A 72089-nucleotide genomic window follows, 5' to 3' on the forward strand; every position below is an offset into this window, starting at 1 on the left:
ATTTAAGTCTTATATTACGTAATATATTAAGTTTTACTCATGCATCCCAAATTCAAGCCAGGAATAGTCGAGAAAAAAAGTTGTCAGGTATCGTTGCCTTGTTAGAATTCAAACCTACGCCTTTGCGATGCCGACATTACCATCGTAAATACACACTAACAACGCTCGCTCCTATGAGCTACCCGTGTAGCTCAAAAAAAAGATCATTGCACCGGCATCATAAAGGAGAAGGTTTGATTTCTGCCGAAGGCCATTTCTCACAGGCATCGGAAAGTTTGCTAATTTTTTTCTCCTGCTGACAGAACAAATCAGCATAAACTTAACATCTCCCCCTTGCGTTGAAAGATGAGGGTAGCTAAATGGGTAAGAAGCGCTTGCATGGTTTGTCGTGACGCAAGGAAACCTTTTTATTATACTTTATAATAAAATATTACGTATTATTATCTCATCGTTATTTTTTCGTATCACAGATGAATAATATTTCCCCAAAATGAAGACAAACACGTGTCAATATAATAAAACATCCTTATGTTATAGCTAGACGCAATGTAAATAAAGATCATACCTCAGAGATCTCTCAAACGTTTCTTCTTCAAACGAAAATACTGATTCCTCCTGTGAAAATTAGAACGTTTATAAGCTTATTAAAGTACTGCTTTAATTCCCGATTTCAATTCATTTTAAAATCACAGAACCGTCCACAAAAGAAAAACACTAATTCATACCTTATAGGAGATCCGAGAATCATTAGAATTCATATTCCTGGACAGAGGCGAAAGAAAAAATGCATGAATAATGTTAAAAAGTTTTAAACAAAAATTCCCTTAAAGATCGAAGCGCAGTCTTAAACGTTTAGAGAGTGAGAAACACGCAGAACGCAATTCTAGGCCATTCATACGCCTAATATGAAATGTTACACAAAATTCTTATTACAAAGCCGTATAACAAGATGTATGAGAGAATTTTTAAACTTTGGCTTATTCATGCACCGTTTAAGCTAAACGCCTTTCGAACAACCGCTCCCAGAAAGTTTGCTAAATTTTTTGTCCTACTGGACCAAAAAAAATTCCATATAAACTTAATATCTCCCCCTTGCGTTGAAAGATGAGGGTAGCTAAATGAGTAAGAAGCACTTGTATGGTTTGTCGTGACGCAAGGAATACCTTTTTATTATTTATACTTTATAATAAATATTACATATTATTATCATCGTTATTTTTTCGTATCACAGGTGAATAATAAATGATTTTGCCCAAAATGAAGACAAACAGGTGTCAATATAATAAAACATCCTTATGTTATAGCTAGACGCAATGTAAATAAAGATCATACCTCAGAGATCTCTCAAACGTTTCTTCGTCAAACGAAAATACTGATTCCTCCTGTGAAAATTAGAACGTTTATAAGCTTATTAAAGTACTGATTTAATTCCCGATTTCCAATTCATTCTTAAAATCACAGAACCGTCCACAAGAGAAAATAACTAATTCATACCTTATAGGAGATCCGAGAATCATTAGAATTCATATTCCTGGACAGAGGGGAAAGAAAAAATGCATGAATAATGTTAAAAAGTTTTAAACAAAAATTCCCTTAAAGATCGAAGCGCAGTCTTAAAAATTTAGAGAGTGAGAAACACGCAGAATCCAATTCTAGGCCATTCATACGCCTAAATGTGAAGATGTTACACAAAAATTCTTGTTACAAAGCCGTGAATTGACGTGGAACGGGCGTTTGGATTTACGCGCGCGTTTTTATTAGCGCGTGCATTTACTTTGTTCGTTGCGCTGAGCTGCCGTATTTTTAGTATACTTTTGATTTTCATTTCTCAAATCAAATCTCAAAACCAGTTTACGTCGTCACTTTTGACAATGAACTAAATTCTCTTCCTTCCGAAACACAAACGGAACTGTGTAAACACTTTTCTCTGTTTATATTTTATAAATTAAGCCACTTAATAATACGCAAAATGAATTAAAACAAAAAATATATGTAAACCACAATTATTTTTACACTAAACAATAAAATCTTTAATATACTTACATATTTTCTCGATAATTTCAATGTAGAATATCGAACAGCAATATAACAACACCTTTGAAAACAATTTGCAACGAACTAACTTCGCGAAATGTGAACCTCTCGAAAAATTTCGACAAGTGAGCGGTCCTTTGTTGACGTAGATAACTAATACTTTTGCACCCGGGAGTTTTGGTGAGCAAGCGAGACATTGAGTCAGCGTTCGTGAATATTGAGAATGTATATTGAAAATGTTATAATATAAATAAGTAGGCTACATGTAATTATGTTGTGTAATTAGGTACATGCTAAAGTATGCAATCTACAATCTTGTGGTAATGTACAACGATTTCTTAAGCCTCGTTGACTCTTATTTACACCAGAGCGTTCGAAAAGTGCGTATAACATACTCATGCAGTGATTCCCTCTGAAGGGGAAAGCGAGTTATCTTGAGCCGTTTTAGCCGAACATCAGATTTACAGTCTTGTTCGTCGCTTTACATTAGGCCAAGTTAAAATGATTTAAAAATTTAGAGCTATAGAGTTGTTAAATTCAAAATTATAATGTATCTTCAGAATGTGTGCAAGGAAGAAGTTCTGTTTTAAAACATTCGGCGGGTTATATAAACTTAGTCAAGGAACCTTTTTCTCAGATTTCATATGGTTGGATTTAGGAACCTATCTACAGGTCTGTACCAATTGTGGCATCGTCTAAGTTATTTTGCTGTGACTTTTCACTCGTGAGTAGGTTCATTTCAAGATTGCGATTTTTGCCTGTGCTCTTTTTCCTGAAGAACTTTAGCAGTTGTTGTCTTGTAGAAGCACGTAAAATAACGAAAAAAATAAACACGAAAGTTCCTTGAAGTGAGTTGAAAATGCAAAACAAATACTGGAACAGGAGTTTAGCATCATCAATGGCGAGAATGCCAAAAAGCCAAGTCAAACCAAGCAAGACCATGATCGCTATTCCTTGTCTAGCTTGCTGAAAACCCGATGTTTTGCGGTCAGAAGTAACTTTGGTACCGGAAGTAAGCAATGAATACATGATAAGGCAGAAAGCCACTGTATTACCAACAAATATCACAACGGCTGGAGTGAAAAATGCTATAATGAATGGCAAGCCTTGTAGTCGACAGCTATAAAAGGGTAAGAGACAATTTTTCAATATCAGTTGCTTTATGTGGTGCATACAGATCAATAAAAAGGAAACTATTAAATGTTACAAATTGCTTCTATTTAAAAATAAAATTGAAACAAGTTTTTGGCTTACTAATTTTTGTCGCCATATTTATCCAAAGCTACCACCATTGTAATCGCCACGATAACAGCAGGTGCGCCTGAAATGCAAATATGTCAAAGTATTATACCATTAAATATACCAATGGACGACATGCACCATTTTTAGTACGACACCACTAAATTAATTTATACAAGTAGCGCATAGATTTGAAATCGGGGTTAATAGACCTTTTCAGCTTGATGCAAATTAACCCATTTCAGATGTTGTGATCATGGAATAGCCAATAAAATAATGTTGTTGTTTGGGTCTGCCTTACTTCATCTAAGGAATAACTTGTACTTCTTAAAAGTCGAGAAGTGCGTTTTTTCTATTACATCTTTTTGCTATTACTTTTATCTCTTAGAATTTCTATTATTTCAGTCTATGATTGAAGTGCAGCCATTGAGCAATATATACAAAAAAACTCGTTATCTGTAGCATTTCTAATTTTTCCCTACCGGTTATAAATATTTCTGACAAAAACTTACCCCAGGCAAATAAACAGCACCTCATCATGAACTTTGAAGGCGACGAATAAGGAAACACTTTAACAAAAGCCAGATACATATTAAACCCTTCCACGGCCATCCACAAGAATGCTGCTAACAAGAAGTAATGCAAGGCGACTGCCACTGCTCGACAGCCAGATACTGGTGACGTTTTGGGCAACTCGGTATACACCAGGAATACAATTAACAGCAACGACAAAGCAATACAAAAATTTAGCAAAATCTGGCTTGGAATTTTTGTGCGGAGTTCTCTAAATTAACAATAAAAGGTGATAACGGTCATAAGGTGAAAACTAATATAATTATGGCTGTTGTTCCCATGCAAATTTTTTTCATTTGTCTCTTGCGACAAAGAAATTAAGAAATAATTTCACACAATGCATGTGGGTTCTGTAATGGATCATTTCCAATTTTGGTAAATTTTGTACAAATTCATGTTTAATACTACTTTATACAAATTTTGCCAGGCGAATGGTCCATTGACTGGTATATTTGTAGATTTATACTGGTATTTGGGGACTGGTGTATTTCTAGATTTCTACTAGTATTTGGGGACTGGTATATTTGTAGATTTCTACTAGTATTTTGGCATCAAGAAACGAATGCAACTGTGACTTTAGTGGAAAAGTGTTTATTATAGACTGGTTTAGATAAATAAAAACATATTATTTGATACATCACTTATGGTCGCAGTTGTCACTGTTACCTAAAATGGCTGAGAGAATGGTAGAATTTCTACAACCAAGACAAAACATCTTTTAGGCGTGAAAAAGAACGAGGTCATAATATAAGGGCATAGCTATATCACCTGTTTAATTATTGACAGTACCTGAATAGCAGTATCGTGATTATCGTCAACACCAGTCCAACCAATGACAGCGCACATCCAATAGTACTGACTACACTAAGTATTTCGTCATGTGAAGTGTAGGCCCCCACTGGGGGACTAATATCCTGTAAGGATGGAGAAGAACGACTTTCGGTAAAAACTGGTATTTCGTGTTTTATTAGACAAACATTGACTGTATCTTGTGTTTTAAATGGGTCGAATCGATGACTTACCATTAACATCGCAAAGTTGGTGAAATGGTTACAATTACAAAGTACTCTGTCATCGTTAAGGACTCTTTCAAACCAACAACCTTCTTGTGACCAATTTTGAAGACTAAAATCCCAGTAAGAACACAAAGTAGTATTTGTGTCTCCTGGAAACGTTCTCTGGAAAGCGATTTTAACAGGCGTCTTCAAATTTGCAACTGGAGTCCTCTTAACGCTCCCAGCAATAACAAAGCTATTCAAACGTCTCGTGGTTTCTGCTAAAGTTGCTTTAAAAAATTTGGCTTCTTTATAAAAGACAAAAAAAAATGTCTTGTTTTCTGAACTCATTGTAATTGTTGATTCATCGAATATTGTTTCTGGGATCACGAATGATGTCGTTGAAGTGCACTGGAAACATGCATCAAATTTGATTGACGTGTTAATATTCTCCAAGGACACCTTTTCTGTTCTCCTTACCATCCCAGAAAACGTTATTCCGTTAAACTTTTGTGGTTGTAGTGCTTGCAGATTAATAGCATAATTTCTTTTAACTTTTTTGAATTTGCCTTCTTCATCAAGGGGCAAAGTTTCCGCGAAATCATTCAAAGCTCTGACGATCCTGAAAAGTAAGAAAAATGTGGTTTGCCAACTGCGGACGACGATATTTTTCAAACTCTTTCTTATTTTGCAACCAAATTTTTCCGGCCTGACTCATTTAGGTTACTCTTTCAGATGTACCGATAAATATTTCTGCAGCCTCAAATTTATTTTAAAAAATAATGTTTCAGGTTGAAGGGGAAGAGAGACATTAAAAAAACCTCCCTGAACTTATGGAGGACCCCTACACCCCAAGCTCAAAGCGTCTTTAAGTTGTAACTTTCCAGTCTTCTTTGCAGGTCCGATAAAATTTATCACCCACACAAAAATGTTTGCTGCATACATGAGATAACGATAGTTTCAATGATTTGTCTACCTTGAAGAAGCATTGTGTTCCTGTTGACTTTGAAACACATCTTCCTCTCTGTTATCCAAGACATTGTCTACTGTCGTGAGGAAATCGTCAGAAACCTAGTAATTTGCAAACCCAAAACAATTAGACGGTTAAAGAAATTTAGTACTTTTTACAAAGGGGATTATTCAAAATTCTGGCCTCTGATTGGTCGAGATTATTACCCAAGTTGATTTTTAAAATCTCAGCGAATAATTATTACATTAAAAATTTATCCTAAAGTAAATATTAAGTTTAAAACATAAGCTTATTACTAAAATAAAACATAAGCAATTTCTATTGTCAATGCTTCGAATATATGATAGCCAATTTAAAAAAAAGCACAATCGAAAGGGGAAGTAATGTACATAAACTTGAAATTACGTAATATGTAACTCATAAAATTGCATGTATTGACAATAACATCTGAAATAACAAACCTCGCTAGATTTCTGTTTGACCTTAACAATTTTCTGAAGTATCGTAGCGATGTTGCTAATATCCCCAGATTGAAGAGTCTTTTCAGGATTAACGAAGGAAAGATTTCTCACTTCCTGGGTGACATTTACCACGTTTTCGAAATCGACAACTTCCTAGAACAAACAACAATAATGCCAGGTTTTATTGAAGCTCAAGTTCCAGGTAAGCAATCCAGTTTTTTAGAGTCGGCAGAATGAAGTTCTACACACAGTATGATCACTTTGAGCAAAGTAAAAATGCAAACGGCCTTGTAAAATTGTTGATCATTTAACTACAGCTAATCAAAACATCAGCCTGTCAACGTTCAAAGAAGAATCAAACTTTTATTATCTAGTTCCTATAGTCGGCTGCCTTCACAGTAAATTCAAAAGAGTCAAAGCTACCCATTCAATCCACATAACTACTTTTTGGGAATAGCTTTAAACCGGTTTTGAATACACAGGGATATCTTTAAATATGTTTAAACTATAGTATCAATTTTTATAGCGAATTTTTTTAAAGATCAAGAGGAAGCACTAATGGCATCAATATTTGAATATGCTGGAAAGACTCGAAAATCCACGCTTCGGATTAAATACCTGTGACAATTGAAAGAGATCTCTGCTTCGTTTGTTTTGAAATTTGCAACTACTTGCCACAATATCACCCCAGATACTTCCACCCTTGGTTCGGTTTGAATGCAAACATTCCCGACTTGCAGTGGACTCGTTGTTATAAGGACAAGCAAGTTTAGAAACTTTTCCAACCGGAGTTTCAGGCCATTTGAAAATGCCATACACTTCATGTGTACCATCTTCGACACTAGGACAAGGACCTTTGAACGAATACAATCAAATCAGGTTTTAGGAACACCACGCGTATTTGTTATCTCTAAAACTTCCAGATATGGAATTAAGAAGTGTAAACGTTTCTTTTCCACCGACATTTCACCTGTGTTAGTACATTCTACTCCAACGCCTTCTGAATGGTTGCAATTATGGTTTCCCCATCCTTTGTGAGAGCAACTTGTTATATTTTGTTCTTCCCCAGTGCAACCAACTTCAGACAACAAAATTTGACCAGAACCAGAGGGAACCTGGTGACTTCGAAGAGTTTTAACAGCATATCTATAACCAAGTTGACGACATACAACCATAGCATCTTTCATATCCCATCCATTACCACAAATTCTTCCCCATTGTCCATTGTAGAACACTTCAACACGACCAGTACCATTTCCACTCAATGGTCCTTGTAATCTCAGTGAAACAGGCTTACCTACAAGAATTTACGTAAAAATTATGATGGGGTTCTAAGAAGTCACAAGCCGGTATTTGTCGCGATATTTGTTATCTCTAAAACTTCCAGATATGGAATTAAGATGTGTAAACGTTTCTTTTCCACCGACATTTCACCTGTGTTAGAACATTCTACTCCAACGCCTTCTGAATTGTTGCAGTTATGGTTTCCCCATCCTTTGTGAGAGCAACTTGTTATATTTTGCTCTTCCCCAGTGCAACCAACTTCAGACAGCCAAATTTGACTAGAACCAGAGGGAACCTGGTGACTTCGAATAGTTTTAACAGCATATCTATAACCAAGTTGACGACATACAACCATAGCATCTTTCATATCCCATCCATTACCACAAATTCTTCCCCATTGTCCATTGTAGAATACTTCAACACGACCAGTACCATTTCCACTCAATGGTCCTTGTAATCTCAGTGAAACAGGCTTACCTAAAAAAATTTACGTAAAAATTATGAAAGGGTTCTAAGAAGTCACAAGCCAGCATTTGTCGGGAAGAGATTTTCCAAGGTAATTATTTTCGAGGATTACAGCGAATTCTCACAATACTTTTTATTGAAATGACCGTATTTAATACATTTTACTATAATTATAACTGTATACAGCCAGCCTTAGAACTATTCCTCCTATGTTAATATATTGATATTCATTCACTGCGGAAAAAATCAATTTCTAGGTATCTACAAATGCAAAACAAGTTGTGAAGTTTTGTTACATTGCTTCAAAATCAACTTGTAAAATTGTCCGTATATTGTCATGTTTTGAACTAAATCGTCGTCACAGTTGATTTAAATATTGGGCATTTGTGTCAGGTTCCGGCACAAATTCGCTGCGAAGTTTAAATGTTCCATATCACTTGAATACCGCGAATTTGCACCGGGAATAAACTTTGTATAAATATATTCGTATAAACGATTCGCGAAATCGCCAATTTAGACTATGACTATATCTTTAAAAGTATCTTGATCTATGACTATATCTTTTTAGAAGTATTAATCCTTAAAGTTTTTACTTGTGTTAGTGCATTCCACTCCAACGTCTTTCGAATGGTCGCAATTGTGAGATCCCCATCCTTTGTGGAAACAACTTGTTATATTTCGCTCTTTTCCAGTACAATTGATGTTGTTCAACCATATCCGTCCAGCACCAGAAGGAACTTGGTGACTTGGAAGGGTTCTTACAGCATATTTATAACCAAGTTGACGACACACAACCCTAGCATCTCTCATATCCCATCCATCATCACAGATTGTTCCCCATTCTCCATTGTAGAGTACTTCAACACGACCAATACCATTTCCACTCGATGGTCCTTGCAACCTCAGTAGAACTCTCTTACGAGGTGGAACTTTAAAAAAAATGCATACAAACATCTCAGGTCAGGTATTATTGTTAGTAGTAGTGGTAGTAATTATGTCTACGAAATTTCTATTTATAAGAAAAGAAATAAGAAGACCAATAATTAAACGAAAGATAACAATTAGCCCCCCCGGTTAATTAGAATTAATGAATAAATAACTAGATTGAATTAGTATTAGCCTATTATTCTATTTGGAATACCTTTGTCTGTTGTATTGCATTCCACTCCAGCGTCTTTAACATGATCGCATTTGTGGATTCCCCATCCGCGATGAATACATCGTGTTATATTATCTTCTTCTCCATTACAGTCGATGTCATCCAACCAAATACGTCCAGACCCAGGTGGCACCTCCTCCCTTTGAAGGGATCTGACGGCGTCAGGATAACCAAGTTGACGACATGCAACCCTAGCATCTCTAAAATCCCATTTATCATCACAGATTGTTCCCCAGGTTCCATTGTAGAGTACTTCAACCCGACCGGTGCCATTTGCACTCGATGGTCCTCGTAACCTCAGTGATACAGGCTCATCTAAAAGAACGTGAAAGAATGTGAAAATATTTAATAAAGTTCATGCTAGTTTTACGTAAATCGAATCATGCAAAATGTACATCAACCACATCTTTTCCGTACGAAATTCACTATTATTTTATACCGGATGTGCGGCATTCAACTCCAGCATCTTCCAAATGTGAACAAGGATGAATTCCCCAGCCTCGATGAGTACAGCTTGTTATATTCCGTTCTTCCCCTGTACAAAAGACGTTGATTAACCATATCTTCCCGGAACCAGAAGGAACTTCGCTTCTTTTAAGAGGCCTAACAGCATCTGGATAGCCAAGTTGACGACATACAACCCTTGCATCCCTGAAATCCCATCCATAATCACAGATTGCACCCCAGGTTCCATTGTAGAATACTTCAATACGACCAGTACCTATTGCACTCAGTGGCCCTCGCAACCTCAGCAAAACAGGCTTGTCTGCAAAGACAAACAAGAGTCAGATGTTTGAGCATAGTGGTTCAAGGCTAACATTAGTTAAAAACAACGAGCTCTTTCCAACAATGATAAATTCTGTATGAAGTACAGTTGTGTCAAGTGAAGTACATGCCTTACACATTAAAAAGAGGCAAGAAAGAACAGAGTTTGAAGTTTTACCTGTTCTACTGCATTCAACTCCGGCGTCTTCATGATGTGAGCAACCATGAACTCTCCACCCGCTGTGAGGGCAACTTGTTATGTTCCGTTCTGACCCAATGCAGTCCACCTCATTTAACCATATTGGTCCAGAACCATGAGGAATCTGGTGCCCTTGAAGAGCACGAACGGCATCGACATAGCCAAGTTGACGACACACAACTCTGGCATCTCTGAAATCCCATTCAACATCACAGATTGTTCCCCATTGTCTACTGTGGAATACTTCAACACGACCAGTACCAACGGCACTTAATGGTCCTTGCAATCTTAATGAAGCAAGACTACCTGCAAGAATTTAAAAACAACAATTAACATCAAGTTATTTTTACGGAATTTTCTTTTCCAACAACGAGATACGAGCCACTAATACAACGTTGAACAATATCTTAAATATTCTAAAAATTGTTCAAAAATTTTAAGGAATAGAAGTCTGGAATTTTTAGGCGAAATTCAAAAGTTTATGATTATCTTGAAATCAGTGACACAGGCTCATCTAAAACAACGTGAAAGAATATGAGATGATTTAATAAAGTTCATGCCAGTTTTTCAACGATGTCTTTTCCGTACGAAATATACTATCATTTTATACCGGATGTGCGGCATTCGACTCCAGCATCTTCCAAATGTGAACAAGGATGAACGCCCCAGCCTCGATGAGTACAGCTTGTTATATTCCGTTCTTCCCCTGTACAAAAGACGTTGATTAACCATATCTTCCCGGAACCAGAAGGAACTTCGCTTCTTTTAAGAGCCCTAACAGCATCTGGATAGCCAAGTTGACGACATGCAACCCTTGCATCCATGAAATCCCATCCATAATCACAGATTGCACCCCAGGTTTCATTGTAGAACACTTCAATACGACCAGTACCTCTTGCACTCAGTGGCCCTTGCAACCTCAGCAAAACAGGTTTGTCTGCAAGGACGAACAAGAGTCAGATGTTTGAGCATAGTTGTTCAAGGCTAACAACAGCTAAAAACAACGAGCTGTTTCCGACAATAATAAATTCTGTATGAAGTACAGTTGTGTCAAGTGAACTGCATGCCTTACACATTACAAAATAGGCGAGAAAGAACAGAATTTGAAGTTTTAATTACCTGTTGTACTGCATTCAACTCCAGCGTCTTCATGATGTAAGCAACCATGAACTCCCCACCCGCTGTGAGGACAACTTGTTATGTTCCCTTCTGACCCAATACAGTCCACCTCATTTAACCATGTTGGTCCAGAACCATGAGGAATCTGGTGCCCTTGAAGAGCACGAACGGCGTCGACATAGCCAAGTTGACGACACACAACTCTGGCATCTCTGAAATCCCATTCAACATCACAGATTGTTCCCCATTGTCCACTGTGGAATACTTCAACTCGACCAGTACCAACGGTGCTTAATGGTCCTTGCAATCTTAGTGAAGCAAGACTACCTGCAAGAATTTAAAAACAACAATTAACATCAAGTTATTTTTACGGAATTTTCTTCTCCAACAATGAGATACGAGCCACTAATACAACGTTGAACCGCAATATCTTAATCTCAATCCTTTAAGGAATAGAAGTCCGCAGTTTTGAAGCGAAGTTCAAAAGCTTATGATTGTTTTGAAATCAGTTTATTAAAGAAAAAAAACTGTGTGTGCAGTCAATAATGACCAATTTGAAAACCGAAATGAAGACCAATTTTCACCCGGACTGTTTTTCGTTGGTGGAAATGACTACGACTAAATATACACCAGCTTCGGGAGAACACCGAAACATGGATATAAATATAAATTTCTACCAATATTTTTACCAGTGCTACCTACATTCTACCCAAACATCTTTTGAATGATCGCAACCATGTTTCCCCCAGCCTGGATGAATACATCTTGCTATATTTTCTTCGCTTCCAGTACAATCGACGTCTTCTAACCATACACGTCCAGGGCCAGACGGAATCTTCCAACCCTTAAGAGATCTGACAGCATCTGGATAACCTAGTTGACGACACACAACCCTAGCGTCTCTCATATCCCATCCCTTATTACAGATTGTTCCCCATTGTCTGTCGTAGAGTACTTCAACACGACCTGTACCTTTTTCACTTTTTGGTCCTTGTAACCTTATTGTGACCGGCTTACTTGCTAGAAATAACAGGAATATGTGGTTTGGTTATAAATAGAAAGTTTTGTAGAAACAGAAAAAAGTAACTCGATTATGCAAGTGAAAAGAGCAGATAAGCCTGGTTTCCATGCAGTAATAGTTGTCGCGAACACATGAAGGTGGCTGATTCACACGAGTTCCAATGAAGAAAAAAAAGCCTGTATTTTCTTAATTTATCGATATCAAGTTGAAAATTGGTAGAATGACATACAATGTAGATGAGTGATTTACCACAAATGCAAAAAGCGGAGAGGGAAGTTTCACAATCATCCTAAAAATTAATTTACCTATAACAAGAGTTCGTGAAATCGATGGGAATATTAGTCACTGGCAGAGATCAAAATAAATGTACCAAATTTATATCAAACTAATTTAAGCATTTGCTACTAACCACTGCCTTTCAAAGGCAAACAAAGATATCGTGACAAGTTAATCCGGTATGGTGCAAACAGGACCTCTGTTTTCAACGAAGGCATATAACCTGTTCTCTTCTTACCTGTGTTACTGCAATTCACTCCAGCGTCTTCGTGATGCCCGCAATTATTTTTTCCCCATCCAGAATGACCACATCTCGATATATTTTCTTCTCTACCGGTACAGTTGACTTCATCTAACCATATACGTCCTGAACCGTCAATAAGCTGGTGGCCTTCAAAAGATGCGGCAGCATCCAGGTACCCAAGTTGACGACATGCAACCCTTGCGTCCCTCATGTCCCAACGATCATCGCAGATTGTCCCCCATTGTCCATTGTAGAACACTTCAACACGACCAGTACCATTTGCCACTCAACGGTCCTTGCAACCTCAAGAACCCAGTCTCAACTGCAAAAACTTGGGAAATTACCCACGTGTAAGTTGTTAAAGCTTTTTCCCAAATAACAGCGATGCTTTATAAAGAAAGTATTATAATTTCTTCCTACCTTTGCAACGACGTAACACAAGATTTATACTGAGAAATGCGACCATTATGAAATCAATGCTCGTCATCTTGTAGACTGGTAAAGAGTAAAATATAAATGCATGTTAGTTGCATGGAGCAGACACCGCAGGAATTCTATATTAAGGATAAATTGTAGGATAAATTACGACATAATCATCTACAGACTACAGACACAACTGAAAGCTGACTTTCAAAATGGCTGCGACTTTTTTTGTCAAAGTGACAGAAGAAGAAATGAGTAAAATCAGAAAAGATCCTGCCAGTACGTAAGGGGAAAAATAAGCCTTGACCTTTTTTTGAGATACAAAAGTACGTTGTAGAACGCCACTTACCACTGACACTAATCGCTTAAAAACTTTTTTAGATTGCTGTAAAATTGCATGTCGCCATATTTGTTTGCATTCAGGTACGTTAAGCTGTGTAAGGCCGTGTCCACACGATGACGGAGGAATTTGAAAACACAAAAATATTTATCTGTTCAAATATTTATCCGCGTCCACACGTAAACACAAAAACGATCCGAAAACGCTAAAGTTATTTGATCCCGCAATACACCTTCATGTTTTCCACCCGCGTGTCACAGGCTGGATGTCGAATTCAAAGCAAAAATCTACCAAATCCAAAGTGAAAAACAAAAATGAGGACTTGGACAGATGACAGCCCGAACTTATAAATATTGTTGTTGAGTGCTATTAAATGCATGTCGTGTATAAGAAATTGTGTATAACCATACTCCGACATTTCGGACATGTTTCTCTCGTAAAATACATCCGCAAATGCTAAAAGAATTGGCGAAGATTTTACTCACCATGAAAATAACCTAAATAAGACTTATTTGAGGCTACAAAAGCAATATAAAGTTGAGCATATGCCACAAGACGTGAAACGTCATCGTTTCCAAATTTATCCGGCAAAGCTGCATGTCCACACGTATCCGCTCAGCTGTCGTTTTCAAATTCTTCCACTCTGGAGAGCGTTTTCAGATTCTTCCGTTTTCAGTGGACGAAAACACAGAATACGTGTGGACGGTACGCGTAACCGTGGGAATATTCTTGCGTTTTCAAATTCTTCCGGCGTCGTGCGGACGGGCCTAAAAAAACGCGGCTTTCGTTGCGTCACACATTAAAATAAAGTTTATGCAATATGAAAACGGTCATGACGTTCAATCGTTTGTCAGAAAACGACAGCTTTAAACAAAATTAATGACACTTACATCTGTACAATATATTATCTCTTCCCATGAACTGTCATGCATTAAAAGGAATTAAAGTTAATTACTTTTTAACTATTTTAGTGGAGGTGAATCGCGCATACAAATTATCTTATACTGAGCTCATCAGAGATAGCTCATCATTAACTATCAGATTAACACTTTGAAAATAACGGCACTCATTTACTTAAACCGTAGACTATCAGTCGAGTCTTTTTAAGCGGACGCAATATATAGTCATCATAGCAATATCACACTAATAATTACGACAAATATGCACATCAAAAGTACGAAACTATACATGTAATGCATTCTGTATTGTATGAAATAGTATACTCTGGCCATTGCGTCGATTTAAAATAATGTATTTTATTCATGAGCAGAAATTCAGGACATTATTTACCATAAAAGTTCATAATGTCCGATAATGCCAGGATTTCGCAATCAAGATGGCTGCCTTGTTCTAATAGAATTATATATAAGGCACGAGACAAAATTTGAAATTAAAGCAAATTCGGTCAAACATATAGCAGTTGCGGAGCTTGATTTAAGACGGGCAGAAACTGTTATGACATTTTTTCATATTTTATATTACCTTTAACAGGTTCCCCAGTATAATGTCATTTCAGCAACTATAACTATGATATATACTTGCAATATATGTCATAACAGAACTGAGTTTCTCTCCATTTTAAATCAATATATATGACCGAAGTTGCTTTAATTTCAAATTTTGTCTCGTGCCCATATAATTCTAAAATAACAAGGCAGCCATCTTTGATTGCGAAATCCTGGCATATTATGAACTTTTATGCTAATTAATCTCCGGAATTTCTGGTTATGTACTTTGCGATTTCTCAAAAGAATGCATGACACGATTTCTCAGCTCTTGCATGGATGAGTATGTTTTCAATTGGCTTCCCAACATTTCATATAAGCAAATATCCTCTTAAATCAAGTATAGGAAAAGATGTGCAATGATATTGTTCAACCGTACAGCCTCGCCAATTTGGAAAAATGAATAATTCATACTATAATGACAGACGGTATGTACACATTATTGTACGTTCCTGCCTTTGGTTTAAACGTTTTTTTGTCATGAAGTTGGCACCTTTGGATGAAATTGGATACCACATATCAGTTTTGAAACCACGGAGTAGTTGAAAATTCAAACGGGCTATAAAATTCCGAACTATTCATCTAAATTATAATTAAGTTGATGACGAATAGAATTGCATTTATATTGTTTGCATTGCGAAACAAGTTGACTGTTAATTATCACCGTGTTATTCCGACAGGTAATGGTGGAGTCACGGTATAATTTAAACGTAAATACCGATGTATATTTACCGTGAAACTAGGTTGACCGAATTGATTCTCAAGCTTATAAATCTGAAAGCTCATGTGCACTCCAAGAGCCGCGACTTGCATAAAACCACTCAGTCAGTAGCTAACTATATAAGTAGCTATGGTCATAAATAAGTAGCTGGAAGTGGGGATATTATACAGAAAAAAGTATGGTCGAAAATGTGATTGCAGGGCAACCTTGTCTTACATTATTTTCAAATAATATTGTTCGAATGATTTCCATTCAGGACATGATAGGCCTAAAAGTCTTACCTAACAAGGCATAGCTAGTCATCGACACTGAATAGTAGCTTAAAAATACAAGAGTTAATAAAGCATTCCTTGCTCAAATTCCAGTTACAAAATTGCCCGCGTACTGTTTGTAAAAAAGTATCCAATTACGTACTTTATTCCCAAACCAAGCTCCAGCTTTGAATCACGAGAGTTGGGACAACGTAACGAGATACTATCCAACACGTAAACTCTCTGAGGTCTTGTCTCTGGTTCGTACTTCGAATTTTGTTCCCGTCGGATCCATGCCAACTGCTAAGGTAATCTGATATCACATGAAGAGCCTCGTTACTTCATTATCATCTCATTAGCTATTGTCCCTCTTGTGACTGAAGTGCTATGTCTGTGAAGGGCTGAGAAACTGCCCTGGCGTACAGTCATATTCGAACATGATTTCGTCGCATGAAAATAGTTTATCGACGCTTGGTCGCTTTGGCCTGTTTAGTCGTGGCCTACCAACATAGATGACCACGATTTTCAAGGCAGAGACTAGCAGACGTTTGTTTGAACAACGAAATTCTAAGTGATGCGTGGGCCTGGATTAAGTCTGTAGTATCACCGTTGTTTAAAGACACGCCTCAAAAGATTACCATAATTATGCATGACAAAGATCACTTTCCAATGGCACGGTCTGATAATCTTCCGTCATCCTGCTGTTATTAAATAATTCCGTACACTAGCTCCTTCTTGGAAAGCGATGCTCACGTCGTGCAATTCTTAAGGTCGACACGGCAGACCGGACGCGATGCGGCAACGCGACGCGAATTCCCAGTTTTCAAGGAGCACATAAGTTAATTTTTGGAAGCAAAATTTTGAATTGATGGACGCCAGAGTAGTCAAAATGTACTATCTTTAAGTGATGTTCAAGAATATAATAACAGTTTTTGATATAATAATTTGCTTTTGGTAAATGAAAGGCCGCGTTGCCAAATCGCGTCCGGTGTGTGTGGGCCAGGGCCGTAGCTAGAAGCTTAATTGGGGGGGTGCATATTCATATATTCGTCATATGCCCGAATGATTTCTTTTGTATGCTATTGTTCCTATGGTATATAAACATGAATATATGAATATACACCCCCCCAATTAAGCGGTCTAGCTACGGCCCTGGTGTGGGCTTTTAGCTGATTTTCATATTTGAAAATAGACCTGTTTCTTTGACTGCTGTGTTCATATATCAGTCATTATCGATAATTATCCTGCACGGTTTTCTAAAGATCTACATATCTTTTGTCACAACTACAAATACTACAGCAATATAATGATGCTTTATTGTTTATTAATCACTGTCCGTGAATAAAATTTTCCCTCCCGCTTCACTAAAATTAAACGAAGCGTGGGGTTACTTTGAGGTATTGAAATTACTACATAACATGATCCTTGCAGTCGTGCAGTCATTCCGTCAATAGCATGCGCTAGCTTATTTTGTTTTATATACTCATTTCAATACCTCAAAATCATCTCACTTTTTTTATCCCACACTTTTTAGAAATATTGCTGATTTTAAAAGTTTTGGAAGAAAACATTCGTTAGATCCCGAACATTATATTGTTTGATTATTTATACAAGACTGAAAACGTCGGGGTTTTTTATTACGTGTATGTCGGACGTTTTTTCTATAGGATGGGATATCAGACTGAGAGTTTGACATTTTGTTTGAAGATATTGAAGCTGAGTTTTCGTTTGCAGACGGTTAGTACAAGTCTATGACGTGCATGGGTGTCAATCAAACCGTTAATTGAGCGTCGATGTTAATCGGCCAAGTTCATATATTCAGCTATGCCTGGCTATCCTTTTCTTGAGAACAATATTTCACCATTAATAGAAATCAGTCTGGTATTAGAGAAAAATTAATATGGTCAATTAACGTTTGATTGACGCCAATGATGACGAATGAATATTGTGTTGTCAATAATTGAATGCTTTCTGTGTTCACTTTTGCTTCTGGCGGCATCTCATCCGCAAACTTTCCCCTGACTTGTGATAGCCCACATCACAAGAGAGATGCCTATCACAAACTTGCTTCAAAATTGTGTTTTAAGTAAACAAAAAAAACCCTGAATGATAATAATAAAAAACATGCGACGTGTACAGCACGTAGCCAGACCTCTCTTGAAATGGGTATATGTGTCGATTTCATAGTACAGCTGGATGCTTTGCAATTCAGTTGAATGTGTGGATCGGAGAGTTTTGAAGTACTCCGCTAAGAACACCTTTCATTTTTAAGAGATATTATATCTTCTTATTATATTTTTTTCGGTTTATATATTGCTATACTTCCTGTCTTATCGTAGTTTGTCTATCCATTTCCTAATTATATTGTCATGTTAATATATTTTCATGTCATGTCTTTATATATTTTCACGTCATGTCAATTATTTTTCGTCGTCGCAAGTGCGTTTTGGCGTGAAATATACTAGCATTTGAAAACTCATCGTCGTCGCCAGGGCCTAGCTCTGTGGAGAGCAACGGAGCCAGACCCTGGGGACGAGGATGTTGAAAACTGAAATGCTCATTAGTACCCAAGACTTGACTGGATTCGACGCTCATTGAAGAGCGTATGTGACCGTATTTATCTACGTCAAAGTTTTGTCTCCCAAGAGTTGAGACACTTGCACTACTCGAAATCTTTGGCGAATTTTCCGATGGCGCGATTTGATTTCGCTCGCATGATACAGCAATTCCTCCAAAGAAACACAATAAACCACTCTTTTGATGCTGTTCGATTAAGTTTAGTTTTAATTGGGGTGAGAATATATTTAATACATGTAGATTCTGGTTGATTTTAATAATATCGCTGAACGTCAGTCTATACTTTTCAAAGTACGACGTGCTTCTGAATGTCGAACAAGATTTAGCAGGTTCTCAACACTTCTATACTTTTAAAACACAGTGTGTTGTCTGAATATCAAACAACATTTAGGTTCGCAAGGCTTCTAAATCAATGAGTATAAGCTGTAGTGTTTATGTTCAGAAGCTTTATATTCAAGGGACGTGCGGCACGCCAGAGTTAACGCCAGAGCAGGCGTCTTGTTTAATATTAGATTTTTAGCCAATTGCTGCTTTTAATATACCCGAAGCACCTATCGCGAAACCAAAAAAGCGGATAATTTCACCGCATTTTTAAAAGTCAGAGTTTAAACGAGATTTATCAAATAAAATCTCTTTTGGCAAAGAAATATTGATGTTTTAGAGTGGTGGCGCCTGATAATTTTGTCTTGCTTTTCTATTATGGTGGTGTTCATTGACTCTGAAAACAATGAATTTTTAAAGGAATGAATAATGATCATAACTAAAATTTTCATAGCATGACTACAGCGTGATTATAGTGGCTGCTCCACTCACATTATTGGGAGAAATTTAAGAATTTATTGGGAGAAACGGTTTCATAATCGCCAAAAATCCAACGAAAGTTTAACAGAAGAGCAGAAGTACATTGAGTACTCTTTATATCAACTTTAATAAACACTGATACTTTAATTAAAAACTACATAATTATTTGTAATATGTTTTTTAATTCACCAGACAAATATGCACGCCACACGCCGCACATATAGGTTTTTGTTAAACATAGTAGAACTACTTAACTGTATATTAAAAGGGTCATAAAAAAGCCGTTTCACGTTCGATTTGAAATAGCTTTCTTATGATAGTTTTAGCCCTTTTCATTTACAGTGTATAATTATTATAGCCTAAACCGCAGGCCATTTCGCATCTAAGTCCCACCAAAGAAAAAAAAAGCTATATACTATACTAAATACAGGATATCTAAACTTACAACAGGTAAAATTTATTCTTACGTTTTATCAACCTCGTGCCCAGGACCTTCTCGTAGTAAGGAAGTAGAAGGGCCTGGGAAAAGGCTGCCCCACGTGACCCTATTTTTTGGGGAATTCGGTGAATTCCAGGGCTTTTCCTTCCCCCTACGATAAGGCCTAGGTACGAGGTTGACGTTTTTTTATGACGTTTTCCAGGAAAATGGTTACACGTTTGCAACAGTGTTACGTGTATGAGGTATGAGAGAACGCTCCTCTTTCATCTGCTTTAGTTGAAGATCGCGACGTTGGACTTGTGTCTTTTTCCGAGCAAACTTTCGAAGTTGTTGTCTTGTACCAGTGGGTAAAATAACGAAGAAGATAAACACAAACAGTCCTTGAAGTGAGTTGAAAATGGCAAACAAATAGTGAAATACGACTTTACCATCGTCAATCGCAAGGATGCCAAAAAGCCAGGTCAAGCCAAGAAGAACCATAATCGCAATTCCTTGTTTAGCTTGCTGAAAACCCGATGTTTTGCGGTCAGAGGTAACTCTCGTACCGGAAGTGAGCAATGACCGAATTATGAAGCAAAAGGCAACGATATTACCAGTGAAGATCACAACAGCTGGAGTGAGAAATGCCACAATGAATGGCAAGCCTTGTAGTCGACAACTAAAAGAATAAACAATTCCCATATAACCTTTCTATTATGTTCTTCCTATGATTGCTAACTTTGGATTGGATTAAAGAAACTCTGTTATACTGAATATTCTCAGTGACCGCGGAAAATCGAAGAATTATCGGCTAGCATTCATATATTCCTGTCAACAGACCGTAACGAAGAAAGCAACTGGACACATTTTAAAAAATATATGACAACATATTTCAATGAGAATACTCAATTCAAGTCTACTTACTAATTATTGTCGCCATATTCATCCATGGCAACCACCATTGTAATTGCTACTATTATACCAGGAGTTCCTAAAATGTACCAGGCATTATTAGGATTATTTAAGACAAACGATACAATTATAACAGTTTAAAAGCAAAACAATATCAAAGGCAAATCGTCTTAGTCAAGACTTTACTCAATCTTTGCATTATTGCAAAATAATTGCTGACTTCCTGTAAACTAAACTTTTTATTTTCATTGAGACAATTAACGTGTAATTAAAATTTTGAAACGTTTTGCAAATTATTTACAAAGTCACATTATGTTATTTATACCTTTCAATAACATGTATATAACGTGTGTTTTGACCTGTCGAAGCCCTTGATGTTGTTATTATATAAAACAATATCACTTAATGATTTCCCGCGTTTGGACGGCCTGATCCAAACGTTTGGGAATGTGGCTTAAGTTAGGAAAAGCTCGCAATATCAGTATATCACTCGCCTTTGGCTGTTGTTTCGCGCGCTTTTCTAATTACAACTTTCGCAACATTCCAGCGTGTTTTGATCAATGACATGTCGCACCTCTCGGAAGCTTTCGTCCAATTGGATAATGCTTTTCTATGCTTTCTAAAGAACGAAGCTATACTATTGGTTGAAACAGAAAGGTATTGTGATGTTCAGCCAATGAAAATCATTCTGGCGAGAAGCTGCGACACTACACTTTGATTATAGGCCATCTAAACACGGAAACCACTACGTAGCTGTTTAATACAAGCTCTTCCATTTCCCCGTTATAATATATTTACCAAGACGTACCCCAGGCAAATAAACAGCTCTTCAGCATGAACTTGAATTGAGACGAATAAGAAAACACTTTAACAAAAGCGAGATACATATTAAACCCTTCCACAGCCATCCACAAAAACGCTGCTAACAAGAAGTAATGCAAGGCGACTGCCGCTGCTCGACAGCCAACCACCGGCAGTATTTTTGGCAACTCGGCAGAAACCAGGAATACAATCAGCATTAATGCCAACGCGATGCAGAAGTTTAACAAAATCTGGCTTGGAATTTTCGTTCGGAGTTCTCTAAATAGGGGAAGTAAAAGTTTTATTAATTTAAAGAATATTAGTTGTCTTTATTAGTGTCTTATTTGAAAGAGCTTTTAAAATTATGGTGAAAGTTCTATCTAAGACTTTTTGTATAGTGCTTTATTTATGAAATATTTCACGAAAATTAGCTAACCGTCCCCAATCTTGGATTATCACGGATATGCATTATACGTCACATGTGGGACACGTCATAACGCAACATTTTTATACATGGTTTGGAATATACTAAATAAAAGTCAAATACAACTCATCAACCATGTTATTGTCAAGGTTTATGCAGAAAATGGTTCCTTTCTCGTCACATGTCTATTGTATTTTAGCCAAACGTACCAATGGCATTCGTCTTGCTAAGCTCCTCAACCTTGCCTTGAAAAGTATGTTAATTAAAAGATTGCTATTGGTTTATCTGTGCAAAATACAATAGACATGTGATGAGAAAGGAACAATTTTGTGCATAAATCTACCTCAACAGAGTTAATGAGTTGTATTGTAGTTTTATGCGGTCTCCAAACCATGTATATTCTATTAACTGTGCACAAACATTCACCGAAGTAACTAGGCTTGAATGTAAACTTGAAATCCCATAGACCAAGATTGCATAGAACTTTATCAGAAGTTTAAAACCTATTTCAAAAAAGGAACTAATAATAGAAACTAAATTTTTATTGCCCATACGCTTTAATGATCAAAAGGAAGGATTGTGTGAAGCGACAATTCTTAATGGCAAGTACTAGTTTACATTACCTCAATATTGTAATCGTAATAATTGTCAAGATGAGACCAAACAATGAAAGCGCGCAACCAATAGTACTAACTACACTAAGTATTCTGTCATGCGTTGTGGCCGCTGCAGGTGGGCTTATGTCCTAAAATGTAGAAAAAAATCAAAATATTTAGTTCAATATTTTACAGAACTCTGATAAAGAAATAATTCAATGTCTTTTCTAATGCACTTCATGCACTCACAACTGATTACCCATTATTGGTTACGTTATATCTCCTTAAAAACTAGTTTTATTACTTACTTCATATTGAAGGTTTTATTAACTTCTTGTCTTTTTCCAGAAAATTTTTTTTATCATTTCGCAAATGCAGGGATCGAAATAATTCGTGTTTTTTTTGGAGCAATCGCTCCTTTTTTCATATCTTCTACATTGTGACGACTTACCATCAGCATCGCAAAGTTGGTAAAATGGTTACAGTTACAAAGTACTCTGTCATCTTTAAGAACTCTTTCAAACCAACAACCTTCTTGTGACCAATCCTGTAGACTGAATTCCCAGTAAGAACACAAAGTACTGTTCAAGTCCCCGGGAAAAATGCTCTGAAAAGCGATTTTCACAGGTACCTTTAAATTTACAACTGCTACGTCCTTAATATCCACAGAAATGACGAAACTATTCAAACGGCTCAAGGTGTTTTCATCCGTAGTGAAGAAGTTTGTTTCTTTATAAAAGATAAAAATGAATGTGCAGTTTCCTGAACAGTTTGCAACAGCTATTTCGTCAAATATCGTTCGTGGAATAATTAGCGAGGTTGATAAATAACTTGGAAGACTGGCGTTGTATTCGATTGAAATGCTGTTTTCCTCAAAAGACTTTACTTCACGTTTCCAATTAATCCCAGTCCCAGAAAACGTTATCCCGCTAAAGTTTTGTTGTTGTATAGCTTGCAGATTAAGAGCGTAATTCTTTTTGACTTTTTGAAACGTGCCGTTCGGATGAAGGACTAAATTATGAGCAAACTCATTCAAAGCTCGGACGATCCTGCAATCCCCAAAAAAATAACATAGAAAATTAGAAATGTGCCATGTTATTTCTCTTCAAGACCGAAAGGGCAAGAATTTCGCGCGATGAAATTAATGTCATCTTTTAGTAAAAAAATTCACCCATGATATTATCTATCTACAGTTGCAGAGTTGAACTTTCAGTAAAGGAACTTTTGTCCTTGCTTGCCACATTTTTACAAAAACATTAAAGAGAAATTTGTTTAAATATGTTTCCACACATTGGCTACAAACAGCTCGAAACGGATTCGTTTCTTTTCGCGGGCATTCTTTCAAAATGGCGTCTGTAAATTTTAGTGCATGTGAATCTAATTTTTGACGCAGAATTAGTGCAGAGAAGACTAAATTTGCCAAAAAGACACTGCAAAAAGTGAGAAAAATGCAAGGAAAAAGTTTGAAGTGCATTTGAAGTCTTGTAATTGACAACCTTCAGCGACAAAAAGTTTGAAATTTGAATATAATAATATGAGGTGATGGACAAATTCACGGATTCGCGCTTCAGAAGATTCTTCAATGGTAAATAAGACTAGAAATATTCCTGCAAAATTGCGGCCGTTTTTTCTTGATATATCTACCTGGAGGAGGAATTGTGTTGCCGTTCACTTTGGATGATATCTTCACCCTTATTACTTAGGACATTGTCTACAGTCGTAAGAAAATCTTCAGAAATCTGTAAAATATATGCAAAAAAATACGATTCGACAGTTTACATTCGTATAAAAGAGAGCATATCCCAAGAGGAAAATCTTGATGCAATCAAGACGAAAAAAACTCTATAGGTCTGTTCACACGATCCAATTTTGTTGGATCCAATTCACTTCTGATTGATGTTTAATAGCCTGTTGACTTGCAATGAATATAATCGGCAAATGCACTGAAGATCCCATCCCACATACGTCAGAAGTAAATTTGATCCAACAAAATTGGGTCATATGAACAGACGTAAAGAGATTAAACTTATAGGAATAGGGAATAATTATGGCTACTAAACTTCGAATATCATTCTCTAATTCCTATCCTGTCACCTCAACTTATTTAAAGATAACCTTAAGCCTGTCGCATACTGGAGCTATCAGCAAAGCTCAGCGTCACTCGTGACTGTTGGCGTAAGCAGGTTTCTTTAGTCTGCAGTGGCGATTTGAGCGCTTTCCGGCACGCGTGCCATCTGCGCCGGATATTCAACATGTTCAAGTTGTTATTTGAAGTTTGTTTCGTTTTACTTTTTATCAAATTGCCTGTTGGTAAAGAAATATGAAGTAACAAACCTCGTTAGATTTCTGTTTGACTGCCACAATTTTCTCTAATGTTTTTGCGATATTGGTAATTTCTCCAGCTTGAGAAGTTCTAATCTTCTCGGGATCAACAACAGACAATTCCTTCAGTTCCTCGGTGGCACTAACCACGTTTCCGGTATTAATATCTTTCTAAACATAAATTCCAGCATTCAATGACTCAGGAGTCGATGTTTCTAATCCAATTGCGCGCAGTCATTTGAAATGAAAAATGAATGAACACCGCAAGACAGGCACTTAGGGGAAAGATAAAGAGTATATACGCCGTTTTAATTTGGCACCCTTTTGCAGCTAAGAAAAGTTACAAAAAACATTTTACAACGAATTTATCCAAAAACGAAAATTACCATGGAGAAACAAACTTCGTCTAGCATATCAATTCTCGGACTAAATATCGGAAGAAAAATATCATGCAGTTTAGATTATTTTCATATTTACAGCGTTAATGTTATTCCTAATCGCTCGTAATCCACGTTATTTTGCAGACGCTTAACTACCTGTGACAATTGAAAAAGATCTTTGCTTCGTTTGTTTTGAAATTTGCAACTACTTGCCACAATCCCACTCCAGATGCTCCCACTCTTGGTTCGGTTTGAATACAAACATTCACGACTAGCGGTGGACTTGTCGTTGTAAGGACAAGAAAGTGTTGCACTTTTTCCGACTGGTGTTTCAGGCCATTTGAAAATGCCAAATGCTTCGCGTGTGCCGACTATGTCGCTAGGACAAGGACCTTAAATGGACAAAGTAGGAAAAATTGTATCAAAATAGTCATACAATATTATAGTATAAGATATCATATCTTATTCACTCGCAATGTATTCTATCATTATAAACTGTATAGTATAGGAAATCTGAAACGATGTCACCGGGTGAACCAAGGCATGAACGAAAAACTCTTTTTGACTATCCGTACTTTAAATATATCAGCCAGGTCAATATTTAACAAGAACATTGTCAGCTATACGGGAGGTCGTCTCTGAGAAACTGTCACTTTAAAATTCAAATCAGCAGCGACGACTGATTGTGTTGACTTGATTGTTGTGATTTCCTTGACCCCATGCATTTACACTATACACCGGATTCTTATGATCACGATATCTGTTTAAGTTGTTTTACGGTATCCGCAGAAATTTTTCATTTGATCATGTGAAAGCAATCATATTATCATACTTTTGGGGTCAAACTCGCTGATATCATGAAATGTGAAATCAAACAGTACAGTCGTAAAATTATAGAACAGTCAAGAGATTTTAGACCGATATCTAAGACGTTTTGCTAAAACACCTGTAATAACGAAATTATTGCAAAAAGCGAAATTATCAGCACACGCATGCTATACCTGTGTTGGTGCATTCAATTCCAACGTCTTGCGAATGCACGCAACTATGGTTTCCCCATCCATTGTGAGAGCAACTTGTTATATTTTGCTCTCTTCCATTGCAAGCAACGTCGTCCAACCATATACGCTCAGAACCAGGAAGAGCCTGCCTCCAATGAAAATGTCTGATGGCATATTGATAACCCAGTTGACGACATACAACCCTAGTATCTCTCATATCCCATTCATTACCACAGATGGTTCCCCATTGACCATAGTAAAATACTTCAACACGACCAGTACCTTTTGCACTCTTTGGTCCTTGTAACCTAACTGAAACAAGAATACCTGAAAAAAGTAAAATATATAAAGGTATACATATATTTGTCGGATCTAGCAGTTTTTACGATAAATAAACGATAATATTTTTTTCGTACCGATTGCCTGTAAATTGACTGTAGCATAAACTTAGCCTGGACGAGGTATTTGGCATGGATAACATTTGAAGTATATTATTATTAAAAAACATCGAAGTTTCAGTTGGTGATTGGCAATATAAATCGATAGCGGAAAACAGATATTTCGTAACTTCACCTGTTTTACTACATTCTACTCCAGCATCTTTCGAATGATCGCAATTATTGATTCCCCATTCGGAACGAGAACATCTTGATATGTTCTCTTCTTTTCCAGTACATCTGACGTCAGCTAACCATATTTGTCCAGAACCTGATGGAACCTGCCCCCCTTGAAGAGATCTGACGGCATCTGGATAACCAAGTTGACGACATACAACCTTAGCATCTCTAAAATCCCATCCATCATCACAGATTGTACCCCATATTCCATTGTAAAATACTTCTACTCGACCAGTATCATTTTTACTTGAAGGCCCTTGTAATCTCACCGACACATTTGAAGCTGTAAAAAGGGAAAAACCATTCGAATACGCAGATATAATGATAGAAATTAAAATAATGATAGAAATTAAAATAGGTATAAAAACGTTTCATGACCAACTAAACGTCATTGGCAGTTCAAGCCGATGGAAAAAAATGCAAATGCTTCCAACGATTTAAAATGTCCAAAGTGGGGAAAACTGTATCAAAATAGCCATACAATATTATAGTATAAGATATCATATCTTATTCACTCGCAATGTATTCTATAATTATAAGCTGTGGTATAGAAAATCTTAAACGATGTTACCGGGATCAAAAACTCTTCTCAAATACTGTGAACCAAGGCATGAACGACAAACTCTGTTTGTCGTATCTGTACTTTATATATACCACCCAAGTCAATATTTAACAAGAACATTGTCAGCTATACGGGATGTTTCGGAGAAACAGAGTCAAACAGTCACATCAAATTCAAATCAGCAGCGACAACTGATTGTGTTGACTTGATTGTTGTGATTTCCTTGACCCCATGCATTTCCATCACACCGGATTCTTATATGATCACGCGAGATCTGTTTAAGTTGCTTTACGGTATCTCCGTCCGCAGAAATTTTTCATTTGATCATGTGAAAGCAGTCATATTATCATACTTTTGGGGTCAAACTCGGTTGATGTCATGAAATGTGAAATCAAACAGTACAGTCGTAAAATTATAGAACAGTCAAGAGAGTTTAGAGCGATATTTAAGACGTGTTGCTAAAACACCTGTAATAACGAAATTATTGCAAGAAGTAAAATTGTCAGCACACGCATGCTATACCTGTGTTAGTGCATTCTATTCCAACGTCTTGCAAATGCACGCAACTATGGTTTCCCCATCCATTGTGAGAGCAACTTGTTATATTTTGCTCTCTTCCATTGCAAGCAACGTCATCCAACCATATACGCTCAGAACCAGGAAGAGCCTGCCTCCAATGAAAATGTCTGATGGCATATTGATAACCCAGTTGACGACATACAACCCTAGTATCTCTCATATCCCATTCATTACCACAGATCGTTCCCCATTGACCATTGTAGAATACTTCAACACGACCAGTACCTATTGCACTCTTTGGTCCTTGTAACCTAACTGAAACAGGGTTACCTGAAAGAACGTAAAATATATAAAGGTATATTGGTCGGATATAGCAGTTTTTCAGATTAAACGATAATATTTTTCTCGTACGGAGTGCAAGTAAATTGACTATAGAATAAACTTAGCCTGGACGAGGTATTTGGCACGGAAAAACATTTGAAGTATATATTATTAAAAAACATCGAAGTTTCAGTTGGTGATTGGCAATAAATCGGTAGCGGAAAACAGATATTTCGCAATTCACCTGTTTCACTACATTCAACTCCAGCATCTTTCGAATGATCGCAATTATTTATTCCCCATTCGGAATGAGAACATTTTGATATATTCTCTTCTTTTCCTTCACATCTGACGTCATCTAACCATATTTGTCCAGAACCTGATGGAACCTGCCCCCCTTGAAGAGATCTGACGGCATCTGGATAACCAAGTTGACGACATACAACCCTAGCGTCTCTAAAATCCCATTCATCATCACAGATTGTTCCCCATAGTCTATTGTAAAATATTTCTACTCGACCAGTACCGTTTTTACTTGAAGGTCCTTGTAATCTGACCGGCACATCTAAAACTATGGAAAGGCAACTACAGTACGCGAAAAATTACCTAAAGAGTATAAGACAACAAAGTTAGTATTTAAATAGGCCAAGACCTCAAGCCTCGTTCTCGTGTTGTGGCTTACTTCCACACTTATTTGTTAAGATGAAAAAGAATTATCACTCATTTTTAAGGTGGTTCTAAACTTAAAACAATAATGTTGTGACGTGATTATCCAAAAGGTACATTTGGTACATTAATACCAACTTTAGCTACTTTCAACTGTTATATTTTAATTCTGGATCTTCCTTTTTTAATTACAAAAAAGCCCATTCAATAGTTTTGATGGTCATTTGCGATGCTAATTATAAGTTTACCCTGGTGGATATTGGTTATTCCGGTAGGAATAGTGACAGAGGAGTGTTTTCAAACAATCAAATGGAGGATGCTTTTGTCAAAAAACTGTTACATATTCCTGAGGCAGGAGCATTACAAGGTACACAGAGAAAGTACCCTTATGTTTTGGTGGGTGATGAAGCATTTCAACTACAGCAGAACCTCACGAAACCACATCCTAGAGAAGTTCTTCGCATTCGTGAAAAAATATTCAACAATCGACTATCAAGAGCAAGGCGTATAATCAAAAACACATTTGGTATTGCGGCGGCTAGATTTAGAATATTTCGTCGGCCAATACATGCCAGAGTTGACATGGTTGTCAATATTACTAAGACAGTGGTATCTCTTCATAACTACCTAATGAAGGACAAATCTTTTGGAAATGCATCTAAATATTGTCCAGTTGGGTTTACAGATACTGAAGGGCCAGGTGGCACACAGTTGATGGGGGAATGGCGGAACATAGTTGAAGATGATCACAGACTGAGACCTCCAAGAACCGAGCAACTACTCACGAAGTGCTAAGATGATTCGTGAAGATTTCTCAACATACTTCATTTCAAGTGTGGGACATGTACCATGGCAGTGGCATCACTGGCATGCTACACATTCTGCTGAAGATGCTTTTGATCTCAATAAGTAGATTTGACTAACAAAGTATGATAGTGACCTACTAAAGTATATAATAGTTTTACACCTTAATTGTTTAATGTTTATAAGGAAACCAAAAGCCTTAACAAAGTGCTATAAATTTTCTACTGCACAACTATATAAACATTGGTAAAAACATGTTATTGTTAAGAATTACTATGAAAGTAACAACATCCTGTTTTCTGAGAAGTGTTTTTCTCTAATTTTTTTTAACAGTCCTGAGTATACTATAACTATGCCAGAGTTAATTAATTATCAACAATAAACTTCAACAATTTTAAAAAGACAGTAACAATTTAGCACGTCACTGACTTACCAAACATCAACAATAATCTGTTGAATCTATCAGGTAATGATTACAGTACATACCCAGCTGTCATTATGAATATTATATGTTGTCATCTTCATTTTCTTCAAATTCAAGAAAAACTTGCAACACATTAACTTTTGCTTGCTTGTTCTTTCTCCCTTTTAATTTTTGGAAGGTTTCAATCAAGCTAGAGCAAAATAGGACATCTCAATTTTCTTCCTTCTTAGTTGTCTCTTTCTTTTCATTTTTTAAGTCATTTGAAAGGCTTATAGCAAGAAGCTCATAGATCCGATCGGATCTGCGTTTTCGTGCATTTCGTATGGATTTGGAATCACCAGTTGTGGAATTGGATTGTATGCTATTTGACATATCACTGATGGTAATGGTGTTGGTTGATGATGGCATTGAGGATACAGCCCATTCAGAGGTCGGAATTTCCTTGGAGATATTTGTTTCAGTTTTCCTGCCTGTTACAATATTTCGTAAAAATGATAACTCTGCAAAGTATTCACAGGTTGGTAATTTTGTTCCTGCACAACCAGAACGTGTCATTTTCTCTCTTTTTCTAATGCAACGTCGATAATTATCCTTCAATCTATCAAATTATTTTGTTAGCACACTCTCTATAACAAAAATCACTAGAGATAATTAAACCTACCGTACTACAAGGTAACAATACTAAACATGGCTGGGGCATTTTTTGGAGGGGGCAAAAGGTGCTGTACACCCCTCTCGGAACACAATCTACACGTCAGACAGCACCCCTTGAACGAGCTAAGTCATAACCCATTGCCAAGTCATAACAGTCATCATAATTATAAGATTTTAAGAAAAATAGACGTTCATGCACATCTAATTTTTTATGTACCAGGTTGATTCAACGTTGCTGAGATTCTTCGCCAGGCTTCCATTTTTTTTGGCTTATCCTTGTTCGAATTTAGGGTGACATTCCAAACACATGGGTAGCGTCTTACTTCTTCAATCAAAGCGACTACTAGGTCTATTATGCGAACGGTCCATTGCACTTCCTTGAGTTCCTTCCTTGTTTCCAAGTGGTCCGCCAATGTGTCTTCATTTGTGCGATCGTGTGTCAAATCGTCCAGACCATCCAATGTATTAATATCCGGCTGATCAGCCTCATCAAAAATATTACTTTCAAGTGTAGACTGTCGAGTTTGGTTCTTGAACAGCTGAAGTTTTTTTTATCTCTCTGCGCCACATGTTGTGGCCAAATATAAAGTTTAGGTACGCTACACGCTGGCTGCAAATTTTCGTCCGCCATTTTTCTTAATAGCATTGCTTGAAGTTCTTGTCAAAATACTGAGTGATGATTGGTTGCTACGTTTGTAGTACGCAAAAAAGTTGACTGATGACGAACTTGTTTTTTTGATACGCGAATACACGGAAGTACGAAATTTTCAAACCATTCTCGACCTGCGCATGCTCAAGGGTACGTTACGGTACGGTACGGGCGAAGTGGAAAACTGCAGATTACAGAGAAATCTATAATTACGTAAATTACAGAGAACTCTATAATTATTATGCGAACAGGAGCGATAATTCCGCCCTTAATAATTCGGCCCTTTGTTGAAGCCAAACTTGGACCGAATTGAAGGAATTTTAGTGTAGCCTTTTAAATAACACTCTTTAATTCACTTTCTTGTCATTTTTTACATAAAATTCATAATCTGCATCGCTCACGGCAAGCATTTCAAATAATAAAAAGAAAAATTTCGGGGAAAAAACCCCGAAAAACTGACCGCGTTTGGTCCTATTTTACGTCAGAAATCGATGTTATCAAAGATGCTGCAATATTCAATTGAAAGGTTAATATGCATGGATGATGTGTATTCTTCGCTTTAAATGTGGTATTATAACAACTGCCTAAATTAGACAAAAATACTCTCGACCATGCAGGAAAATAAAATAAATATTTTTTAAAGAAAGAGGCTTGAAAATGCGATACTAAAAGCATTTTTCATTTTTGTTTCAAATTGCTTAGAAATTTCTGGATTGATTAGGGTGTCTAAATTCATCAGCACTATAGCTAAGTTAGTTGGTCGATTTTGGAAACAAATTTGGAGCCGAAAGGAATTTTATTCTTTAATATTATGCGGTCCTAATCTTATTAAGCGAAGTTTCTATTTTATCGTAATTGTCGTGAACGAGTCATCTTCACCGATGAGAAATAGTCCGTTGTAAATTTGTCTTTATTTCTCTATTCAAAATAGAAACGCATAATTGCAAATAAATAGAAATATTCCATCACATCAGCCACCATGACATGTTTACGACACTTGCGACTTAATGGAACCAAGAATTAGGCATGGTTCACACTTGATCTAAGAATTGGGGATCCATTGTAAGACAATTTAAGTAACTTCACCTGTTTTACTACATTCAACTCCAGCATCTTCCGAATGATCGCAATTATTCATTCCCCATTCGGAATGAGAACATCTTGATATATTCTCTTCTTTTCCTGTACATCTGACGTCATCTAACCATATTTGTCCAGAACCTGATGGAACCTCCCACCCTTTAAGAGATCTTACGGCATCTGGATAACCAAGTTGACGACATACAACCTTAGCGTCTCTAAAATCCCATTCATCATCACAGATTGTTCCCCATAGTCTATTGTAAAACACTTCTACTCGACCAGTACCATTTTCACTTGAAGGTCCTTGTAATCTGACCGGCACATGTAAAACTGTGGAAATGCAAAAACTATAATTCAGTACGCGAAAAATTACCTAAAGAATATAAGACAACAAAGTTAGTATTTAAATAGGCCAAGACCTCAAGCCTCGTTCTCGTGTTATGGCTTACTTCCACACTTATTTGTTAAAATGTAAAAAAAATTATCACTCATTTTTAGCTACTTTCAACTATTATATTTTAAACGCGGGTAAAAATGGGTATACCGGTATCAATTTTTACTGTGCCAATAAATTAACGATAGTGTACACCTGCCATGGAACTAGAAGAGTTATTCCGCTTTGACACAACAAAACATTCGAAATGGAGCCAGAGGATCAAACATCACGAAGATCCTTTTTGCGAGAATTTTGCAGATAGAGAATATTTATCACGCACAACGCCCACTTCCGCATTTTTAAAGCTAAATACACCGGTGGCTGCTGGCGATTGTAACTAGTACAACGGCAGGAATGGAGGCCGCCCATTGGAAAAGGACTACAACAAAAACGAGAGCATAAATATTGTTGCTTGCTATGGCAAAGTTTTCAACTGCAAAAACACGAATTGAAGAATTGCATGTCTGCAAACCGAATCCCTGCCGACGAAGCGTTGCATCATAACGTGAAATGTATTGATAACATGTATTGATAACATAAATTATGTTGTATTTATGCCTAGTTTCCGGAATTCAGTCGTTAGCTGTCGTTACATGTCTTTCCGTGTCTTTGGAATAATCGTGAAAGACCGAGAACGAATTATGGGAATAATCATATCGTTTCCTGTCTTTTTATGTCGTTAAGATAGGATTTGTTCTGTCCGAGCGACACTGTCGTTTTCTGTTTCTCACAGTCGTTACCGGTCTTTCACGATTCTTCCAAAGACACGGAAAGACATGTAACGACAGCTAACGACTGAATGAAAACTAGGCATTAGCGCTCTCGAAGTGAAGTAGATTACTTCCGATTTCTAAATAAGGGAATACTTGAGACTGTTGCTTGAGAACTTTCACATGTCACTTGTCAGCTCTATCAATTTAAACCGGCGACATTGGACTTGGATTATTAATACACACTTTAGGCATTCAATTGTGCAATTAATGATTGCATATTTCAATTTGCTCAGCCAATCAGCGCTATACTATAGCAATCAACTAAACGTGAATGTATAGGGAAGATGAAAACATCCATAATTCTTCCGACGATTCAACAAACACTAAATTTTCATTTAAAAATGTGCAATGAATCAATATAGTAAGCAGATATTTTTGGAAACTTCACCTGTTTTTGTACATTCTACTCCAGCATCTTCCGAATGAAAGCAGTTATTTATTCCCCATCCGCCATGAGAACAGCTTGATATGCTATTTTCAGTTCCTAAACAACTAACATCATCTAACCATATTCGTCCAGAACCTGAAGGAACCTCCCACCCATGAAGAGATCTGATTGCATCTGAGTAACCAAGTTGACGACATACAACCCTAGCATCTCTAAAATCCCATCCATAATCACAGATTGTGCCCCAAGTTCCAGTGTAGAAGACTTCAACACGGCCAGTACCGTTTTCACTTGAAGCCCCTTGTAATCTGACCGGCACATATAAAGCTATGGAAAAAGGCAAAGGCTAATTCAGTACGCGAAAAATTACCTAAAGAGTATACAACAACAACAGAGTTAGTATTTAAATAGGCTAAGGCCTGAAGCCTCGTTCTCGTGTTATGGCTTACTTCCACACTTATTTGTTTAAAATGAAAAAAAATTATCACTCATATTTAAGGTGTTTCTAAACTTAAAACAATAATGTTGTGACGTGATTATCGAAAAGGTCCATTTGGTACATTAATAACAACTTTAGCTACTTTCAACTACTATATTTTAAACGCTGGTAAAAATGGGTATACCGGTATCAATTTTTACCGTGCTAATAAATTAACGATAGTGTAAACCTGCCTTGGAACTAGCAGAGTTATTTTGCTTTGACACAACAAAACATTTGAAATGCAGCCTAAAGATCATACATCACGAAGATCCTTTTTGCAAGAATTTTGGAGAGAGAGAATATTTATCACACACAACGCTCATTTCCGCATTTTTAAAGCTAAATACACCGGTGGCTGCTGGCCATTCTAACCAGTACAACGGCAGGAATGGAGGCTGCCCATTGGACAAGGACTACAACAAAAACGAGAGCATAAATATTGTTGCTTGCCATGGCGAAGTTTTGAACTACGAAGACACGAATTGAAGAATTGCATGTCTGCAAACCGAATCCGGGCCGACGATGCGTTGCATCATCTTTGGTCGTCGGTTCTGTAAAGGTTTAGCTTCTTTCATATTCTTTTTACTCCGCTAGTCCACTGAAGGTTGGGATGTTGTGCACGCCCTTTTATAGTAACGGTTGAGGGAAACTCGCTCACGTCATCAACCAGAGTGGGCTGATTCTTATCCAACCAATCAGCGTTGTAAGTTAGAAATGTGGGTTGGTCTTAGAAGCTCGTTCCAGCTCTCATATCTTGTTTGTTTAAGGCGTTGTCGCACTAGTCGAGTTGGTCTTCTGTTCAATCGATCAATACTTAAAAATATTCACAACTTAAAATATTTATCATCACCAACTAGTAAAATTAACAAACAATACCTCTGTTAACAATATCTTTCAACTTAAACTATTTTGACTCTTATTTTACCGAATTGAACTTCTGATGACGTAATCTATTACGTGCTCAACCGCGAAACATTTTTAACACAAATGATTAACATAACAGCTTGCATTGCCTACAGCATGCACATTTTTTTAAAAAAATGCGACAATTAAGATAAGTGACGACTTAAGACTGTTGATCCAGATATTAGTTCTGAGAGGATTATAAATATTTTCACCTTATGACTTATTTAATCCCACGATAAGTCTGTCATACATGAAAGGGAAAGGCGATTAATGTTTGCTAATGGCCGAAAATTTTATTTACTCAGGCGTCTTGTGGCAAAAATCATTCACTAATCCCTGACATGCAATTAATTGATATTCCTATTTTTTACAGCTATTTTTATATGCATATCTCTATAAACACAATAAAGCCTTGCGTAACACTATTGATAACAGGTATTATTGATAACATAAATTATGTTGTATCTAGCGCTCTAGAAGTGAAGTGGATTACTTCCGATTTCTAACTTATACATCAGACAAGTCGATATTGTAATTGATCAATCGTCTACGCCTTGTCTGGCCGTCTTAATCGTACGTGTCAACGGGCGTTTATATAACTAAACGCCCGCAAGGCATTAAAGCTGCCTCGTGTTTATAGCGGTGGTATTTTGACCTCTGTGTTATTTTCACAAGACAGGAAGTCTTCAGGAAATCAGGAAATACAAAATAGCGATTCGTTTGTCAGATTAGCTTGCGCATCTGCCCTTCTTTGGGTTGCAACCCGCAGGCTAGTAAGCGCGCAATGCATTTAGACTCGATAAGAAAGGAAAATAATAATATCTACGGCAAAACTATGAACAGGCGTCATTCTGACGCAGCTAAAAATGCTTTTTTTTGGAGACCGGATACCTGTTTTTTGCAGACCGGAAATTTGCAGACCGGATACCTGTTTTTTTGCAGACCGGATACCTGTCAGACATGTTTTGTATACGCCGTGAATTTCTAAACTAAAAGGGATATGAAATGTTCGACCGGATATTCTGAAAAAGCACATGGAATATAGATAACATTATATATATAACATGCGGTCTTTTCAACAAAGCGCAGATCATTGACGGGGCATTAGTCTGGGCCTAACAATATAACTAAGGGGCGAAGGCGAACCTCCAGTTATTTAGGACTCGTGCTTTGACCATGATCCCCTACTCACAACTTCTGCATCTTTAAATATCAACTTCCTTTTTGTTTAATGTGCCCTTCCCCTACTATAATTTCTTAAAAAGGCTCCGCGCTCGCTATCGCGAAGACCTCACTTAAGGCATATTTAGATGCAATTATCATTCTGACGAATGCAAAGGAGACAAATGCCACTATATTCATTAAACTCTGTTTAGGACGGAACTTAAAGTGTTACGTTTGCATGACTGTGCCGGTACGTGTTTATGCGACACTATCTGCATGTCTAAAACTAAGAGTCGCTGTAAATCCTGGCGTATCGCTGAGTCTGAAGTTAAATCTTTTAAGAGCAAACCTGAGCCTGACTTGATAGCTGTCCGTATAGAAAATTGACGAATTTTCGAAAGCTAATGGTAAAATTTGATTTGGACGCCAGAACCATTTGATTCTCAGTGGACTTGATGTTTAAATCTTTTTCTTTGTCCTTCTTTTCTTGACCGTGTGTCCTAATGCAATACTAGCTACTTACTAACTAACTGAGTTTAAGGTCTTTAAAGGCGCATGCATTTACATTATGCGATTTGTACCCATGCGTATATGAACGAAATGCAGAGCTTATGACTATCCATATTAATTTTGCGTCCAACTCGACGCAGTTAACCGAAGTTCTATACCTCCCAATATTATAATCATTTTTGCACTCACTTTGTATAGTATATAATGTTGGCGTTCCATACCCTAACGGAAGTAGCCTATATTTATACCAATATGAACATGATTACATATTACAACTTATAACTTACAGGTCGATTGAATGTGGAATTTTTCATAGAATTAATAAATATGAATCTTTTTACCTTTGCACTGCCAAGGCAAGTGTTTCACAGCAAATATAACGATAGTTATGAAGACGTAACTCAGCATGGCTTTAAAGTTGGCTTAACGCAACGAGGAGGAAGCGATGCAGTGGCGTCGCCAGCTTGGTAAGTGGCGGAACTTATTCATATATTCGTGTTTTACATTATTCATTTCTCTTCAAATTGTTTGTTTTAACGGTATGTGAACATAAATATATGAATATTTCCACCCCACTTATCGATGCTGGGACGCCACTGAAGCGATGTATAGAATAATGATTGCTGGCATGCTGCTGCATAAGCCTTCCCGGCCCGCGTTAAGCACTTTCTCTTCTTAGGAGCGTAATTTCGTTGACTTTGGAAAAAACTTACAAAAGTTTTTGAATATTTTCTAAATTTAATCTCAGAACATGCAGCGATTAGCAATTTGCATAACTATAAGCTAGGAGCCGTCTACACCAAGCCAAAGAATTTGAAAACAGAAGAATATTTTACGTTAAAATATTTATGTCAACAAATATTTCATGTTAAAATGTCGATTGGGAATCAATTAAATAAATACGAGGGAACGTGGGTGCATGGACGGAATTTTAAACGCTACACGTCATGTCGTCGTTTTCATATCCTCTTCAAATTTATTGGGCAAAGCCGTTCTCGCGTATCCGCTCAGTGGTTTACAAATTACGCAGGTACAACATCCTCGGCATGCTTTACAACAAGCCTTCTTAACTGCAAGAGTCACGTTAAAGAGAACTCTATAATTACGTAAATTAAGAGAACTCTATAATTATTATGTGAACAGGAGCGATAATTCCGGCGTCCCTTTGTTGAAGCCAATCTTGGAGCGAATTGAAGGAATTTTAGTCTAGTCTTTTGAATAACACTCTTTAATTTACTTTCTTGTTTGCGTTCTGATGTTGTATATTTCGTTCAAGACAACGTGCTTTCGTTTAACTTTTATTGAAGTATACTGTTTAATTTCATGAAAGCGAAACAATTTATAATAATAAGATGTTTGCATCATAAGAATTCGCCACATAAAACAAAATTATTTTGTCGGAGTCTTTTGCCATTTTGACTTGGTATAATATAGCCATATCTTCAAATAAACATTCTTAACTTTCACATTTATTTGGCGGCGTATTTGAGACATTTAGCTTTACATCAACGCCAATATCAGTATTTAAAGTAATGTAGCTAAATGAGATTGTGGTAGACAAAACACTGTAGCACTGTGACTACATCAGTCCTATCGTCCGAAAACAAAATTGTCGAAGGGCAAATTTTCTACCTATAATGCGCCTAGCGTTTTTGCAAAGAACTAGTTTTAAAACAAGCAGATAATGATACAGAATAAAACTGCTTAAAAACACTTCATTATTTATCAACAATCACGAAACTCGTACAGTATAGCCACAACGCTATGAAAGACCTGTGGGCAACAAAAGAAGTCATGTTGTGTATAGATGTTAAAATTGTCGTATGTTAAATTTGAAGATTTTAGTCGAATATAGGGTGATGTTTCAGCCACGATATACTCTAGGGATCAACTTTTTTTTAAACATTTTAAATATTATACTACATAAAATATTAGATTTTAAATTTACCTTTATTTAGTGAAGGGGGCAGCAAACGGATTGAAGTTATCAACGTTTGAAATTTTATCAAAAAACAAGGCGTTTATACAGCGAAGGCATTATTGGCCACAATTTCTCCACCACAACAGCTTTCATCTTGACTGAACAAAAAATATATAGCCAAAATATGAGTTTATTAATAAATTGCCTAAATTCATGTTCGCAAGAGAAAAAGGCAGGAAAAATATACATGAAAACAACTCAAACCAAAATGGATATTTTTCCCAAATTTCTCAAAAACCTGCTTCACCATGCAGGCTACTTCCGCACAACACGTCGATCAGCGCGCTATAACTATAAGCGCCCTTGACAGTTTACACATGCATATTCATGGGATTTCTAAAAAAAATAGAGGAACCACACTTAATTGAAGACATCAGTTTTTATCAAGAAAACAAGTAATTGAGCAATCATATTTTATTTTACTTTTTAACGCTAAGGAATTACCAAATTGTCCAGAATCTGAAAATTTTCAGAATATGTAATTTTTCCGAAAGATTTGCATATTCAATTCCACAGGATAGAATGAAAGAGATTCAGTTATAGATGATGTGCGGGATCTTATATTGCATGTGTTTATATATTAATTAAGCAGGTAGCGGCGTGGCAGCGTCTTCGCTTCAAATGTGGTATATAACAACTACCTGAAATGGACAAAAATATTCAGACGTTTCCACAATGCACGAATAGAAAATAAATATTTGTTGAAGAAAGAGGCTTGCAAATGCGATTTTCATTTTTGTTTCAAATTGCTTAGAAATTCCTGGATTGATTATAGTTAGTTAGTCTATTTTTGAAACAAATTTGGAGCCGGAAGGAATTTTATTGTTTAATATTATGCGGTCCTAATCTTAATAAGCGAGGTTTCCATTTTATCGTAATTGTCGTAAACGAGTCATCTTCACCGATGAGAAATAGTCCGATTGTAAATTTGTCTTTATTTCTCTATTCAAAGTAGAAACGCATAATTGCAAATAAATAGAAATATTTCATCGCATCAGCCACCATGATATGTTTACGACACTTCATGGAACTAAGCGTTAGGCATGGTTTACACTTGATCTAAGAATCGGGGATCCATTGTAATTTTTTCTGACAGAAAAAGGATTTAGGACCTCTATGGTTCGGAATATGTAATTTATGTAAATGTTATTTTTTAAACGTTTTGCCTTCTTTTATTCATTTTTTGAAGCACCAGCTACCATCATCGGTGAACAAGGAATAAACAAAAAGTGTCAAGCAACACTGTCTGCTGTTTTGAATTTAACAAAAATTATTTTCAGCTTATAAGAAAAAATAATTTACCTTCACAATCTTTGCAACTGTTGTCTTGTACCAGATGGTAAAAATGAAAAGAAGGAAGATAGATAATAACAAAGAAGACAATTATTCGGTGCAAAGTTCCTCACTTTTTTTTTGAAATTTTACACATTAGGATACAACAATAACTAGATTTGATTAACTCAACTTACCATAAGTTCGCCATTTTTCGAAAGAAAAGATTTCTGTGCTCATATCTCAAAAGATTGGTTTTGAAACGCAAAACAATTGCCTCCAAACGTCTATAGAGACTTTACTATACGAATGGTAAGACTTTTTCGCGCGTAATCCTAATTTACACAAAATTCACACGATATTTCTCTAGCAGAGGTAAATATCGCTGTGAGACTACCCAAACTTGGGTAGTGCGCTGACTGCGCTACTATTAGCTAACGTCAAACGTAATATCGAATCGTGTTTACAAAATCCTAATCGATTTCTAGAAAATAGTAATTGTTAGCCAACCAGAGTGGATCAACAACAGACAAGCAACAGATCATATTGTCAACCATGCAGAACAGTGAAATGTTATATGCACTGATTATCCGTGAATAAATGTCAATCTTTTCCATTCAAATATATAGTTTCCGAAATTTGGACAAACCATATAGATATCCCATGCATGCAGATATACGGTTTCCAAGAATATGGACACCACTATATATGTCGCGCATCTAGATTTTTGTGCCGACTGTCATGGTTACATTTCAAAAAACTGTGCACTGTACAGCTTTTTGTGAAGCGAGTTTTATCATTCGTACTTTTAAAGACATTTTTCAAATTGAAAAACTAACAAGCTTTAGCAAAAATGGCAGCGACTCAATACAACATTTAGACAAAATTTTGTTTTATCTTTTGTACCACATTTCACACCAGTGTCTTCGTTGTGCTTACAATTATTATTTCTCGAAGGTCCATGTGAACAATTTTCCATATTAGGTTCTCTTCCAGTGCAAGCCACATAGCCTACATTGGGAGATAGAGTATAACAGCATTTTCTTTGGAAAAATACGAGCTTTTTTCGTTTGGAAATTACTCGAATAAACCGTTCTTTTGATGCTGTTCGATTAGATTAATTTAGGTTTAGTTGGAGTATATTAAGAACTTACTGACTGAGAGTGAGGTCTGTACGGTAAAATATCAAACCGAGGTCGTGCCGTATTGACCGAGCGATAGCGAGGTCAATACACCAAGACCGAGGTTTGATATTTTACCGTACAGACCGAACAGTCGAAGTTAGTACGTTTTTTATTATATGGCATATTTCATGCAGACATTGTAATGATTAATTCTTTATGAGTAATTTTAATGATCAATCTCATCCGGGCACACGACACCAAAACATCAGCCTAAAGTGAAAAAACCGCTCTATTTTGTAAAAATATAAATTTATTATTTTTATTTCAAATTCATTATTTTCCGTTTAAGAATTTAATCTGTTTTTCAGTTTAAATTTAGTTAGTTTTTGCCGTGAGTTTTGCCTTGTTTTCACAGGGCAATAAGAATTGTGTATTGCCCGTGGGCAATACGGGGAAATCCGGACCTGTCAGCAGCCAATCAAATTGCAGAATTAACCAAAACAACGCTTGCCATATAATAAAAGAATATATTTAATACATGTAGATTCTGGTTCTGATTTAATAATATCGCTGCTATTTCGCCGTTTAAAGAAGTGGTCGTGTATGGCGCGTTGACACGTTGCACACGATTGAAGAATACGATCAAACACAACACGCGGAACCATTTACATTAATTCGCGCGCGAATTTTAACACGCTAATTTAAGCTCTAGGTTATAATAATATGAACAAACACTTTTAATATAAGCGTTATCGGTTATCCACCGTTTAAGCTAAACGCGCTTGATACAACCGGCCCCTGAATGTCGAACAACATTTATGTTTAGTAGCTTTATACTCAAGACTGGTGAGTTAACGCCAGAGCAAGCGCGCCATGTTATTTTAAGAAACTGACTTGTAAAGGCAAAAAAAATATGAAATTTAAGAAGGTGTGCGAATTTTTATTAAGTTGAAAACTAAATATATTGGTTGCGCGAAACTGCGCTAATTCAATTTCTTTTATTGCAGAAAGCCTTTGTGAAGTTATGTTCAGGGTCGTCGCCAAAGCGCTTTATACTGCGTGACAGATCGATTTCCATCGAAAGCAATCGTTTAAACGAGTATATGAACATGAATTTATTTTTAAGAATCTTGAGGCATCTTTGGTTCATTCTAATCATTTCGTGGTGATTAGAGTGAACCAAAGTGATCGCAACTCGTGAAAATATGCATCAGGAGTACATTTCAATCTTTCAATGTTTTTGTTTATCTCACCTTCTGAACTGCATTCCACTCCAGCGTCATGAATGTGTGTACAATATTTATTTCCCCAAGCTTCATGTAAACAACTTGTTATATTTTGTTCGTGTCCTTTGCAACCAACGTTAGACAACCATATTTGCCCAGAACCAGGAGGAACCTGTCCACGACGAAGTGACCTAGCAGCATTTTTATAACCAAGTTGACGACATACAACTCTGGCATCACTCAAGTCCCATCCAACATCACAGATTGTTCCCCATTGTCCATAGTAAAATACTTCAACACGGCCAATACCATTTTCACTCAATGGTCCTTGTAACCTCAATAAAACACTGGCAGGCTTACCTAAGAAAACATGAAAGAATATCGAGACTAATAAAATATTCTGATTCTGCATACTCAGATTAGATAGGCATTACTTTATAAGTAGCCTACGGTTGCTGAGAAGTAAGCACGAAGAGCGATACTGATAGTTTTTTAATGACCACAAAAGGTGGGGACAGCAAAAACCAAGATGCGAATAGGCCGGCAGTATGCCTCTTGATAAGGTTCATAATAAACATTATGTGCAAGATTTTCTGGCATTATTGATAGACAATTTCGATAGGCAAGATCACATACAGATTTTTTACTTCATTTTCTCAGAATGGCCTCAAAATTTAGCAATGGGAAGGGGGGCGGGGGTGGAATTTAGCAATGAATGGATAATAAGCGGATATTTCTACCACATTCTACTCCAGCATCATCGGAATGATTGCAATTATTAATTCCCCATCCACGATGAGAGCATCCTGCTATATTCTCTTCTTTTCCTGTACAACTGATGTCATCTAACCATATTTGTCCAGAACCGGATGGAATCTGTCTGCCTTGAGGAGGTCTGACGGCACCAGGATAACCAAGTTGACGACATACAACTTTAGCATCTCTAAAATCCCATCCAGCTTTACAGACTGTTCCCCAGGTTCCATTGTAGAATACCTCAACACGACCAAGACCATTTTCACTTGAAGGCCCTTGTAATCTGATCGACACATTTGTAGCTATAAATGCCAAAAACTATTTAAGTACGCAGGCTATTGCAGAAAATAAGCATTATGAAGAGTTAGATAGACAAATACGTTACCAAAGCCTATATACAATTAAGATCAAATACCATTTAAATTTCAAGCTGTTGAAGTATTAATTATTGGGGGAAGGTGGTTCCAAAAACATAGCCATTTAAGAGGAGATTTTTTTATTATGTCGCGTATTTTGGCGGGAAAACGCTTAAAACCTAAAAGATTTTCGGCGTACCGCTCAAAATTAATTTATTTCACCTTTATTCTTCAGATTACTTTGTGAAATAAGCTTTGAACTGTATTTGGTGAATGCAAAACACCAAAAAAAGGAGTTATTACAAAATGTAATGCGGCGGCTATCAACAATATGTTATAATGTCAACGCCATTATAACTGAAATGAATACAAAAGAAGCTTCGATTCAAGTGTCATTTTCTTCTCGGCGTATCCCGAGTAATCTTTTCATTTTCACAATATTTCGAGATTATACAGTAAACATACTTTGTGCATGCTTTTTAGGTTTGCCAAACATTTTTGATGCTGAAAATTTTAGTGCTGTTGCATGAAGATATAACTGAGGTTTTGAGCATATATTACGCGACATAGAAAAATATCTCCTCTTAATATAATTTTGTTCGACTGCAAGAAAATATAGCGTCATCAGGAAATTAGGCTGCTAGGCCTACTCCCCAAGAATATTAGTAAAAATAAAAGTAGTAGACTAAAATTTAGAGTACAGAAAATGGGATTTCCTTCGTTTTTCCGGATGAGATTTTTTGCAATTTCAAATTAGAATATTAATTACAGGATTAAATTACTGGATTACTGGATGAAAAGTACGCAAGAATTTGCTATTCCTTTTTAACGAACAGAGGAATATACGTCAAACAATAGAGTAATTCTATTCCTGTTGTATTTTTAGGGACTTCAACGCTACCCCTTCCGGGCGCTCTTGCGAAACAATTGAAGCGTATCGATTCCAAAGCTTATTGCTCTGACTGCAACAACAAAACGCACAAAAAGATATAAAATAAAAAAATGAGCTTTGTTCATGATTTTTCCTGTCACGTTCTCTGTGTCAGGTAGGCTATCAAAATAATGATTCGCGATATTGAACTCAGACAACTGATAAATACTTCGGGTATTCATCATTGTAGCAACAAATGATTGCATATTTCAATTTTACTAGACAATCTGCACTATAGCTATATGACAATTCAAAACGACTCGCTGTTCAAGGTGGAAGCACGCAAATGCTTTCAACGAATCAACAAACATTAAAGTTTCAGTTGGGAAATAAGCCATGAAGGTATTATTTTATATTTAATAGGAAAGAGAGAAGACGCTAATAAAAAGACAATTTTGGTTACTTCACCTGTTTTACTACATTCAACTCCAGCATCTTCCGAATGATCGCAATCATCAATTCCCCATCCATGATGATAACATCTTGATATATTCTTTTCTTTTCCTTTACAACTGACGTCATCTAACCATATTTGTCCAGAACCTGAGGGAACCTGTCTCCCTTGAAGAGATCTGATTGCATCTGAGTAACCAAGTTGACGACATACAACCCTAGCGTCTCTAAAATCCCATCCATCATCACAGATTGTTCCCCAAGTTTCATCGTAGAATACTTCAACACGACCTAGACCACTTTCACTTGAAGGCCCTCGTAATCTGATCGACACATTTGTGGCTGTAGAAAGGCAAAAACAACTTAAGAACGTTGGCAATCTCAGAAAATAAGTATAAAAGCAGGAAATACATGATATTCTAAGAAATTATATTTGAAACTCTTTTGTCTTGCCTTAGCTTGTTTGAAATCTTTTGCTTATGCTTGCGCGTAGGGGCATTTAAACTTTGAACATTTCAACAACAAGGAGGAATTTCGTTTTAAACTAATTGGCATATTTGTTTACATTTTTTAGGCAAGGCCAGTTATATTTGTAGCTCTTTTGTTTCGCCAGCTCGCTTGCTCTGTTTTTATCCAATGAAAATGCCTTTAGGTAAAATTATATGCAAGCACTAGAAGTGATCTTGCGAGTGGGATTTGCATTGAAAAAATGTCAGGGTGGTTGATGTGATAGAATGTTTTTGTGAGTGTGCAGGCAACAACAACGGATTTTAATACAGGAAAAAACTTAGATTTAAGTTCGGGCTATTTCTTATCGGTGAAGACTTGTTCACGACAACTACGACAAAATTCAAAACAGCCAGGCTTATGTCGAGACTTGTGTCCATTATTTTGCCTTTGTCTTCCTTAGGCCCCGTTCCCTTTATGACGTAATGGTCGTAAAGAAGTCGTTTTCACCGATGGGAACTAGTCCGATGTAAAACTGTCTTCATTTCCTGAATTCTTACCAGTCATTGTTGACTGAACACGGGTAGCAATATTCTATTAAATCATGACATGGCACGAAAAATACAATTAAGTGGAAACAGGTTTATGCTTATGCTTACGTCGCACCAGAAAATCAGACTTTTACATCAGACTTTTACATAATTATTTTCGGCCATTGTATTGTAGAGTAATCGCAAATAAAAAAGGGTATAATGGCACCAATTGTTTTCGTACCGAGTGCCAGTAAATTGACTGTAGCGTAAACTTAGCCTGGACGAGATATTTGGCACGGAAAAACATTTGAAGTGCAAATGCAGCAACTGGAGTATTTTGAGTATTATAGAAGAACATCGAAGTTTCAGTTGGTGATTGGCAATAAATCGATAGCGGAAAACAGATGTTTTGTAACTTCACCTGTTTTACTACATTCTACTCCAGCATCTTTCGAATGACCGCAATTATTAATTCCCAATTCGGAATGAGAACAACCTGATATATTCTCTTCTTTTCCTGTACATCTGACGTCAGCCAACCATATTTGTCCAGATCCTGATGGAACCTGACCCCCTTGAAGAGAACTGACGGCATCTGGATAACCAAGTTGACGACATACAACCCTAGCGTCTCTAAAATCCCATCCATCATCACAGATTGTTCCCCATAGTCTATTGTAAAATACTTCAACTCGACCAGTACCATTTTCACTTGAAGGTCCTTGTAATCTCACTGACACACTTGAAGCTGTAAAAAGGGAAAAACCATTCGAGTACGCAGATATATTGATAGAAGTTAAAATAGGTTTAAAAAAGTTTTATGACCAACTAAACGTGATTGGCAGTTCGAGCCGATGGAAGCAAATGCAAATGCTTCCAACGATTTAAACATTGAAGTTTCAGTTGAAGACGTGCAATGAATAGAAGATAGGGAAAATAGGAAAAATCAGCAATACAAAGATTGTGAGTCGTGGTTTCCAATTTTGTGTGTTACGTTTTCCTAAATATTCAAAGAAAATACTTTTTATTAAGGATTCATGACAACATATTTTTTGGTAACTTCACCCGTTTTAATACATTCTACTCCAGCATCTTCCGAATGAGTGCAATAATTAATTCCCCATCCGGGATGTGAGCATCTTGATATAACATTTTCTTTTCCTGTACAACTGACGTCTTCTAACCATATTTGTCCTGAACCATTTGGTGGAACTTGCTCTCTTTGAAGAATTCTGACGGCATCTAGATACCCAAGTTGACGACATACAACCCTAGGATCTCTAAAATCCCATCCATAATCACAGATTGTTCCCCATAGTCCATGATAGAATACCTCAACACGACCAGTACCATTTTCACTTAAGGGCCCTTGTAATCTGACCGACAGATTTGTAGCTGTAAAAAGGAAAAAAATACTTGGGTACCAGTCAATGAGAGAAACTATAGGTACAAGAGAAGGTATGGCTTGAGCCACAAACGCAGGATTTGAATATTAATCAAATGTTTTAAGAGTGAAATTAAAGAAAACTTGGTAGTTTTGCGGAGCATAGCCAGTGTTATCAGTTGTGGTATCAATGAAACTGTTCGCTGAGAACTTTCACATGTCACTTGACAGCTTTCTCAATCTAAACCGGCGACATTGGACTTGGACTACTAATAGACACTTTAGGCATTCAATTGTGCAATTAATAATTGCATATTTCAATTTGCCCAGCCAATCAGCGCTATACTATGGCAATCAACTAAACGTGTCAGTATGGGGAAGATGAAAACATGGAGATTCTTCCGACGATTCAACAAACATTAAATTTTCATTTAAAAATGTGCAATGAATCAATATAGTAAGCAGATATTTTTAGAAATTTCACCTGTTTTTATACATTCTACTCCAGCATCTTCCGAATGAGTGCAATCATGAATTCCCCATCCGTGATGATAACATTTTGATATACTATTTTCACCTCCGAAACAACCAACACCATCTAACCATATTTGTCCAGAACCTGAAGGAACCTGCCCCCCTTTAAGAAATCTGACGGCATCCAGATACCCAAGTTGACGACATACAACCTTAGCATCTTTAAAATCCCATCCATCATCACAGATTGTTCCCCAAGCTCCACTGTAGAAGACTTCAACACGACCAGTACCGTTTTCACTCGAAGGTCCTTGTAATCTGACCGGCACGTCTAAAGCTGTGGAAATGCAAAGGCTAATTAATTGAGTACGCAAAAAATTGCCTAAAGAGTATAAGACAAGAAAGTTAGTATTTAAATACCTGTCACATTCTCTGTGCATCTAGTAATAAATACTAATAAATACTTCGGGTATTCATGTAGCGACAAATGTCTGCATATTTCCAATTTTACCAGCCAATCAGCACTATAGCTACCATAACGATTCGCTGTTCAAGATGGAAGCACGCAAATGCTTCCAACGATTCAACAAACATTGAAAGGTATTATTTATTATTTAATAGGACGAAAGAGAGAAGACGTCAATAGAAAGACAATTTTGGTAACTTCACCTGTTTTACTACATTAAACTCCAGCATCCATTTAAACTTTTGACATTTAAACAACAAGGAGGAATTTCGTTTAAAACTATAATTGGCATATTTTTTTACATTTTTAGGTAAAACCAGTTATATTTGTAGCTCTTTTGTCTCGCCAGCTCGCTTGCTAGGTTTTTATCCAATGAAAATGCCTTTAGGTAAAATTTAAATTTAAATACGCCGGTGGCTGCAGGCAATTCTGACTAGTACAACGGCAGGAATGGAGGCCGCCCATTAAACAAGGACTATACAATGCCATGGCAAAGTTTTGAACTACAAAAACAGGAATTGAAGAATTGCATGTCTGCAAACCGAATCCGACAAAGCGTTGCATCATAACGTGTAAGGTATTGATAACATAATCAATATGCGCTCTAGAAGTGAAGTGGATTACTTCCGATTTCTAAACAAGGCAACTTATACAAGTCGATATTGTGACTGATAAATCGTCTACGCCTTGTCTGGCCGTCTTAAGCCGGTTTTCCACTAGCGATGTTTTTCGCGCGAAACGACGTTTTACTTTTGTTTCAGAGCTCTCAACTGCAACCATCTGGAACAAATTGCTCAAATACAAAGGAATAAAGTCGCTTCGCGCGAAAAATATCGCTTGTGGAAAACCGGCTTTAATCGTACGTGTGAACGGGCGTTTATATAACAGGATGCGAGAAGGCGAACCTCCAGTTGGTAGTAGTATTGCATTAGGGCACCGAGAATGAAATGGTTCTGGCGTCAAAATCAAATTTTACCATTAGCTTTCGGAAATTCGTTAATCCTCTATACGGACAGCTATCAATTCAGACTTCAGGGTTGCGGCCAAAAGATTTAGCTGCAGACTCGGCGATGCGCCAGGATTTACGTCGACGACTTTTAGACGTGCAGATAGTGTCGAAATGCCGAGCTTATGACTATCCAGATTAATTTAGCGTCCAACTCGACGCAGTTAACCGAAGTTTCTATACCTCCCATTATTGTAAGGCATCATTTTAGTACTCACTTGGTATAGTATATAATGCTGACGTTCGATACCCTAACGGAAGTATTGATGCCGATATAAACATGATTACATATTACAACTTATAACTTCATATACAGGTCAATTTTTCATGAAATTAATAAATATGAGTCTTTTTACCTTTGCACTGCCAAGGCAAGTGTTTCACAGCAAATATAACGATAGTTATGAAGACGTAACTCAGCATGGCTTTAAAGTTGGCTTAACGCAATGAGGAGGAAGTGATTGCTGGCATACTCAATGTTTTAATATACGTTAAAGGCCTTCCCAGCCCTTGTTAAGCACTTCCTCTTTTTAGGAGCGTAATATATATCCTGGACTTCTGGAAAAGCCTACAAAAGTCACAAGTTTCATAGTCTATAGTTACACTTTCGGAATGACTATACAACACTCGTGCAATCATGCGTTTGCGTGTAAATAAGGGGAATATTTCGTGGAAAAATTTTACGATTCGACTACATTTTATAATTATTTAAAAAATATGCCAAATTCGACTGACATGCAGGAATTTAATGACTTTTAATAAAATATATTCCGTTCCGTGAATATTTTCTAAATTTCATCTCATTCGGGGGGAACATGCTGCGAAATAATTATTTGTATAACCGTAAGGACCCGTCTACACGATGCCAAAGAATTCGAAAACGGAAGAATATTTTACGTTAAAATATTTATGTCATCAAAGCATTTGCTGATCATTTACGTAGAAAGGGAAATCATTAGAATGATTTCTATTTCAATTACGCGTTTTTAATTTTCAAAAGAGGCAACTCACATTTAAATGTACTAGTACGTAACTAGTACGTAAAATAAGTAACAACACCTAATTATGTGTCCCATTTGATAAAAATCGATACCGCGCGCGCGTGAAACGAATTTCAATAACATTTATTGAAAACTCAATAAGCATTGTTGCACAGACAATACAATTAAACCAAAATACATTTACACGAAATAGTCATTAACACACTGTTCACATACATTCTGTTGATCAATCTAATATCTATCTTTTAACGGAATGTTTTCTTATTCACACCAGAAGACTATTTTACGTTTGATTTTAACTCTGTATTTGTTCTCTTGCACGCTAAACATCTAGGTAAGTGCCCTTGCATTAGCTTGTGCCAGGGCAACGCATTTTCCAACTGTGATGAATTTGTTTTCGGTATTCTTCCAATGGCAATGGCAGAATAATTCCGTTAAAATGGCAGAATAATTTAATTTTTAACGACAAAGATAGATATAAGATTGATCAACAGAATGTATGCGAACAGTGTGTTAATGACGATTTTGTTTAAATCTATTTTGGTTTCTTTGTATCGTTTGTGCAACAATGCTAATTGTGTTTTCAATAAATGCATTACCAGAAATTTGCGACATTATAATTTGCATTTATACTAATTTGCATTTAACTTTCAGCATAATGGCCTTCAACTTTTACTATTAAATACATATAGTAAATACACAAAACCTTAAAATGTCGTTGCCCTAGAACTTGCCCACTGTTTGCCGACCTCTGGGTCAATGGAACAGCCGTTTCCCAACGTTTTAATGATCGAATTACTTACCTTAGGTATTTCTACGTTCGGCCAACTGATTGTGAACAAATGTGTATATAGCCTTCGTATTGTTCAAGTTCCTGATGAGACTGATAATATTTCTTAAAGTGATTGCAGTGAAAATCTGAGCCGTACAGAAAAGTTTATACACAAATACGAAAGACAATATCTTTAACAACTTTTTTTGGTATATTACACGTCAATTCATCAACTACCTGAATCGAAATATTCGAATCAATGTGAGCGATTTTATAAGTTCGTTGACAGAACACGGACAAAACTTTGAGCAATATATTTTTAAATTTGGCAGATTACAGAAATGCCCAGGCAAAAAAATTCGGCCACCAAAACGTTTATAAACAGCTGCTCTACCGATCTAGAGGTCGGCAAACAGTAGGCAAGGTCTAGGTCAACGGCATTTTTAAGTTTTGTATATTTACTATATATATTTTATAGTAAATGTTGAAGGCCATTATGCTGAAAGTTAAATGCAAATTAGTATACATGCAAACTATCATGTCGCAAATTTCTGGTAATGGTTATTGAAATTCGTTTCGCGCTATCGATTTTCATTAAATGGAATACATTAAATGCATGGTGTTGTTATTGATTTTACGTACTAGTACAATTGACTGCGCAATTGAAACGAAAACTGGTTAGAGTGATTTAGTTCACATTTCTAGGATCATTTTGATATGCTTAGCTTCAAAATCGAGGCTTCAGACGATTTGTGTCGATTTTTCATAAACATTCATAATCTGCATAATGAATCATCGCATCGCTCACGGCAAGCATTTCACAATAATAAAAAGAAAAATTTCAGGCAAAAAAACTGACCCTTTGGTCCTATTTTACGTCAGGAATCGATGCTATCAAAGATGCTCCAATATTTAATTGAAAGGTGATAGATGATGTGCGGGAACTTATATTGCATGTATTTATATATTTTTTTTTAACCTGGCAGCAGCGTGGTAGCGTATTCGTCCCTTCAAATATGGTATATAACAACTGCCTAAAATAGACAAAAATACTCTCGACCATGCAGGAAGAGAAAATAAATATTTGTTGAAGAAAGAGGCGTGCAATTGCGATACTAAAAGCGTTTTTTCATTTTTGTTTCAAATTGGATTGATTAGGGTGTCTAAATTCATCAGCACTATAGCTAAGTTAGTTGGCCCATTTTTGAAACAAATTTGGAGCCGAAAGGAATTTTATTGTTTAATATTATGCGGTCCTAATCTTATTAAGCGAGGTTTCTATTTTATCGTAATTGTCGTGAACGAGTCATCTTCTCCGATGAGAATTAGTCCGGTTGTACATTTGTCTTTATTTCTCCATTCAAAATAGAAACGCATAATTGCAAATAAATAGATTTCATCATGCACAACAGCCACCATGACATGTTTACGACACTTACGACTTAATGGAACCAAGCATTAGGCACGGTTCACACTTGATCTAAAAATCGGGGATCCATTGTATTTTTTTCTCACAGACAAAGGATTTTGCCTACCAGTGCATGACCTCAGACAAACAGAATCCAAGATTCTTGCGACAATTGTGAACCAGGCTTAAACGTTCTGTTATCTTTATTAATAGTCAAGAATCCCTTTGCGCTTTCAAATTCGCTGATTCGTCTTTTGTGGAGAAAAAGCTGGATTCTCGTAGACGGAAGTGGCCCTCTCTATATTTACCTGTTTTGACGTTTTCAAATTATTCGAATACTTTAGGACTGGTACGGTAAATAACCGGAGGTTTAAACATAAATTTCTTCTCAAGATTTAATACCGTGACCTTATATTAAGCTACAGATGGACTACACCTAAAATTACTACAATATGCTCATTTGTTTGCATATCTAATTTCTTTAGACAATTGTGCCGCTAGAATATGATTACATGCCTCAAATTCCATGGAGCAAACGTCTTTTACGTTGTTAACCAATGTGGGTATTAATGAATATTATGTGTTGTCATTTTCTATACACTATATGTACAAGTGAACATACCTCTGCATGGGGAAAACAGTTCATTATCAATCAGTTCATTTGGAAAACCAAAACCACAAATTTTTGTGACCCCTGTTAAAAACAAAGCTGGTTAGGACTATGTAATTCATGTAAATGTTATTTTTTAAAGGTTTTGCCTTCTTTTATTCATTCTTTGAAGCACCAGCTACCATCATTGGTGAACAAGGAATGTACAAAAAGTATCAAGCAGCATTGTCTGCTGTTTTGAATTTAACAAAAATTAATTTTTCAGCTTATAAGAAAAAAAAATCTACCTGCACAATCTTTGCAACTGTTGTCTTGTACCAGATGGTAAGAATAATAACAAGGAAGATAATAACAAAGAAGACAATTATTCGGTGCAAATATTCGGTGCAAAGTTCCTCGCTTTTTTTTGAAATTTTCCATTAGGATACAACAATAACTAAATTTGACAGTCAACGACTGCTCAACTTACCATAAGTTCGCCTTTTTTAATTTCGAAAGAAAAGATTTCTGTGCTCATATCCCAAAAGATTTGAAAGTTTTGAAACACAAAAAAATTGCCTGCAAACGTCTATAGAGACTTTACTATAAGAACGGTAAGACTTTTTCGCGCGTAATCCTAACTTACACAAAATTCACACGATATTTCTCTAGCAAAGGTAAATATTGCCATGAGACTACCCAAACTTGGGTAGTGCGCTGACTGCGTTGTTATTAGCTAGCGTCAAACCTAACATCGAATCGTGTTTACAAAATCCTAATCAATTTGTAGAAAATAGTAATTGTTAGCCAAACAGAGTAGATGAACTACAGACAAGCAATAGATCATATCATCAACCATGAAGAACTGTAAAATGTTACATGCACTGATTATCCGTAAATAAACGTCAATCTTTTTCATTCGAATATATACCAGTTTCCAAAGCTTGGGCAAACCATATAGATCTCCCATTCAGATATAGGGTTTCCAAAAATATGGACACCACCATATATGTCGCGCATCTAGATTTTTGTGCCGACTGTCATGGTTACATTTCAAAAAACTGTGCACTGTACAGCTTTTTGTGAAGCGAGTTTTATCATTCGTACTTTTAAAGACATTTTTCAAATTGAAAAACTAACAAGCTTTAGCAAAAATGGCAGCGACTCATTACAACATTGAGACAAAATTTTGTTTTACCTTTTGTACCACATTTCACACCAGTGTCTTCGTTGTGCTTGCAATTATTATTTCTCGAAGGTCCATGTGAGCAATTTGCCTTGTTAGGTTCTCTTCCAGTGCAAGGGACATAGCCTATATTGGGAGATAGGAAAGAGTATAACAGCATTTTCTTTGGAAAAACAAGCGCTTTTTTCGTTTGGAAATTAATCGAATAAACCGCTCTTTTGATGCTTTTCGATTAGATTAATTTAGGTTTAGCTGGAGTATATAAGAATAAATTTAATACATGTGGATTCTGGTTCTGATTTAATAATATCGCTGCTATTTCGCCGTTTGAAGATGTGGTCGTGTATGGCGCGTTGACACGTTGCACACGATTGAAGAATACGATGAAACACAACACGAACCATTTACATTAATTCGCGCGGAATTTTAACACGCTAATTTAAGCTCTAGGTTATAATAATATGAACAAACGCTTTTAATATAAGCGCGAAATCCAAAGTGAAAGTCATGTACCTATGTAGAAATATTCCACCTGACATGCATTTTTCAACTTCTATACTTTAAAGTTTTTAATCTACGATGTGCTACAAATTTTTATTAAGTTGAAAACTAAATATATTGGTTGCGCGAAACCGCGCTAATTTAATTTCTTCTCTTGCAGAAAGCCTTTGTGAAGTTATGTTCAGGGTCGTCGCCAAAGCGCTTTATACTGCGTGACAGATCGATTTCCATCGAAAGCAATCGTTTAAACGAGTATATGAACATGAATTTTTTTTTAAGAATCTTGAGGCATCTTTGGTTCATTCTAATCATTTCGTGGTGATAAGCGTCAGGAGTACATTTCAATCTTTCAATGTTTTTGTTTATCTCACCTTCTGAGCTGCATTCAACTCCAGCGTCATGAATGTGTGTACAATATTTATTTCCCCAAGCTTCATGTAAACAACTTGTTATATTTTGTTCGTTTCCTTTGCAACCAACGTTAGACAACCATATTTGCCCAGAACCAGGAGGAACCTGTCCACGACGAAGTGGCCTAGCAGCATTTTTATAACCAAGTTGACGACATACAACCCTGGCATCACTCAAATCCCATCCAACATCACAGATTGTTCCCCATTGTCATAGTAAAAACTTCAACACGGCCAATACCATTTTCACTCAATGGTCCTTGTAACCTCAATAAAACACTGGCAGGCTTACCTAAGAAAACATGAAAGAATATCGAGACTAATAAAATATTCTGATTCTGTATACTCAGATTAGATAGGCATTACTTTATAAGTAGCCTACGGTTGCTGAGAAGTAAACACGAAGAGCGATACTGATAGTTTTTTAACGACCACAGAAGGTGGGGCCAGCAAAAACCAAGGTGGGGCTAGGCCGGCAGTATGCCTCTTGATAAGGTTCATAATAAACATTATGTGCAAGATTTTCTGGCATTAATGATGGAAAATTTCGATAGGCAAGATCACATACAGATTTTTTACATTATTAGCATATATAACAATGATTCACATCATTTTCTCAAAATGGGCTCAAAATTTAGCAATGAGAAGGGGGGCGGGGGTTGAATTTAGCAATGAATGGATAGTAAGCGGTATTTCTTCTTGTATCTCCATCTGTATTACCACATTCTACTCCAGCATCATCGGAATGATTGCAATTATTAATTCCCCATCCACGATGAGAACATCTTGCTATATTCTCTTCATTTCCTGTACAACTGATGTCATCTAACCATATTTGTCCAGAAGCTGATGGAACCTGTCTGCCTTGAGGAGGTCTGACGGCATCAGGATAACCAAGTTGACCACAAACAACTTTAGCATCTCTAAAATCCCATCCAGCTTTACAGACTGTCCCCCAGGTTCCATTGTAGAATACCTCGACACGACCAGTACCATTTTCACTTGAAGGTCCTTGTAATCTGATCGACACATTTGTAGCTATAAAAAGCCAAAAGCTATTTGAGAACGAAGGCTATAGCAGAAAATAAGCATTATGAAGAGTTAGATAGACAAATGTCTTACCACACCCTATATACAATTAAAATCAAATACGTTTAAATTTCAAGCTGTTGTAGTACAGTATTACTTATTGAGGAAGGGTGGTTCTTCGCTGCTAGGGTGGTTAACGCTGCTAAGCCTACTCCCCAAGAATATTTAGAGCAAAAGTAATAGACTAAATTTTAGTAAACTAGAGTACAGCAGATTGGATATCCTTCGTTTTTCCGGATGAGATTTTTTACAATTTCAAATGAGAATATTAATTACAGGATTAAATTTCTCAAATTAAAAATTACTCAAGAATTTGCTATTCCTTTATTAAGAAAAGAGGAATATAAGTCAAAGAAAAGAGTAATTCTATTCCTGCAGTATTTTTAGGGACTTCAACGCTCCCCTTCCGCGCGCTTTTGCGAGACAACTAAAGCGTATCAATTCCATAGCTTATTACCCTGACTGCAACAACAGAACGTACAAAAAGATACAAAATAAAAAGATGAGCTTTGTTCATGATTTTTACCTGTCACATTCTTATGTCAGGTAAGCTATCACAATAATGATTCGCGATGTTGGACTCAGACAGCTGATAAATACTTCGGGTAACATTTGTTATTTTTGCATATTTCAATTTTACCAGCCAATCATCATTATAGTTACTATAACGATTCGCTGTTCAAGGTGGAAGAACGCAAATGCTTCCAACGAATCAACAAATATTGAAGTTTCAGTTGGGAAATAGGCCATGAAGGTAGTATTTATTATTCAATAGGAAAGAGAGAAGACGACAATAGAAAGACAATTTTGGTTACTTCACCTGTTTCACTACATTCAACTCCAGCATCTTCCGAATGATCGCAATCATTAATTCCCCACCCGGGATGAGAACATCTTGATATATTCTCTTCTTTCCCTTTACAACTGACGTCATCTAACCATATTTGCCCAGAACCTGAGGGAAACTCACCCCCTTGAAGAGATCTGATTGCATCTGAGTAACCAAGTTGACGACATATAACCCTAGCATCTCTAAAATCCCATCCATCATCACAGATTGTTCCCCATAGTCCATTGTAGAATACTTCAACACGACCAATACCATTTTTACTTGAAGGCCCTCGTAATCTGATCGACACATTTGTAGCTGTAGAAAGGCAAAAAAAAACTTATGAACATAGGCAATCTCATAAAATATACGATATTCTATGAAATAATTATATTTGGAACCTTTTTTGTCTTGCATTGGCTTAGGTTTCAAATATTTTGCTTATGCTTGTGTGTAAAGCTATTTAAACTTTTAACATTTAAACTCCTTTTCCACTCGCAATATCCAGCTCGCCAGCTCGCTTGCTTAGCTTTTATCCAATGAAAATGGGCATGTAATAAGATACGTAAAATAGGTGAAATTTAGTTATTTGCAAGTACAATTCAGTAAGCTTGCGAGTGGGTTTTTGCGATGTGTGGGATTTGCAATTGAAAAAATGTAAGGGTGGCTGATGTGATAGAATATCTCTATTAGTCGAGCTATTTAACACGCAAAAACATTTGAAGTGCAAGCACAGCAACAGGATTATATTATATAATATCATTATAAGTTTAAGTTGGTGATTGGCAATAAATCGATAGCGGAAAACAGATATTTTGTAACTTCACCTGTTTTACTACATTCTACTCCAGCATCTTTCGAATGATCACAATTATTGATTCCCCATTCGGAACGAGAACAACTTGATATATTCTCTTCCTTTCCTGTACATCTGACGTCAGTTAACCATATTTGTCCAGAACCTGATGGAACCTGCCCCCCTTGATAAGATCTTACGGCATCTGGATAACCAAGTTGACGACATACAACCTTAGCGTCTCTAAAATCCCATCCATCGTCACAGATTGTTCCCCATAGTCCATTGTAAAATACTTCTACTCGACCAGTACCATTTTCACTTGAAGGCCCTTGTAATCTCAACGACACAGTTGAAGCTGTAAAAAGGAAAAACCATTCGAGTACGCAGATATAATGACAGAAATTAAAATAGGTATGAAAACGTTTCATGACCAACTAAACGTCATTGGCAGTTCAAGCCGATAAAAAAATGCGAATGCTTCCAACGATTTAAAAGCCTTGAAGTTTTAGTTGAAGATTAGCAATGAATAGAAAATAAGAAAAAATAGGAAAAATAAGCGATACAAAGATTGTGAGTCGTAGTTTACAATTTTGTGTGCTCCATTTCTGTGTTTTCCTAAATATTCCGAAAAAATTATTTTTATTAAGGATTCATGCTAAGGTATTTTTTGATAACTTCACCTGTTTTAATACATTCTACTCCAGCATCTTCCGAATGAGTGCAATAATTAATTCCCCATCCGGGATGTGAGCATCTTGATATAACCTTTTCTTTTCCTGTACATCTGACGTCTTCCAACCATATTTGTCCTGAACCTGATGGAACCTGCCCCCCTTGAAGAGATCTGACGGCATCTAGATAACCAAGTTGACGACACACGACCCTAGCATCTCTAAAATCCCATCTATAATCGCATATTGTTCCCCATACTCCATTGTAGGATACCTCAACACGACCAGTACCATTTTCACTTAAAGGCCCTTGTATTCTGACGGACACATTTGTAGCTGTAAAAAGGCAAAAACTACTTGAATGCGCAGTCAATGAGAGAAAATATAGGTACAAGAGAAGGTTTCAGTGACTTTGGTGTAAAATAGCATAAGCATGAGAGATTACGTAGACCGTTAATTTTGGCGTTGTGCGAATAGATCTTTTACAAAAAGCCTTTATATGAAGGAGAACACGCAAAAGAGAGCAGTTGACTTATAATTTTAAATAGCTTTCATGTTCGCTAAGTCCAGCCAAATTTGGAATACATGAAAACCTATTTGGGGCAAAACTACAACAGGAACAGAATCAAGACTATCATGAGCATAAGGATTGTTCTATATGGCCAAATCTTGAGCTAAAAACGCAGGATTTGAATATTAATTAATGATTTAAGAATGAAATTAAAGAAAACTTGGTAGTTTTGTGGAGCATAGCCAGTGTTATCAGTTGTGGTATCAATAAAATTGTTGCTTGAGAACTTTCACATGTCACTTGTCAGATCTCTCAATTTAAACCGGCGACATTGAACTTGGACTACTAATAATTTTTATACACTTTAGGCATTTCATTGTGCAATTAATGTTTGCATATTTCAATTTGCCCAGCCAATAAGCACTATACTATAGCAATCAAATAAACGTGAATGCATGGTAAAGATGAAAACTTTTCCGAAGAAAAAATTCTTCCGACGATTCAACAAATATTCAATTTTCATTAAAACTGTGCAATGCATCAATATAGTAAGCAGATATTTTTGGAAACTTCACCTGTTTTTATACATTCTACTCCAGAATCTTCCGAATGATAGCAGTTATTTATTCCCCATCCGCGATGAGAACAGCTTGATATGCTATTTTCAGTTCCTAAACAACTAACACCATCTAACCATATTCGTCCAGAACCTGAAGGAACCTGCCCCCCTTCAAGAAATTTTGCGGCATCCAGATAACCAAGTTGACGACATACAACCTTAGCATCTTTAAAATCCCATCCATCATCGCAGATTGTTCCCCAAGTTCCATTGTAGAAAACTTCAACACGACCAGTACCGTTTTCACTCGAAGGTCCTTGTAATCTGACCGGCACATTTAAAGCTGTGGAAAGGCAAAAGCTAATTGAGTACGCGAAAAATTACCTAAAGAGTATAAAAAGAAAGTTCTCGACCCTCGTTCTCGTGTTATTCCACATTTAATTGTTCAAATGAAAAATTTTTATCACTCATTTTTAAGGTGGTTTTAAACTTAAAGCAATAATGTTGTGACGTGATTATCCAAAAGGTTCATTTGGTACATTCATATTAGCTTTAGCTATTTTCAACTATTATATTTTTAGCGCTGGTGAAAATGGGTATACCGGTATTAATTTTTACCGTGGCAATAAATTAACGATAGTGTAAAGCTGCCATGGAACTAGAAGCGTTATTTTGCTTTGACACAACAAAATATTTGAAATGCAGCCAGACGATCATACATCACAAAGATCCCTTTTGCAAGAATTTTGACGAGAGAGAATATTTTTCACGCACATCGCCAATTTCCGCGTTTTTAAAGCTAAATACACCGGTGGCTGCTGCCCATTCTAACTAGTACAACGGCAGGAATGGAGGCCGCCCATTGGACAAGGACTACAACAAAAACGAGAGCATAAAAATTGTTGCTTGCTATGGCGAAGTTTTCGCCTACAAAAACAAGAATTGAAGAATTGCATGTCTGCAAACTGAATCCATACAACCAAATACAAAATTATGTTGTATTTAGCGCTCTAGAAGTGAAGTGGATTAGTTCCGATTTCTAATAAGGAAACTTGTGTATCAGACAAGTCGATATTGTAACTGATGAATCGTCTACGCCTTGTCTGACCGTCTTAATCGCGTTTATATAACAGGATGCTCGCTAGGCATTAAAGCTACCTCGCGTCTAGCGATGTATTTGATCTCTGTGTAATCTTCACGGGTCAGAAAGTCTTCAGGATGTCAGGAAATACAAAATAGCGATTTGTTCGTCAGATTAGCCTGCGGATCAGCCCTTCTTTGGGGTTACAACCGCAAACTAGCAACTTCCTGTTGAATAGGTCCTTTTTGTTTAATGTGCTATCGCCAAGATCTCAGTTTGACATTCTACCTTAAGGCTTATTTAGATGCAATTATCATTCTGACGGATGCAAAGGAGGACAAATGCCACTATATTAATATCTGTTTAGGGTGGAATTTAAAGTGTCACGTTTGCATGTGCCGGTGCATGTTCATACGTTCACATACGCCAGGGTATATGAATCGTATGCAACAAATCGCATAGTGTAAATGCATTGGCCTTTAAAAACCTTACACTCAGTTAGTTAGTAAGTAGCTAGTATCGCATTAGGACACACGGTCAAGAAAACAAGGACAAGGAAAAAGACTTAAAACAATGAAATATCAAGTCCACCGAGAATGAAATGGTTCTGGCGTCCAAATCAAATTTTACCATTAGCTTTCGGAAATTCGTTCATTTTCTACACGCGGACAGCTATCAAGTCAGACTTCAGGTTTGCGCTCAAAAGATTTAGCTTCAAACTCGGCGATACGCCAGGATTTACGGCGACTTTTAGACATGCAGATAGTGTCGAACTGCCGAGCTTATGACTATCCAGATTAATCTGGCGTCCAACTCGACGCATGCAGTTAACCGAAGTTCTATACCTCTCAATATTATAATCATTTTTGTACTCACTTTGTATAGTATATAATGTTGACGTTCAATACCCTAACGGAAGTATTTATGTCGATATGAACATGATTACATATTACAACTTAAAACTTCATACTGGTCGATTGAATGTGGAATTTTTCATAAAGGAAATAAATATGAGTTTTTTTTACCTTTGCACTGCCAAGGCAAGTGTTTCGCAGCAAATATAACGATAGTTATGAAGACGTAATTCCTCATGGCTTTAAAGCTGGCTTAACGCAATAAGCAGGAAGTGGTGTATAAAATAATGATTGCTGGCATGCTGCATGTTTTAATATCCTTATAAGCCTTCCCGGCCCGTGTTAAGTACTTCCTCTTTTTAGGAGCGTAATATATATCTTGGACTTCTGGAAAAGCCTGACAAAATTAAGTCACAAGTTTCATAGTCTATAGTCTACACTTTCCAAATGACTACACAACAATCCCGCAATAATGCGTTTGCGTGTAAATAAAGCAAGGGAATATTTCGTCCAACAATTCAGTCAACAATATTTCAAATGCACTTTTCCAATCGACGTCAAAGCTTTTACGATCCAGTCAATATTTTACGATTCGACTACATTTTATATTTCAAAAATATCCCGAATTCGCCGGACAAGCAGTGGCCTTTGCAAAAAATGCAGAAAATATGTTCCGTTCGTGAATATTTTCTAAATTTCATCTCATTCGGGGGGAACATGCAGCGAAATAACCGTCTGCACGATGCTAAAGAATTTGGAACGGAAGAATATTTTTACGTTAAACAATTTATGTCAGCAAATATTTTATGTTAAAATGTCGATTGGGAATCAAATAAATAAATACCCCTCTACGAGGGAACGTGGGTCCATGGACGGGATTTTAAACGCCACGCGTCATGTCGTCGTTTTCATATCCTTTTCAAATCTATTTGGCAAAGCCGTTCTCGCGTATCCGCTCAGTGGTTTTCAAATTCCGGAAGTACAACACCCTCTGCATGCTTTACAACAAGCCTTCTTAACTGCAACAGTCACGTCAATTAAAGAGAACTCTAAATTATGTGAACGGAAGCGATAATTCCGGCGGCCTTTTGTTGAGGCCAATTTTGGGCCGAATTGAAGGAATTTTAGTCTAATCTTATAAATAACACTTTTTAATTTACTTTCTTGTCATTTTTATTAGTAGTTTGTTTGTCTTCTGATGTTGTATATTTCGTTCAAAACAACGTGCTTTCGTTTTACTTTTATTGAAGTATACTGCTTAATTTCATGAAAGCGAAACAATTTTGCATAATAAGATGTTTGCATAATAAAAATTCGCCATATTGTGCCGTCACATAAAACAAAATTATTTTGTCGGAGCCTTTTGCTTTTCGACTTGGTATAATATAACCATATCTTCAAATAAACATTCTTAACTTTCACATTATTATTTGGCGGCGTATTTCACACATTTCGCTTTACGTCAACCCCAATATTAGTATATTGAACGTAATGTAGCTAAATGAGATTGTGGTAGACAAAACACTGTAAATGCTCAGTTGTCTTGAAACCTTTTAATGACTGTTAAAGAAATCCATTTTAACAAAAAGCATTTAACTCTTTATTTTTAAGAAATGCTTCTTTAAAGCGATTTCCAAACATCTACACCTACCATGCAGATAATCTATTTCCCCACATAATCTATTTCCATTATTTTGGTGTGAAATCAATCTGTTATCACAACTTCAATTTGAAGAAAGAAGCTTGCAAATACGATAGTGAAAATAATTTGTATTTTTGTTTTAAAACTCTTTGCCGGCTGATCAGATGACGTTTAAAAGTGGTTGGTTCAGTTTTAACTTGCGTCTCCTGTCCGAATAATTGACCGATTTTAATAAAAATAATTGCAGATAACTGCATTGAATTAAAGAGGAAATTGTCCTTAATAAATAGATGATTTTTTTAGTTCTCATATGCTTTGTATCTGTTTTTGTATGTTTTTTAGTTCTATATGCAAATTCACTATGATATTTACTTTAAAATGCATGCGATTTATTTATGATTTTTGGCACTTAATAAACCCTGGGGAGTGGGCATCACACAGACTTTTGTCACATTTTTGAACCGCGTGACAACATTCTGAGGTCGAGCAAGCATCAAGCACGCGCTTAGCAACGCTCAGCGCTTATCTTATAATGACTATTTCTCCGATTCTTTTGCACATCCTAATCCAAAAAAACCTCAGAATCATAACAGATAATAATACGTAAAATTCAGACAGTCCAAAAATAACAGAGAACAGCAGAGAATCAAAAACAAGGAATTTCGAAAAGTATATGGTTGCCATGGGTGAGTAATTTGAGATAACAACGCAACCTAGTATTTTAACTTATTTACAAGTGCGGCTTATAAGTTATAAATATCTGCTGATTAGAATATACTATTCATATGACCTCTTCAAGCGCTATCGGTTTGTGGTATTCCGGTATCTTTAGCCGAAATACTTCCAGAGATATTCAATGTTAAGCAAGGGTCCCTTCTATGACCCCAGACGACCAAGAAATTCCTAGATATTAGGGTGTCTAAATTCATCCGAACTAAGTTAGTTTATGTTCTCCATATTTCATGAAAATCAAATTCAAGAAGGCTACATGTTTTAAAATAACCACCTTGACATGAACAATCTATGTGAAGTGAAACGGCAACTTGGTCGCTATCCTTGAAACAAATTTGAATCCAAAATGAGATATTTCATTTTATGTCTTACTATTTGGCGGTATCATTTTTACATTCTATTGTTCTTATTAATATTGGGTTTATACCTTCTAAATATCGTCATATTTCATTCATTCATGCAATGTGCTTTCGTTTTTCTGCCAATAAGTTATCAATTTCACTCAGATTATCAAAAATGAAATCGAAACCATATTGTAATGATAATTTGGTATATTGCATGGGTGACGACCGTAAATAAAAGTATTTTGTCCGAATGGCCAGAATCATAGTGTGTTCAAAAGGTATAACTGAATGTTAGATGATTGGGTGCATTGAGTGGCATTGGCCTCTCATTCAGAATTTATATAGTGTTTTTCTCAGAAACACGGGTAGAAGATTGCTTAACAAGTGCGAAGAGAAAAGGGGATTAAAATTGTTTTTACAAACGAAGAAATCATATTATTGAAGTTTCAGTTGGTAAGTCGTTACTCATTCATTGTCATTGACCGTACTTTACGTCTTAAGTCGATTACCTTGTCGCAAGAGGTTGGAATCGTTGTAGAAAGTATTTCTAATCAGTATTGTATAGACAGTATAGTCCTCTTAGTCTATGGTCTTATAAGATCCTTTAAACCTCTACGATTTATTTATTATTAGATATTATACCTCAAAGCGGCCTAATCCTTGGTTACAGTGATTTAGTTCACATTTCTAGCTAGGATCATTTTGATATATCTAGCTTCAAAATCGAGGCTCCGGCAGTAAAACGATTTGTGTTGATTTTTTACATAAACATTCATAATATGCATGCATGATGTATTATCGCATCGCTCACGGCAACGCTCATCGTTAAGATCTTATAATGGGTATTTCTCCGATTCTTTTGCACATCCTAATCCAAAAAAACCTCAGAATTATGACAGAATAGTAATATGTAAAATTTAAAAAGTCTAAAGACAACAGAGAACAACAGAGAATTAAAAACAAGGAATTCGAAAAGTATGCGGTTGCCATGGGTGAGTGGTTTGAGATAAGGACGCGACCTAGTATTTTGACTTATACTACAAGTGCGGCTTATCAGTAAGATGTGACTATCAGCTGATTTTGATGTGTTATTTATATGACCTCTTCAAGTAAAGGTCCCTTCCATGACCGCATAAGTCCAAATGGAAAAGTGATAAATTACATTGCCAAGAAATTCCTAGAGATTAGGGTGTCTAAATTCATCCGAACTGAGTTAGTTTATGTTCCGCATATGTCATGAAAATGAAATTCAAGAAGGCTACATGTTTTGGTATAACAACCTTGACTTGAACAATCTATGTTAAGTGAAACGGCAACTCGGTCGCTATCCTTGAAACAAATTGAAGCCAAAATTAAATATTTTATTTTATGTCTTAATATTTGGCGGTATCATTTTTACATTCCATTATTCTTATGAATATTGGGTTTATACCTTCTAAATATCGTCATATTTCATTCATTCATGCAATGTGCTTTCGTTTTTCTGCGAATAAGTTATTAATTTCACTCAGACCTATCGAAAATGAAATCGAAACCATATTTTAATGATAGTTTGGTATATTGCGTGACGACTGTAAATAAAAGCATTTTGTCCGAATGGCCAGAATCATTGTGTGTTCAAAAGGTATAACTGAATGTTAGATGATTGGGTACATTGAGTGGCATTGGCCTCTCATTCAGAATTTATATAGTGTGTTTTTTTTAGAAACGCCGGTAGAAGATTGTTTAACAAGTGCGAAGGGAAAAGGGGATTAAAGTTGTTTTCACAAACGAAGCAATCATATTGTTGAAGTCTCGGTTGGTAAGTCGTTACTCATTCATTGTCATTGACCGTACTTTACGTCTTGAGTCGATTACCTTGTCGGGCGATGTTGGAATTGTTGTAGGAAAGTATTTCTAATCAGTATTGTACAGTCCTCTTAGTCTATGGGTCTTCCAAATTCTGAAGCAATACAGAAACCGAAGAAAGACGTACTAATGAGATCGCGTATGCTCCTACGCCTCGGCATATACCTTTAGGACAGTGGAGCTTGATTTATTATTATAGTCCACAAGTTACAACATTCTCATGATGAGTTGGATTAAGGCATGGAAGTATTTATCAGCATCAAAATACCTTTTTAGAACAGCTTGTCATAGTGTGACGTAGCACCACTCAATCGAAATTTTTTAAGGGTGGGTCGTTTGCCGTGGGTTGAAAACCTACCATTTTCATGCCGGATATTAGCTGTTATGGGGACTTCGCTTTTAACGGCCAAAATGGCTAAATCGGTCATATTTTGAGGGTAGTTTTTTCGGTGTAAAGGAAAATACCCAATGTATTGCATGTTACACATCCAGTTAGTGACCTTTAAAACAATCTACATGCATGCGGGCTTGCCGGAACCATTTAGAAAAAAGGGCGTGGTCCCAACTTGCAGCACATTTTCTTCCTTCAGCGAAACAAATTTCAACAAGGAATAATCCATGGCCTTGACCATGACTTGCACATGACTATGACCATGGCTTGCACTTGACCATGGCTATGACTTGCACATGACTATGGCCATGACCTGTACATGACTATGACCATGACTTGCACATGACTATGACCATGGCTTGCACATGACTATGAACATGACTTGCACATGACTATGACTATGAATTGCACATGACTATGACCATGAATTGCACATGACTATGACCATGACCATGACCATGACCTGTACATGACTATGACCATGACCTGCACATGACTATGACCATGACCTGCACATGACTATGACCATGACTTGCACATGACTATGATCATGGCCTGCACTTGACCATGGCCATGACCTGCATATATGAAGACAGAATGGTTTAAACGAACGGCTTAAAATAGATGTCTTTTTGACTATTTTAGCCAGTAAATTAATAAGTCTTAACTATCAGTCAGATTATTATTTGTAAACAGTCAAAAAAAATTATTGTTTGATTTTGTACAGTTACACGTCTGGGGCCGGTTGTTCAAAAGCCGGTTAGCTTAACCCAGGGTTAACTCAAATTTTCACATCAATATTTCTATGAAATTGAACATGTTTTTTTCATTAATATTTTGTGGATCAGTAGAAGTCTTCTTTTGTGAAATCCTGAAACAAACAGCGGTGCAGAAGCATATAAACCAAAACAGCGGAGTAAGATTTAACCCAGGGTTAGCGCTAACCCAGCTTTAAACAACCGGCCCCAGATGTAACTATTTTTTATAAAGACTTAAAAATAGTAATACTGACCATGAACGTGACAATGACCATGATTTGCACATGACTATGAAACTGGTGTTTTACTTTTTTTCTTCAAATTCTTGCAGACAAAATGGCATGCAGCTCAAAGACACCCTCGAGAAGTAGAGATGACGGTCAGTATAGAGCAAATAACATTAGCCTATAAAAGCATCAATTTAGAATTGAAACTGTTTGTAGCAGGATATACGAAGCTTGCAAATTCTATATTGTACCGTAGGCGGCACAGAAATCAGTTTGGTAACGTTATTTATAAATTATGTAAATACATTTTTTGATTTAAATCTGGCGGTAATGCTTGTCCTAGTCACTGACCTCGATGCATGCATGAATAGTCGGTACAGTCGTACAATCTTATAACATGACAAAGTATACGCAGATCTCACGCGGAAAATTTGCTCAACGTGACCCTGAAAAGAAGTATCAAAGTACATTCAAATACATACTAGAATTCTTTCAAAAGCAATTCGCGGGTTTATGCAATTTGTGGGATTTTTTAATTACGTGTTAGATTCCACACAGAATTGCAACGCACTTATTTACGCCTACTTGTGCCTTATTTTTCGTTTTCAGTGCACGTGCTTTGTCTATATATGTGTTGTTATAAAAGTCATGTAAGCTACTGTCCTCAAAGAACTTTTTGCGTTCGAAGAAGGAGAACGCTTCCTAGCCGTGTCATATCGAGATTTGCGATGTCAGATTTGCCTCGTTCTGATGTGTCGCCATAGTAACTGGAGACCATGTGCTCGCTCTACTTTGACAGCCATCACTGTTGTTAAATTACTCATTTTGCGGGTAACCTTTTGTATCACATACGCTGTGATCGAGCCTGTGACCTTATAATGTTAACATTTTTGTTAACGATCGTTAACCGAAATCAACACATTTCGAACGCACATCGCTAATCTGTGATTACTGCTAGTTGTAAATCCTGTCTTTAAAACTTTTATATCCTGTTAAGACTGAACCCTCCCTCCCTGGTGGTAGTTAATTTGAAGTAAATTTACCTTAATTGTGAAATCCCTGAAAAAACCCACTGACGTGTTGATGCAATCTTTGCTTCAATCTGTTGGATCACCCGACCAGAAATTAAATACAACATGGCGAGAGGCATTAAAGGCGCATATACAATGAGGCTTATTCGCACAGTCAAAACGCGAGAAATATACAAGAAAAACACGGCTTACCTTACTTGCCCATTCGTGTTTGATATTCTCTCACCAAGTTTTCAACAATTTTCACGAGGAGGCAAGATAAGACCTATTTCAAATAGCTGGTTCCATATGTTATTGAAATTGTACAACAACGTTGAGTGACAAGTTTAGGTCCGTATAATATCGTCATATTACAACCTTTTTCGTGTCCAAAAGTCTTGTTAGTCCGAATAATGATCAACCCGATATGTGTAAAAAATACGCAACGTTCTGTAACTTAAACTGGTTTCAAATGGCGTTACAGATTTTTCTCGTAGCTAATCTGAAGGCCTACTCCTGGTTATGCTAATATTTTTGTGTTTGTTCACTCGGAAAACAATCAATTTCTAAAGGAATGAATAATTATGATAACTTTGCTTTAATTGTTAAAATTCTATCGTCTGGCTGGCTACACCACTGCGCAAAACATTTAGCATTTTATTTCTTGTTATGCAATGTGATTTGATATGAATGATATACTTGTAAATTACTTTTTTCTTAAGCAAAACCTAGCAAGGTTACGTCATTCTCGCGTGCGCCCGCAATCTAATAATACAACAACCGCTGACTGTATCAAATTTCTGGCCAGGTTTCAAATTATATAAGAGAAATTTATAAAATAGCAGGCAAGATTGCATGGAATCAATTAATTAGCTATAATTGCAATTAGGAATGTCAATGTTCAATTTACTAGGTTTCAGGCAACTGTTGCCATGGTTGAACGGGGGAAGGTCATATTTACAAGCAAAACAGCAAGGTAAATATCATAGAGTATACTTAAAGCAATGCGGGTAGAAATTTGATGAATTTCCAAAAAATTAGCACTTCACATTGTAGTTTAATGTGAACTTTGTTCAAGCCCTGCAGTATTTTTCGACAGCAAGTTTTTATTCTCAAAAAGAATATATTTATTTTCTATATAGTTATTCCATTCTGTTCAATAAGTTAATAGTTAAGTAAATTAGCTTGTAGGTACACCACGTCGATATGTAACACTGCAAAGCTTTCGGTTCGTATTTTAACGTGCTTGTGAAATTAACAAATTAAGCTTAATGCATATTAGGACATGTGTGTAACAAAGTTATGAAGTTACTAATTAACAAAATTATTAATTAACAATTAATGAGACCTTTATGGAGAATTACAGATGTATACATGTGACCAAAATACTGCGCAATGATTGCAAGTTAGACTCATTAATTATTCATGAATTTCACAATTAATAATAATAATCTTAATTTTCTCTCAATAGACTTTCGAACAGTAATCTTTCCAGGAATGCTGGGCGAACAAAATAAAGCTGCCGTCGAGGTAATGAAATTGTTATGCATTTAGTTGATGGTGTTCGTCCAGCTACTTCAATTACCCATAACAAAAAAATGGCGGATGTACATTTTACCAGAATGCATTGCGCTCGGAAATGGTTTAAAAAAGCGAACTGACGTCTTTTAAAGGACAAACATAAAACAGAAAGTTATTTTCTTCGCTGTGTTAAAATTTCACGTCATTAAGAGTTTTTCTTGCCATCTTTTTTCAATCAATCGTTCTTAATGCCTGCAATGCATTCTGGTAAAATGTACATGCCGCCACGAATTTCAAAAAAATTAGTACTTCACATTGTAGTCAGGGGCGAAACTATTACATTTTAATGTGAACTTTGATCAAGCTCTGCAGTATTTTGTACATGCCGCCATCTTTTTCGTTACGGTCAATTGTAAAACACGTTATGCTGAAAGATATCTTTTTATTCGTCGAAATAAAAAGAAATTCGTTTCACTAAAAGGCAGCGTTTTTAAAACAATTAATGCTTCATTTTTTAGCACACAAGTGCTGAATTGGTTGCAATGGCGAAACAAGCTTTGTCTAGAGCGGAGCTAGATATTGCTGAAAAACACTGTTCTCAAGCCGTACGAAAGCAAATTCTAGAGAACAGGTCGAAAGAGGTGAGCTGGGAACCACATTTCTGCTAGGGGAAGTCTGGAACGAAAGCAGCGAAAATTAACGGTAATTCTTTAGAAAAGCAGAGACTTCTTCTTCAAGCAGGGTCGCTGTACAACTTCGTGAAGAACTGCATAAAGAAAGGTCGTGCCGGCAAGGATTGCTTGATTGAGACAACGAAGGCGGTATCTAAACGATTGCTGAGTATCCAAAACAACTTAGTGTTATCAGCTGAAGGAGATCCACTTCGATGTGATTTTGACTCAGAACTTGACAAGAAGGAGGTGGAGGAACTACGAAACGAGGCGAAAGAATATTTGGAATCGTTAAAGCAGAAAAGGTCAGCCTACGATAGCCAAGAGCACGAAAAACCGGAGAAGACCAACAAATTTATTGAACGGGCATCGGAGATTAGGAAATTATGCGAAGGAATATCATCAAAAGTGAAACGGTTCCTGAGCAGAGTTATCAGTCAATGCGTCCAGGTGTTAGGAGATCCGCCATGCGACTACGAAGTTGTTGTTCTGGGGTCTTTGGCGCGAGACGAAATGACGCCATACTCCGATCTTGAATGGGCCATATTGATAAGTTCAGAAGAAGTGAAATGCAAAGTGTTCTTTCGTAATTTAACGAACTTGGTTCACTTACAGGTAAGTAAATGAATCCCATTTCATTGTCGGTATGAAAACTGTAGGCTTTTAGCGTGGCAACGTGGCTAGGAATAATCTATAAGGTAAGGCTCAATGGGTGAAGCTAAAATCCGTCAAAGGGCATTCAATTAATGACCCTACTTTATGTTATCCTCTGATAATTTTGTATGTCTAACGTCAGGATGTACACCTAAAGGGGAAACATAAATAATAAATCATTGATCAAATGAACTTGTTCCAGTCCATTTGCAGTATACTAGCTCAGCTGGATACTTCCATGAAAAGCATTTAGGATGAGTCTTTGGCATACCCGCATGGGTACAGTCAACCAGTCAAGATGTCCATTCACAATAATGTTTCTAACCTTAGACTGCTTTTTCCGCAGATAATCAACCTCGGGGAAACTATTCTACCAAGCATGGGTATCAAAGCATTGAGCGGTGAATGGTTTTACGACAATGTAACACCGAGGGGGATATCCTTCGACG

General features: G+C 36.5%; 3 protein-coding genes and 2 long non-coding RNA genes across 5 annotated transcripts; 1 reads left to right on the forward strand and 4 right to left on the reverse strand.

The window, feature by feature from the left end:
• Window positions 1-2387: 2387 nt before the first annotated feature.
• Window positions 2388-13081, reverse strand: LOC114529896 (deleted in malignant brain tumors 1 protein-like). Its single transcript, XM_028551470.1, has 16 exons — window positions 12799-13081; window positions 11966-12283; window positions 11264-11590; window positions 10755-11081; window positions 9163-9495; window positions 8615-8950; window positions 7707-8033; window positions 7243-7569; window positions 6891-7126; window positions 6273-6425; window positions 5818-5912; window positions 4869-5463; window positions 4636-4760; window positions 3786-4057; window positions 3289-3355; window positions 2388-3154 (listed from the first exon to the last, which is right to left on the reverse strand). The coding sequence occupies exons 1-16, from the start codon at window positions 13013-13015 to the stop codon at window positions 2701-2703; spliced, it is 4509 nt and encodes a 1502-aa protein (XP_028407271.1). The 5' UTR covers window positions 13016-13081; the 3' UTR covers window positions 2388-2700.
• A 35-nt stretch (window positions 13082-13116) lies between these two features.
• LOC114529978 lies at window positions 13117-16728 on the reverse strand. Its single transcript, XR_003687717.1, has 3 exons — window positions 16208-16728; window positions 13225-13299; window positions 13117-13135 (listed from the first exon to the last, which is right to left on the reverse strand). It is a non-coding gene; the product is annotated as an uncharacterized LOC114529978 (long non-coding RNA).
• Window positions 16729-19983: 3255 nt separating this feature from the next.
• Window positions 19984-21732, reverse strand: LOC114529915 (adhesion G-protein coupled receptor G2-like; the record flags this gene model as incomplete). Its single annotated transcript, XM_028551484.1, has 3 exons — window positions 19984-20519; window positions 20765-20831; window positions 21561-21732. Coding segments are annotated over 3 exons (687 nt in total), but the record flags the coding sequence as incomplete, so codon positions are not given.
• Window positions 21733-55640: 33908 nt separating this feature from the next.
• Window positions 55641-60178, reverse strand: LOC114529916 (deleted in malignant brain tumors 1 protein-like). The gene is made up of 6 exons (XM_028551485.1): window positions 60043-60178; window positions 58847-59173; window positions 58195-58521; window positions 57359-57685; window positions 56170-56487; window positions 55641-55741 (listed from the first exon to the last, which is right to left on the reverse strand). The coding sequence occupies exons 1-6, from the start codon at window positions 60176-60178 to the stop codon at window positions 55641-55643; spliced, it is 1536 nt and encodes a 511-aa protein (XP_028407286.1).
• Window positions 60179-66276: 6098 nt separating this feature from the next.
• LOC114529880 lies at window positions 66277-70324 on the forward strand. The gene is made up of 4 exons (XR_003687707.1): window positions 66277-66361; window positions 67889-67936; window positions 69708-69770; window positions 70266-70324. It is a non-coding gene; the product is annotated as an uncharacterized LOC114529880 (long non-coding RNA).
• Window positions 70325-72089: the final 1765 nt, after the last annotated feature.

This window comes from Dendronephthya gigantea, unplaced genomic scaffold (genome assembly GCF_004324835.1).
Source record: "Dendronephthya gigantea isolate DGI-Jeju-01 unplaced genomic scaffold, DenGig_1.0 000058F, whole genome shotgun sequence".
Lineage (NCBI taxonomy): Eukaryota > Metazoa > Cnidaria > Anthozoa > Malacalcyonacea > Nephtheidae > Dendronephthya > Dendronephthya gigantea.

Coding starts and splice junctions, on each gene's coding strand:
- LOC114529916 (XM_028551485.1), bottom strand. CDS start 60,178: ATGGAACTTGGGGAACAATCTGCGATGATGGATGGGATTTTAAAGATG. Junction 59,174..60,042: donor TCAGGTTCTGGACGAATATG/GTTAGATGGTGT, acceptor GCCTTTTTACAG/CTACAAATGTGTCCGTCAGA. Junction 55,742..56,169: donor TGATGCTGGAGTAGAATGTG/GTAATACAGATG, acceptor ATGTTTTCTTAG/GTAAGCCTGCCAGTGTTTTA.
- LOC114529896 (XM_028551470.1), bottom strand. CDS start 13,015: ATGAGGGACGCAAGGGTTGCATGTCGTCAACTTGGGTACCTGGATGCT. Junction 8,951..9,162: donor ATGCAATACAACAGACAAAG/GTATTCCAAATA, acceptor TTTTTTTTAAAG/TTCCACCTCGTAAGAGAGTT. Junction 4,761..4,868: donor CCAACTTTGCGATGTTAATG/GTAAGTCATCGA, acceptor CCATCCTTACAG/GATATTAGTCCCCCAGTGGG.